Consider the following 71,922-nt stretch of genomic DNA (forward strand, 5'->3'; position numbering starts at 1 on the left):
GCAAAGCAAAGGAAAAGAAGACTTTTTCACTCAAACATTTTCCTTTTAAATATGGGAATTGCATATAATTTCACACTAACAATAAAACAAGGCCTACACTAGTATAGAGCCAGGTTCAAGCCCATGGAGTAGAATTCTAAGTGTGAACCCTTATAGTAGAGCCTTTGACAAATTCAGCAAAACTGGAATTTTATCCTGAGGCTTTACCATCTCTTTCATGGTCATGACCATTTCAACTTTAAAACTCACAGAAGCTTGAGCTTTTTATTCCCCTTTATTTTGAGTGATGGAACATAATTACAGTCCCTGTGCTCCACATTCAATTTTTTCTATTTTGCAGAAGTGCTAAGATTTCAAAGCAGAGAAGACTCATGGGCAGGACTTTTTACCACAGAACTGCTCAAGAAAATGCCAATTTTTGAAAAGCTGGTTTCTGAAAAGGCATTATAATACTTCAATATTTTATTCTGCAGTTTGTAGTTAAAGCTCTAATCCTCCTACAAATTCCCCAAAGCATTTTTCTTGCAGAGTGGAGTGGGATCATTCTGGAATGCTTTTTAAAATACAGATGTGTATGAAGGAGTATTTAAACTTGCATGACCCAAGCAGGAATGGGAGTTAATTTGAAAACAGAGTGTAGCATTTCAAAGCATGGAATGAGGTAAGTTTTCAGCACTGAACTTACTCACCAACCCTGTAAGTTGCCATATAGATGATCTTTCCAGATCAGAAACCTTTCAATGAGCCTAGGATCCAGTTAGAAACTCTTCTTAATGTTGAAGCTGATCCTGCACATCTTTCACAAGTTGGTCATTAGCAATCTAGGCCATTATAAAGAATAAAGCCAGGCCCATGTGTTCGGATGTTAAAGGAGCTCATGGAGCAGGATGAGCTGCATGTGATTTCCGAGTCCGTTCGTTTAGGCGGGAGGGTGGCACCGTGTTTGGCTCTTTGAAGGGACTCACAGTAAGCACTCTGGGCATCTAATGCACAGCCCCATACAGCTGACAGGACTTCACCAGTCCTTGTGCAGGTAGTGGAGAGCAACCTTCCCTGCTCAGGTTTCACAGCTCCGTTTGGCCACCTTATGGGACATATAAATCTAGGAGCTAAGAGTGTTATGGAGCTTCCCACATATGCCAACAAAGGGTGATATACACCACTCATTTTCTTTTGCTGCCTTTTCATTCTTCTTAAGCATACATAAATTGATAGCTTGTTTTCCTTGTACAGTTGTTTATGCTGAGATCCAGCTATTCAAACTATAGTGTAGATTCAGAAGAATTTCTTTCTTGGGGAGTTGTTCAAACTTGGGCCAGTGTACACAGGGTAAGAATCTCCCTGGACGACACTAGTGGATTTAGTCTGGTTTTATATTTGTAGAGCAGATGTTTCCTTGGAAGAACAGGCAGAAGTTCTATTTCAAAAACTTCAACAGCAGTTAAGCTTTGATAATACACTCCCTTCTTTGCTTTGTTATGAATACCTGCGGGAAGAAAGGAAAGGGTTTCTTTCTTCTGAATCCCAAGTACATTAATCTCTGAAGTGACTGGTCAGGACAAAGTTCAAGTGTCAGATCATGATATCTGAAGTAGATTTTAGCATAATTGCTCAATATTACATGTTGTTGAGGAAGATGGGGGAGGGTGTTTTTTTTTTTTTGTACATTGCATCTGAAAAATCCTGCTTCCTAAAACTTTACAGTTGTTATTGCTTGTTAATTTGTTGCAAAAACCCTTTAGGTTACAAGGGACCTCAGGAGGTCTGTAGTTCAGCCTGCTGCCCAAAGCACGATTAGCAATGAGATCAGCCCACATTGCTCAGGGCTTTATGCAGCCAAGTCCTGAAATCCCCCAAGGACTGAGATTACACAACCTTTTGGAAACTGAGCCACTGCCTGACTGCCCCAATGGGTAGTTTCCCCCTTCTATCCCTGTTTCAATTTGTGGTCACCATCTCTTTGCTATGTACCTCCCTTTTTATCTCTTCTCGGAAGTGCAGGAAGTCTACTCTCAGGTACCCAAAGATACCCCTTCTCGAGCCTGAACAAGTCATGGTCCACCAATGTCTCCTCACAGACCTCTGTGACAACTTCTGGCCCTCCTGGACTTGTCCTGTCTGACTCTACGTGTTTTCACCCCTGGGGCCAGAGCTGGATGCCATATTCTAGGTGTAGTCTCATGAATGCCAAGTAAAAGGAAATAATTTGTGATCTGTTGCCCATGATGCTGCTGGCCACCTTGGCTATCAGGCAGGCTGTGGCTGGTGCCCAGGTCACTATTCATCACCACCCTGAGCTCCTTCTCAGCAGCACTGCTCCCCAGCCAGCACTGAAATCAGGGATTTTTACTCAGACTATTCCTCCCTGGAGCAGAAGCAAGCCCTTGAGCTTTCTGAAGACCATCTCTGAATGAGTCAAAACCTCAGGGACCCTTTCTGAGCACAAGAAACCTGCAACCTAATAACTGTGATGAATTCTTTCCAGAGGTCCTTCCTCTCCTTGGGAACAGAAGGTTGGTAATGATGCGTCTGTTACACACAAGCACCCAGGTAATGATCTCTGTGCGAGACAGATATGCACAACAGGGGTTTCTACACCACACTGTGTTTCTTGAATCCTACTAGGGAAAGCAAAGCAAAGCATTGCTTCTATTTCTAAAATCATCATTAGTTGTTAAAGCCACTGTTACTTTTCAAAAGTACCATGGTGCTATTAAAAAGGCAAAAAGTACGGCAAAAATGCCCTTTAATTAGTTATGCAGAGATGAACTCTTAATTCTGTAACTGCTTCTGTGCTTTATTTTGAAGGAGCAGGAAGGCTGCCTGAAAAGGAATAAAGAAGAATGAAAGTCTGAATTCTAAGCTCAGTTATGCCAGCTAGTATGCAGTGCAGCTTGGATCCAAATCTGTTTTAGGAAGGACTTTAGGATTTAGCTTGTTAAATCTGTACAAAATGAATTACTGCAACAAAGGAAGAAAGCAAGCCTTGTGGTGGTAGGACAAAAAAGGTTTTATTCCTGTTTTTTCACAGAATTTCCTTGGTGATCTTGATATTTTTAGGCTGTGCAACTTGGTCAAGCTTGAGCACCTGTGGGTGGGCACCAGACATGCATATGCAGGGATGTTTATAGTAAGCAACCTGATTTTGAGAGAGTTTGATCATCAAACCTTCTAGTTTGATGTGCTCTACTTGGCCTTCCAATTCATCTGATGTGCTGTGGTCTGACTGCATGTCCCCAAGTAAGCAGCTGATGCTTGCACAACCACATCTGTGCTTCACCCTTTCTTGAAGGAAAGGACTGATTTAATGCACGGTTCTGCCTTAAAGCCAGGCAAGAAGGATTTGGCCCTCCAGTCCTGTTTACTGTTTTCCAAATTGTTTTTTTCAATTTCTGAATCAGTGGACACAGCTGATATCTTGGATTATCTGAGTCCTGAGTGGGAGACTCAACTGAGTGTCAGCAATCTGAGAGAAAAATAAAAGATGGCACTTTATATTCTCAATGAGTTCAGCCTCAAATCTACTAATTTTTTTTTTTTATGTCCCTTGGCATCTGAGGAAATTGAGCGTGATTTGAAGAGGAAAACCTTTATCAGGAAAGTCTCATCACATGAAAAGGAGCAAGCTGGGAAGCATTATGTATTTTTAATAGTTTCATACTGACAATGGTGGGAAGCAAGTGGGATGCAATGGCAACTTTGTATGTTTTATGTATTTTTATGTTTATTTCCCTCAGTCATGTGTTGGGGTCCCTTGTCTGGTAGTGGCAGCCATGTGCAGGGGTACCTACTTCGGCTCAGTCTTTCTTGCTGGACAACTTTGTCATTGCTCCAGTAGGCAAAGAGTGGTTGCTTTTTCTGGGAAAATTAAGCCAACTTATTTGAGTACCAAATATGGCTTTGGAAAACTACTATGGGATAGATAACTTCTGGGTTTAGACTGGAAGAAACTGCTTATCAGTTTTGAAGGTTGTAATACATCATTGAGAGGGATGTTAGGAATAATTACTCTAGGGCCAGCCAGTCTTGCCTTCTTGGGTGCTATGGCATCACCAACCCTTGGAACTAAATGGAGAATAAAAAATGCACTGTTGGAGAAAAATGAGCTCTTCTGTTCTTGAGTTGTACTGTGGTAAATTTCTCTGCAGACCTTCTATCCATCTGGTTTGCTTTCTAGAGTAAGATAAATCCTGCTAGCAATTGCTAGAGAAGCTAGAAGATAAATTAGTGTGTGATTTTCAGCACTTAGCACTACTAATACTTCTCTGCTTTAACAGTTATGTGTGCTGTTACATACTGGCACTTCTCAGTAGAAGACAGCAATGCAAACACATATTTTAACAAGTCTCTGCTGCAGCACCACTGATTGTAGCCAGCTATTGTTCTCCTGAATCCTGCCTAAGACAGGGAGTGAGAAGCTTCCTGGGATTTTAGGCCCAGACCTTTTTGACAGGAAGCCAGGGAACAATTAAGAGGCATTGAATCTCTTCCCCCACACACATGCACTTTTTAAAATTGCAACTGTGGAGAAGAGGAAGTCAGAAGAATTTCCCTTGCTTTACTCAGGTGCTGTGCAAGGGGCTGGCTGTATGTAACATAGTTATGTTCTGAACTGCTTTGTAGACAGGGATGTTTCTGGCATGGGGTAGTATCAAGCCATCTAAAGGGAGAAGTTGCTCAACTTCTCACTCAAAAGAAGGTGACATTTGTGAGCTGTGGCAAGGCAGGAACAAAAGCTTGCTGCTGCTCCACCTGCCAGGACAGGCTTGCATCCATCCATCACCTATTGGAAAGCACAGGAGCGGTAGTTCCCCACAAGCAGATGGTTGATACTTATGCTGTTTCTCCTTTGTGCTCTTTGCTTCCTTTCAGGATTGGAGGATACAAGGCCCCAGTATTGATTTTTCTGTGCAGCTAAAAAGACATGAAAGCTGCTGTGCTTTTCAGGGCTTAGTCTGTCAGTTTTCTTATTCCCTGTAGGTCTTCTCAAGGTCTCTCATCTCTTTTTCATCTCTGCAGATGCCTCTGTCTTCACTAGATCCTTCCTGATGACTCTTTTTAGAGAGGAATAGAAACCTCAAATTCTGGTCCCATTGAAACATTTTGCTGTAAAGCTCCAATTCAGTGCCTAATTCTGCATGGGCTTCATTGGCTTCTGTGTTTTATTGTGCTGACACATAGCTGTACATGGGAGTGATCAGAGCTCTCTGGTGCTTTGCACCAGTGAATCTGTGCTGGTGGAGCTACATCAATACAAAATTTTCAGAAAAACTTTCAAATTCATGGGGAATATCTTCGGGGATGAGTGAAAAGGTGTCCTTCACTGTGTTTAGTCCTAACAAAAACCAAGTTACCCCACTATTCCCATCCAGCCCCCCAAGCTGAATTATTAGAAATTTCTTGGAACAACCAACAAATGTTGCTTCACATTTGGGACCTTGTCAACAAACAGCATCCTTACAATACTAATAGTACTTTTATTACAGGTCTCTTTGTTCACAGCACAAGCAGCATTATGAAGTTTTGATCACAAATGTTAAAAGAAAGCAATTTAAAAGCAAAAAAAAAAAAAAAAACAAATCCCAAGAGTTCCTCAGACAGAATCATTACCTGTCCTAGTTGAAATACAGAGATGATACAAAGCAGCACACTCCATTTTTAGAAGGCTTCAAACTTGTTATATTATTTCATGCATGCTTTTTATACATCCTTACAAAACTCATAAGTTTGCACTTTACTCATTGGTCAGGAAAGACAAACAAAGTGCTTATTGGAATAGGCAGTTGCAGGTTTCTCTTATTTATCCTTCTTTCTTTCTTGGTTCCTATGTCAACAGCCTTGGCAGGAAATTCTTTCAGGGGTAAACATGCATCCTCTTATCAAACTTCTCTCTGGCTCACAGAAGTCACTGTAAAACCTCTTCCACAATTACCTGTTTTATTTTTTAATAAACAGAAGATGCACTGGCAATATACATTGGCAAAAGAGTTTCCAAAAGCAAATACAAGTCAAAGAAAATGGCACATAATAGTGGCACTTAGCTAACTGTGCATACCTCTCATTTAATCCTATTTTTAGTAGCTCTAACTGCAGGAGTCACCACAAGATGACATAGGACTGGGATTTAGGTCAGACCTTTTTGACAGGAAGAATAGGATCCTCATTACACAGGAAGTTCACCAAAGATTAGGAGAAAAAAAATAGCACTAGTTTAGCAGCTACAAGTAACCATTCTAGGCAGTTTTTGTCACCTCATCTTGAGTTAGAGTAATAGGAAATAAGAAAACTGAGACATCTAAGTGGTAGGAGTGGAAAAACAAGCCTTAATATTTGTCAGGCAACAACTGAAGAGAAGCAACTTGATCAACAGGCTAGCTCACAGATGCATATTTTACCATATGTTTAAGATAAGATTGTATTATCCTATCTCTTTGCCTTATATAATTAAATCACTGGATGTTAGTGATGGCACTGTTAGGAGTGGCATAAAAGAAGAGTTTGGCACCAAGATAGATAGTGTTCCCACCCAAAGAACCCCTTCTTCATGCAGAGGTTCCCATCTGCAGAGTTTGTGAAAATGTCTTTCATAATTAGACACTGAATTGAGTAAAGTAAGGTTTTGAACCCTCATGAGTAAATTCCCTACTAAACCTCTTCAGAAACCCTTTTGTATTTAGATTAAGATTTCTTCTTTTGTTAACTTTTTGCTCCAGTCAGACAATATGCATTTTCCATCAGAAGTCTGTATTTCATCATTTGTTGCTTTCTCATTGTATTGAATCTTTAATTTATTTAGGTCAAATTGTTTTTAACTACTCCCATTAAAACCTAGTTCTCCTCCAGGAGGGCTCCTTGAACTCCCTTCATGTCCACTTGATTTCTGGGATGATTGATTGTGTGTACAGCTGCCAACTTCTAATACAATTAATTTCTATTTGCAGAAGTTTCACTGAAGTAGCAGAAGAGATGGTCTTGGACTAAGGGCTGTTGGGATCATATAGTGATAACAAGGGGTAAATTTTGGTGGGAGGGCCTAAAGAAAACATGCATTGCATTTACAGCAATCTTGTGGCATGATATTTCAGCAATTCCTGCTGCATAGCCCTCACTTTCAGCAGAAATTGAGAATTTGTACTTTTGATATTGACAGTGAAGACCCTCCCTCTCTCACAAGATGAATTGGGTTGGTGCCTCATGTTGCATTGTTTGTTGGCTCTGACCCATGGGATATGACAGCATTGTGTGCTGAAAACTGGATGCTTCTGTAGATTTTTTAAACTAATTTGGGCTCACTGCACTTGAAAATCAGTTGGTGTCCAGAGGGATTAGCACTGGAATACAATGAGCCTTTACCTGCATGGTATGGAAATAAGAACAGGCACTGGCTTTGCATCCCATTTTCTCCCATATAAGACAAACAACATATCATTAATGCTGAACCTGATAGGTTTTTGCACTGGAAGCATCTATGCAGTCTAGTCCAGAGTCTTTTTAATATGGGAAGAGGTTGTTTTTCCAGCAATTTACACTACAACCACTGTATGTCTTCTGCTTCATTCTTCATGCTTATCTGAGGCTTCACAGTGGGTTCAGTTGAGAGTCCTTAGTTGATGTTACAGAAGAATTAACACTGTCCTATGCAAACACACAGATTTTCTAGGTTTTTTTATTAATTTCATTCTATTAAAAGTGACAAGAGTTGTCCATCAGATCTTGTCTTTATAAGGAGAAGGTGCTCTGCTACCTTTTGTGACCTTTTTCAGTGTGTTTTAAGTGTACATGATCCCAAACCATATGGATGTTTAGATCTCTGGCCTCTATAAGGTGACAAATAATAATAAGGACTTTAGGGAAAATATTTCTCATATGTCTGCTTGGAAGGGGTAAAACCCGTAAGGCCAACACAGTATTTGATCTAGAATGCTATAAAGGGAAATATCTTTTCTCATAGAGATAAAAAGCCTCGATTCACACACGAGCTGCACCAAGTAGAACTGATTAATATAGCACAATAGTCCTAATAGATTCACTACAAGCCCTGTCCTGAATAACAAAAAAAAAGAAACAAAGAGGAAGGGGGCAGGGAAATGGTTACCTTCTTGCTCTTGGGAAGAGTTAAAAAATAGAGTGCTAAGCAATATAAGGAAAAAGGGAAAAATAGTCACATATTATTCATGCTTCACTTGTGTTTGGTACATTTACACAGGCATATTACGCATGAAAAGAACTCTGAAATGTAAATAGAGACATTCATTGTGTGGTTTTACTTTATTTTTTAAGGAGGAAGGCAATAGAACAAATGGACTCCCCACTCTGCTCTTTCTCAGAAGAAATCTCTTCTGCAGCCATTCTGATGAAAGCAAAATTAACCTTATTTTCATTAATGGGTCTTTCCTTTGTAGCTCAGATGACAAAAAATGGGAGAGAGCATGGGCCACCCTTGGCGATCAAGGAAACATCATAAAAATTGAGACTGAGGTTGTTGTGCACAAACTGAACTATCAAAGGTATGATGGGCTTGAATTCAATTCCCGTAATTATACTAATGATGCAGAACATAGCCAGGCCAAAATAACTCAGGTAATTACTTAGCATATTGCTCCAGTTTCTGCAGTGGCAGTTATTGTTTACATCTCTAATTATGCTGTGTAGACACATCAAATCACTCACGCTTGTTTTGACTTCAACTATTTGAAACAGCAAACACTGATGAGCTGTGTCTTACGGATGCTGCCGTGTGAATGAATGCAGTTCAGCAATACTTGTTCCTCAGGCTCAGGGTCCAATCCTGCATGTCTGTCATACTCAGAATTCCTGTTGCTGTGACTCCCTTATGTATTTCTTTCATTGAGAACTTGTCCTTGCCTTAAGCAGATGTTGAAGGGCACCTTATTCACATAGCTGAGCACTTTGTGTGCCCTTAATTTTAAGAGCATGAATAGCTTATTGCAGGTCAGCAGGATGGCTCAAACGTTTGCAGGAGAGTTATCCCTGGTTAAGACACAGAGTTTTCATCTAAAATAAGGGCAATTTCTTCTTCTGGGGTAGTGTAGCAAGAGCAAAGAAAAGACTCATTTCAATTACTATCAACAGCAGCAAAAAAATACCTTGTTTGAAGTTGTTATCCACTGCCTACCATTTTTAAACTGAGTGAATTTTCTTCACAAGGATGAGAAAAAAAAAAAAAGGAAGAACATTAGAACAGTTTGTCCTTAAAAAGAAATAAACCAAAAAAGGATTTGTTAGTATGTGCAAATGGCTCTGTTGGACATATACACCTTTAGTGGTCATATGCAATGTGATTGGTTTCCTTCCCCTGCAAAACAGTATGTTCTCTAAGGGCTGTATACAAACTCACATGCCAAATGCTACAAATACTTCAGACTTTAGGATGACCTCTTTCTGCAGTCCAAGCAAGCTGCTTTCTCTTCTCTGTGTCTCAGTCTTCCCTTCTGCAGACACAGAATAATGATGCTCATCTATTTTAACACTTTAGGGCTTCCTATTTCAAAATGCAATACATATTTGCAGTGTTAAGCCATCTGAAGGATCATTACAAACCGTACTGAAGGCCAGCATTGTGGACCTTTTTATTGCCCCGATGGCTGATTGCACTAGGCTAAGAGTCTGAAAACACAGATAAATTTTGTCTTGCATATTTTGATGCCAATGGTTTTCTTAGCAACCTGCAGGTATATTTACTTTATTTTGCTCTGCTAGAAACATAGTGAAGACATATTTTCTGTGTTGTCTCCAGGAAAAAGGCTCATAAAGGGTAAATTGTCCCACTAGAAATATTCTCCTATTACATGAAGTTAGTTTACCCTTTGGCAGGAATATACCTAGCTTTCAACTGCAGTTACAGCTCCTTGAGCATTTATAATACACTTTTTAATGGAAGGAATTTCAGGCTGTTCTATTAAATCCAATTCAATGTCAACTCTAAGGGAGAAGAAGGGGTCTTTCAAGCACTTTTTTACCCAGAAAGCATGTTACAGATTCTAATAATAGGCTGTGCATACATTAATGCCTTTATTATAAGGTAGCCAAAAGTGGAAAGATGTTGAGGACTTTCTAAACTCCCCTTGGCTCTAGGAGGGCTCAGTACTTTACAGAATCTGCCTGAGGGAGAGGGAAGGAGAACAAAGTGAGAATACACAGTCCCAGCAGTGCCCTGGCTATGCATGCAAATATTTTGCAGTCAGAACTCCCCACAGGAGCGTGAAAGAATGTTTCAGTCTGTAGCTCATTTAATCAAGGGCTCCCCCTCAACAGAGGTGTTCAGAAGGAATGGATCTTGTCCTGTGAACTAGAGGCTAAAACAGGACAGGCTGCTTTGACTTTGGCTTGTACATTCAAAAAAAACCCCTTTTAACAGAATAGTGCATATTGGGGGAGAACAGAAAAAAAAACCCCTATGCCCACCCACCCTATGTTGTTTGCAGGTATTACAGAGGAGAGGGCTGCTCTTTAAAGCCCATCATTTCCTTCCACTGCTTGAGTAAGTGTATAAAATTTCAATCCCTCTTGCTTTACAAATTATTTTGTTGAGCAATTGATGAAGATTTTTGTTACTCCAGCACTGCACTGGCAACAGAGGCAAATGAGCTAACTGAGCTTCTTCGCAAAGACTCCAGTCTCCTGTTTTACCAAATCTGATAGCTGTGGATGGAAATGTTACCCTGTTGCTCACTGCAGGGTTTCGGGCCATCCATGTTCTCTGACAGAAAGATTTTAAAAAGGCACCAGACAATAGCTGACAGATGACTCCAGACCTGGGAGTTGTGGTGGCCTTTTGACTTAAGTGACTTCAGGTATTGAATAGTAAAGAACAATTATTAATGGAGCCAGGCAGCTTGGATATAATTTTTGCTTCCTTGTGCAAAGGAGACCTTGCACAACCAGAGAGCTTCTTAGCCCACGGCAGGCATTGTCACTCTCCTGCCCCTCCTGGACTCTTTCCAGGGTGATGCAACAGAACTTATTTAGACTGATTTTTCAGATCAGCATTTTCCAATCCTTCAGTTTTGGTGGCAGTATCTGCTAAGGGAAATACTCCCTTGTCTGCCCCTGTCTGGTTTTTTCTGCTCTGTACCTCAGTAATGTGGTTTTAAGCATGATCACCTGGCAGGGGTAATCACTGTGGTGTAGAAAACGTAACTCTGACAGTGTTGCCTAAGCCAGGCTGCCTGCAGTTCACAGCCTGCCTCCATCCTTGAGTTCCAACTCAGCTTTTCCATGAGAGGCGTCACCTTGAGGTGTCCCTGTTCCAGAGACACCCACCTTTCAGATGGAAATGTGTGTTGGCTGGTTAGTGGCTGCCACTGTTACAATAATCTGTTTCCTTTAAAGAGGTTAATGATCCAAACAGAAGTCGTGAAACCTGCCAGTTTCACTGGTCAGGTCATGCTCACAGAAAATATGGCTCATTTATTCCTTATGGTGAAAATTTTCTTTATCCCTTGTTTGCAGTTCTCGACACTCCTTATTAATTAATATAAAGCCTGCCAAATGCCAAAAATGAGGACTTTAATTATGAAAATAGTAGAAAAGCCTCTTCCTCCCCTGAGAAGTATATAGTTCATGGATGTGGACAGAAAGAGGGTGAATCATCATGCCTCTGTGCTGAGGGTGTTGAAGCCACAATGGTAAAAAGGAGTTCTAAAATGACTTTGAAACAATGACAGGGAGAGATCTTAGATATTTAGATGAAGTTCCACCTAAAAAGGTCTCCCCTAGTCTGGGAGACAGTAATTGTTGGGGACTATAGTGAGGGCAGAAGAAAGTGCTACAGTGGACTGTAGGCTGTAGGACATGTGAAGAAAAATGTAGATAGTACAGAAATAGCCTTTAGAAGTCTTCATAGCCTACTTTTATATGACAAAAGGCTAATATCCCTATAATTTCCACTACACTGATGAAGAAACCTGAAAAAGTAGGGCTGACATGCCCAGCACAAAGTTACAGCTACAAGCTCATTTGACTTCATTTGTGTTTCTAGCCCCAGTTCATAACCCAAATATAAGAGCCAAAGCTTACCTGCCCTTGAGCTTCTTAAGCACCATGATTTGGCCCTAGCCTGGTTTCAAATCCAGGTAATTTTGGTGCATCATTTTGATTGTGTTTGCATTGGTTTGGTCAGAGCAACCTTTACAGGGCCTGAGTCCTTTCAGCAAAGTTATTAAGAGTATGTGGAAGGTACCCTGCATGGATTTTAAAAGAATGAAATCCTTTACAAGTTTGTGAAAGTAAAAGGCAAGATCATAAAATTGATAGGTTAAAATCAATCTAACAAATGGCCAAGCAAATGCATGCATTCCCATAACATTTTATGACTCCAGTGAGACAGTAAGATCACAAAAATGCAAGTGGATAAAACATAGGCTGTTGGCTCTTTATTCTCTAAAGTGCAATTGCCAGTAATGGCTTTTGTCTCAAAACTTAAAAATGAAAAATAGTAAAACTGCATGTCACACAAGAAGGAATAAAATGTATTTTAATAAAGCACATCTTTCTACTTTAATTAAAGTCACATACATTTTTCTATTTTCTGCTGAGGAGCAACCATGGCACAGTGCCTCTGTCCATGCTGCATACGTGTAAAAAACTTGTCAAATGTAAAGGCCCAGCCTCTCAGTACTTTTAAAAGTTCACAGGAGATAGAAGTTGTAGTCTGACAGTAAAAAGAGCTAATAATAAAAGATACTTTCATCTGGAAGATGTCTATGTCCTTTGGGACTATCTGGTCTTTCTAAACATCCATTTTACATTCCATGAAGTAGATAACCTTGTGAATTCCACCATCCTCCTCAGCACACTGCTAGTCTAAAGCAAACTTTTCTTTTCTGTATGTAAGCATGGAAAGAAAAAAAGGAAAACCTTTCTGGAGCCACACAGTAATAGATGTTTATTACTAGCCCAACTTTCATGAATATCCCTTGTGCTCATGTTTAATGTGTGGTCAACATTACACTGCTGTAATAGGGGCTCTCCTGACCCAAAGGGAGTCAGGACATATATATGTAAATGCCCTGCCACCTGAGCTGAGAATGAGATTAGATTGTAGTGGGTTACCACCTTGGCCCCAGGCAACAAGTGCCAGAAGTGCTCAGTGGCAGGATTAAAGCTGTGCACAGTTCTATTTTTCACTCCAAAAGGGGATGTTGTTCTTCTGGAGTTACTGGATTAAGGTTTTTCTGAAACAGGATCGTACTCTTGGGGGAATAACAAACTGACCCCGCATGTTCAGCATTAGGCATAAGAGTACTTCTACCTTTCGTACTTGTAAAATTCAGTAGGATCTGGCATCAGGATGACAGTTTCAAGCCCTTTAGGTATAGAATTTTCAGCTTAGACTCATTTTCCATGAGCATGCAGTGACAGGTACACAGGGGTTTGCGTGACTTGAATATTTTTGCTAAGTTGGAAGCATGGCACCAGTCAGATTAAAAGAGAAAAACAGAACAAACTACTTAATGCTTAAACCTACAAGATAGCACATGCCAACTTTAGCCCAAATTGAGAACCCCCAGCCACGACCTTGTGGAGTCCAGCTGAAGCCAGAGCTTCTACTTGGTGCTGAGAGCCTCAGAGGTTTATTGAGTGACACACAGGTCGTGGGAAGGCCAACAACAGCAAAAATCATTCTATTGCAAATGCAGAAAATACCAGTCAGAATGAGCAGAAGTCAAGTTCTTTCATTGCTTAAACAGAAGCACTGCAAGGCTGACATCTTTACAAAAGGGGGGGTTACTCTCATGGTTCTCTTCCTAGAAGTTTCACTTCCTTTGGGTTTGTGGTTATTTCAGGTTAGCACAACAAATGCCAGAAGAGAAGGCATTTTATTTGCTTGGATTTTTTTTTATATTGAAGAACAGGCAAGACCACCACGTCCTGGAACAAGAGGAGGGATTACAAAAGCCTACCCTGAACAAAAGGAGCTGTGTGGAGTCCTTTCTACCATACAAAGGTTCACAGTAATTCCTTTCCTGTAAAGCCACACTGAACTCTCTGAACAGTTAATACGTAGTACTTGGGACATATCTAGCCTGACAGTGATGTGAAAACTTTTTCTGGTGATCCAAGGTGATTCTCTGCCATGTGTTTTGCTCTGTGAAAGGCTACACACCTCTTTAGGGGGAAGCAAGTGCCTTCAGGTTGTTTGCTTTTTTGGTTTTGTACCACAGCTCTGGGCCTGGCACTGCTCTCTGTGAAGTCAGTTTACCAGGAATAGGATCTGCTCTGTCATCTTAAGTATCGCCCACCTGTTCTCAAAACCACAGATTTCTCTAAAGAAATGTCTGCAGGTGCAATAGAGCAAGGCTGCAGCAAACAGTCACGTGCCTTTCTGTTTGGAGAGATGAGGCTCAGTTGCTTGTTTGCATTCTTTATATATGAGTGTGCTTCAGAGAGAGCTAAACCCAGTTTTATTATGTAGAAGGAAAACAGAAAATATACAATTGGGACATCATTGCAATTGTTGGAGCTGCTTTAACGTAGAGGCATGTGGAAACTGAATGATGTAGGCAGCTACCTGCAATGCTATCTATTGAAAAGAGTGTGGTTTAGTTATTTAATTATGCATTTTACAAAAAACTATTATATTTCACCGTTGTGCCATCCCATCATGCTTATTTGTGCTACCCCAAGCTGACCCAGCCATGATGCTCTCCAAGCACTGCTTTTTGTGGTCTTTCCTGTGGGCTCTGCTGGCTTTTCTGAGAGGTTAAACAGCACCTGAATTTTTACCATGTGAATTCTTGGTCTCCTGAGCCACAAATGTCACTCTGGCAGAAACTGGCTTAAATTTTATAGTAGTGTGAGTGTATCGACTTCTGACTTCCCCAAATTATACAAACAGGAAGGGTCTCTCCTGCCCTGGGCCATGGCATGACCCAGGGAAGTTCCTCCCGCCTCCCTTGGCCCTGCCGAGCCCCTCTGCCTCAGAAGGCCTGATGCCGGAGGCCACTGCCTTCCAGCAGAATCCCGTTTTGGATGATACATCCTACATCGCTGCGCTGTCATTCACTTCACCTTCAGTATGCATATCTTAACCCCGCAGCTCCAAGGCATTTGCAGGCATCCAGGCATCTCCCACACACTTCCTTGCTCTGCAGTGCTGCTCCGGTTTTGCCAGATGCCTGCTGCCGACTGCTGCGGCCCCCACCAGCTCTCCCTGTCCCCGCTTTCTGGGCGTTGGGGCACCGCATGGCATGTGGTCCCGGTGGGAAGGAGGGACTGCATTTGCAGCACAGACTTCCCCATCTCCCTGCCGTACGCGATGCTCCTGGAGGCTCCTTCAGGGATGCCGTCCCGCCAGACTGTTATTAAAAGGCCGAAGGAGTCCCAGGCACCAGCTGCGTGCTCCCTTCCTCCTGTTTTTCCTCTCTGTGCTGGCGCCCCTTCCCGCTGGAGGGGCAGGCTCGGCTGCCGGGGGCTCCACCGAGGTTTCCCAGGGCACGGCGGGGGCACTGATCCGCCCTGCCGGCTGACAGCCTGGGAGTCTCCCTCTTCCTCCCTCAGCTGGCCGGGACGGAGGCTTAAGGAAAAAAAATAAAAACCGAAAAAAACCTTCTGGGGTCACTGCGAGGAGAAAAAAAAATATTCCTCGTTATGTCTGCGGTGTCTACGAAAACGTCCCGAGAAGGGAGAGGAGGATCCCGCCCCGCGGGGACCGCGGGGTTCGGCGAAGGGGGTGGGCGCTGCCTGTGGGGCCGGGGCGTCCCCCCGCCTTTGGACGGGAGGGGCTCTGCCTTCCTGCGGAGCCGAGAAGAAGGGGCCGAGCCACCCTGCTCCCCGCCCCGGAGGGGGTGAGGGCCGTCCCGCTCGGCGCCGTGGGCTCGGCGGGGCAGGGTGCCCGGGCCGCCGTCTATGAGGCACTAGCGATCCTCCCTCCAGCGCCGGGAGGCGACACAGCCCCGGCGGGCAGGGCCACGCCGGGGGGGCCGTGCGGCGGGTGGCACCCCCCTTCTCTCTTCCTCCTCCTCCTCTTCTTCCTCCTCCTCCTCCTCCTCCTCCTCCTCCTCTTAACTTGGCCACGGCGGCGCGGGGCGGTGCGCTTCGCCCTGCGCCGGCGGCGGGGGATGTGCGGGCGGCGGCGCGATGGCTTCGGCCGTGTTTGAGGGCACCTCGCTGGTGAACATGTACGTGCGGGGCTGCTGGGTGAACGGCATCCGGCGGCTCATCATCAGCCGGCGGGGCGACGAGGAGGAGTTCTACGAGATCCGCACCGAGTGGTCGGACCGCAACATCCTCTACCTGCACCGCAGCTACTCCGACCTCGGCCGCCTCTTCAAGCGGCTCCTCGACTCCTTCCCCGAGGACCGGCCAGAGCTGTCCCGCTCCCCCTTGCTCCAAGGTTTGAGCGGCTTCCGCGGCCCTGGCGCTCTGTGCTCGGCGGGCGGGCGGGTTTCGGCAGCTGCTTCCCCGGGGTGGCGGTGGCCGGGGAGGACGGGCGGGCGAGCTGTCCCTCTCGGCGGAAGGAAGGGGCTGAGGAGCTGAAGCCGCTGAGAACCGGACGGGGCGGGGGGGGCCAGAAAGACTGCGGGGGCGTTTTGCGGTCGGAAACTCCTCCCGGGATGTTGATTTGTGTTTCTCCTTTTTTTTTTTTTTTTTTTTTTTGACTGTACTTTTGGAGCCGAGGGCTCCACGCAGGACGGTGACCCCAGTATCGCTACTGCTGTCTCCAGCTGCGCGGCTCCGGGCTAGGCTGGGCTGGGGGGACAGAGGGATCCCCGTTGGCGCTGCCCCTCTCCGGTGCCTCCGGGCTCCCCGAGGAAGGGCTGGGGGTGGTTGGCAAGAAAAAGGGTGTAGCTAGAAAATCTCCGCATGTTGCTATGTTGTTTGCCACAAGGAGAGGGCAAAAAAAAAGGGCTGCGGCGCTTGCCAGGGGACGGAGCAACTCTGGGAGCTGGCATAATTCCTCGCATAACTTCTGTGAAACGGGAATTGCAACAGCGCTTAGTAGAGACGTCTGTTCTCTTCCAGTTTCTGAAGTGGATTAACCAAACTCGAGGGATGTTGTCCATGCTCAGGCATTGCTGTGCAGAAGCAGGATGCACCCTAGATGTCTTGCGGGTTGGGTTCAGTGTGTTTAATTGTTGGGATATTTTTTAGATAGAATTACGTGTTCTACTCTGACGTATTTCAAGTGTGTAGAGTGGTGAGGAGCATCCAGTCATCTGAAAATGGGTGTACGCCTAGCCCTTCCAGTCTCCCCACTTGTTTGAGTTACGACGTAAATGATTTGATTGACAGGAACGGGCAAAAGCCGATATTCTGTGCCTGATTTTCTCTGTGAGAGGGTGGGAAAGTTTTCCCAAGCTCCCACCTTGCTAGTGGGACCCCCTTGCAGAGGGTCTGCGTTTTGCTGTTCTCTGAACTGGGTGTCCACCGCTCGTAGAGGTGTTAACCCTTTGGACTTCATTCCTGGCCCGTCCCTGTGTGACAGCGAGCTCTGTTCCCTGCCAGTGGCGATCTCTCCCGGGCTGCCCCCCCAAGGATGTTTTCTGACAGGTGTTTATAGTGACACAGGTCTTTTTCCATGCTCCTGCCAGATCCCTAACCTCTAGTGGTGGGCTTGGTTTGGGTTTTTTTATGTGCCTCGCATTAAAACGCTCGTACCTTTCCCTGTCCATCTTCCTGGTGTGGCGGGAGCCGCAGCCTTCTCCCCGCCGGTGTCCCCTGGCTCTGTGCTTTCCCGGCCCCGCTGCCGGGAGGTGGCGGCCCGGCCCCGCCGGCCCCGGGCGCTCCGCAGCACTGGCGGGCCCCGAGTGCCCTCTGCAGACGGCGGGGATGGGCGCAAGGCAGCCGGGGCGGCTCCGGGCTGCGAGGGGCAGGTGCTCGCAGGGCTGGGTGCCGGAGGGGGGCTGTCTCCTCCCACTTGGGTGCAGGCTGGGAATGGGGCTGTTCCTGCGGAAGCCAGACCCCACCTCTTAGCCCGGGTGCGATTTTTGCTAGTGCTGAGAGGCAGTAAATTCTCAGTAACATGGCCTTCAAGTGTATGTGGCACCTGGGCCACGGCTTTTCAGGATGCTGGGTAGGTTTGGAGCGAGCCTGCCTGTGGCCTGCAGGGCACAGCACCTACTGGAGTCACTGTGACTAAAAATTGACGTCCCGGGGTGCCGGTAGTCCTTCTTGTTGGGTTTATGGGGCTCTGAAGAGTAGCTTGGCAGCTGGACTGGGGTGTGTGCTGTGTCTGGCTGTAAATGGACTCGGTCCTTGGCCTGCTGCCCCTCCCAGTGCTCCTTTCCCATTGGTTACTCACAGGAGCTGCTGCTTATCCTAAAGCCCTTCTCATTCCTCAGCGCCTCTCTCAAGCGAGCATGGTTCCTCTCCTGTCTCAAGGCCTGCCTGAGCTTTTGCAAAGTATTCAACTCATTTCACTTCTCTCCAAAGCATTATTTGTGCGGTTTGAGCCAGATGGGATTATGGTCCCTTGCACTGGCTTTACTTGACAGTCCCAGGTAGATACACCATTCATGCATGAACAGCTGGGAAAGATTAACCATCCTCAGCCTGCGTTGCTCAAGCTCTGCCTAAAACCTGGAGCCTTGGCTTACCTTTATCTCAGGAACAGGCACGCTGCCTTCAGTAGAATGGGGAATGAGCAAACATCAGTTCAGGATTTGAAAAATCGAAACCTAATATAAGTAGATTATGGTCTGTTTAGCTTGTTGAAAGGGTGGGGGTTAACTTTGCAACAGAGGCAGAATAAAAATCAGGAGTAGTTTCTAAGCAATTACAGTGTGCGTCACAATTTCAGCAATTCTCTGTTTAAAATTATGCCGCTCCTGCTCTAAAGAAAATTACTTTGCAGAGTATGCTTCTCTGCCTAAAGAACACTTCATCAAACCAACATTTTAAATTGGCTGGTCACAGCCTCTGATAACTTGACAAAGTTGAAACATAAAAATCTCATTTAACTAAGTGACAGTGATGCAAAGCTTTGCATGTAAAAAGAGATTGCATGAGGCATGTCCAGTCTTTACAAAATTCATGGGGTAAGCATGGTTTCTTAAGCCATGTTTAAAAGCAGATGTCTTGCTGTCTAAGTGAAGCTCAATGTACCTAACCCAACAAAAACGCCTGACAAAAGCCCATTCTTGTGTGTGTTAGCATTTAGTCATATACATTTGTGTGTATTTTTATATATATACATACAAATGTATTTGCATATGTATGTGAGTTTATATGTGTATGTGAGTGTTTATCTTGGGCTTCCTGAAAGAAGGTGAATATCAGCTGTGCCTTTTATCTGGAGGAAGTGATAAAGTGTTGCAAGCCAAGTTTGCATTGCATTGAAGGACTCCAAAGTCCCTACAGATTTGCCTAAGGAGCATTAAAAGGACTAGCATTATCCTACAGCTCAGTCAAGCTGCAGTGTGTTACGTTTAAGGGATATGACTGAGAGGGGAAGCTTGAGCTATTTGATGTTATTAACTTTTTAAACGAAGGTTGTGGTTATTTTAAAAACGTCAGCAATTTTAGAAAGAGTTGGTTGTTACCTTTATTGCTGGCTTTAGCAGACAGTTCATGCTGTGCAGGAGTGTGCTCCTTTTCTTGCTCAGCATGAGGAAACCATTCTCTCCATTCCTTTCTTGACCCCTCATCCTCCCGGACAAGCTTCCACAATACTCTCCCCTTCCTTATTTGCTGGAGCTGCTGAGTGCTTTGAGATTGCAGAGGAGAGGATGGGAGGTGCAGCTGTCTGCAGTGACTGTTCATCTTACCTTTTCTTAGATATGAGAGATGGGGAAGTCCCAGGGGAGAGTAGGGCATTCCCACAGTTTTGTCTTTGGTAACTAGTAGGAATGCATGGCAGAGTGTGCTCTCTGGAATGTACACTGATGCTAAAGGCCAAGGAGGTTCAGCAGCACAAGGCATCTCACTGTGAAGCTGGTAAACAAGGTTAGATATGTGCATACCTGCAGGGTGACTAAGTATGATTCACTGTGATGTTGCCAGTAACTTGCTAGTATTTTATTTGTCTTTGAAATCTGCCTGTCCCTTGCTCTAGGTAAATGTACAAAAGAGGATCACAGGAGAACATGGGTTCATTCACTCCTGCAATGAACACAGCCTAATGTTACTAAACTGTCCGTTTCTCCATGCAAAGTCTACTTTTGATTTTAATCAGTTTTCTTGAGAAAGGCAGAGCTAGGGACTTAGAAGCTGACTTAAAATTGATGGAAATAGAAATAGTTGCTGCAGACCAAACAGACACCAAAACTGAGGTATACATGTGGAAAAGGACTCTTCCTTTCCCCACCCCCCTCCTTTCCTATTTTCTCTAAATACCATTTGTGAGGAGGTCTCATCTAAGGTTTATCCTTGAACTTGAGCCAGTTGCAATACAGTCAGCAGTCACACACCTCCCTCACCTCTGACTTCAGCGCAGGCTTAAGGAACACAAAAGAGCACATTAGCAGCCTTTCAAAACTGGGATTTGTTTTGCCTTTGGAGTGCCAGGGTGGTTTCTGGCAATCCTCCTCTGCACTTGTTTGTTGCCTTTGTTACCAGGACAGAGGCTCAGATGCTCCTCCAATGTAACTGTTCATATTGTACATATCTGAAGTGCCTGGTCCTGCTTTGATACTCTGAGCTGCCAAATCAGAAGCCCTCTGACAGATTTATTTTATTACTAGATGGGCCTCTCTTCCCAAAGTTCTCATTTTCCTCCTTTCCATGCCTCCTCTGACTCATTCTGCTTTGTCGTGGTTTTTTTCCCCTTGCTCTTCTTTCTGTTATTTCCATGCCTCCTCTGACTCATTCTGCTTTGTCGTGGTTTTTTTCCCCTTGCTCTTCTTTCTGTTATTTCCTCTCTGTTCCTTTTCTTTTCCTCCAGGTTTCCCTCACCGGTGTGCCGCCCTCCATGGTTATTTATGGCTCTGCAGAACTTCTCTGTTCCCTTCCACCTTGCAGGTGCTCAACCTCTGTCCATCCATAGAAGTTTTCTAGTAGTGGTGGAGATTTCCTGTAGAAACCTTGCACCTTTATTTTGCTTCCTAGCATAGAAGCAGTCACTTTACCTGCAGCAGACCTGAGCAGTCCCTCAGAGAGACTAGGCTGAGCTCTAGCTCCAAGCCCTGTGCCTGCCTCTGGGGTGACATCCTCCTGCAGGAAGCAGGTGATCAGCTGTTTTCCGTGTCCCAGTGCCTGTGCAGGGAAGCTCCTGCAGGGCTGCCATTGGAGGGATGTGCACAGCACAGAGGGCAGTTCCCAATGAGCCAGCCCAGGAACATTGTTTGTCTGCAAATGCTGTGCTCATAACTTAGTTTTCTATATGCTGCATTTTTGTTGTTGTTGTTGTTGTTGTTGTTTACAAGACCATCTGGGAATGTGATTTATGAGAAGAGGGAGCTCTACAGAAGCAGCATAGTGGTTTCCACAGACAGCAGCTGTTTCTCGGTGCTGTGACAATACAGATAAATACACTGCATCTATTGTGCTCTTTTCATTGTTGACATTGTCAACAGTTCATTAGTGGAGCTTGCTCAGAGCTTCTGTCTGGCAGACAAAAGATGCAGCTCTTGGTTATCAGGCTCTAGCAGAACTGTATAACCAAAATTAAGTTTATGGCTTCTGGGTTTGTTCTTTTATCAGCTGAATTTCATGGTTCATTTGTAATAATGGAGATAAATGGAGCTGACTGTGTTGTTATAAAGCTAGACACAAGTTGCCTTTTTGTGGTGAACCAAGGCAATGTGTCAGGGAAGGTTTTGGTGGAAAGGAATGGAAATGAGGTGAGTTTTTCATGACAACTCTCACCTGATAAGAAATGAGCACTAAAAATGGTTGTACAAGCTTGCATTTTTCATCAGATTTTGACTGCTTTGTTCACTCCTATCTCATGTTTCTTTGACATCTTTTTATTTCTTGTGGCTCATCAGGCATCAAGACAGGGAATTCTGTGGGGAAAGCCTGTCTGCTGTGTTCTGCCACCAAAACGTGCTTTCTCCATTCCAGAGATCCTGAGATCCCATAACTAATAATACCATGTGTGGAGAACCCATCATCTTGAGGGTCTGGGTTTCTCAGCTTTTGACCTGCCTCCTTTCTTTGCATGGGTGTTCCAGAGTGCCAGTGTCATCAGGTCATGGTCACTTTTGCTTTGGGGGATTGCAGTCAGACAGTTGTTTGGACAGGACTTCTCCCCATCCTGCATCTCCTTCATATGAACTGCAAAAGAAGAAAGGTGTGGGCAGGCTTTTGAAAGCTCTCTCTCTTTCTGCATCAAACAGATTTATCTTAATATCTTCAATATGTTTGCTACTACCTTGTGGAACTTCTGAAAATATGGGGTGACTCACATGAATTTTGTGTACTGATACCTCTTTAAAAATTTTGGTCCTTGTCATCAAGCTTAAGAAGGGCAGCACAATGTGATAAATGTCAAAAGTCCACCTCCCTACACCCACCCTTCTTTTCAGCTCTGCTGTGTCCTTTTAGTTGCTCCCTCAGTAATGCCACCAAGAGAGATCTTGTCAGCAATATTGCATTGATAACAAATCCTTTTTAAAGGCTGTAGTGACTCCTGTCACATGAGATGGATGAACTCCCCCACAAGGGGAAGGGGTAAATGTGTCTGCCCCAAAAGAGATGGGTTGAAGAATTAGGAGAGAGGCATCAAAGAGGAGTTGCTAGAGCCGCCAGACTTAAATCAGACCAGTGCTGTAGCTAGCTCTAGGATCCTGTCCCTGGTGATGAGAACCAGATGCTCCAGAAGACAGTATAAATAAAAGGCAGAGAACAAAAAAATGACAGTCCTGGTCTCTAGTAATTGAAGATCTTACATCCCTGATTGCCTGTAATTATCTGCCCTTCTCTGGATCTTATCAAGTCTTTGGACTTAAGGGATCCCTGTGGTGTTATTTCTGCAGTTATTGAAGAAAAGTTGTGTGAAACAAGCTTTCCCATCTGCTGGGTTTTTTTTTTTTTCATTTCCTGCCTTTACATACCCCTGAGTATTCCTTTGCCCTTCTAGCAATCTTTTATCCTTCTTTCCTTCACCAGAGAGGAGGCAGCCGTTAATGGGAGCCGGTTTGGCCTTTTCAGAATCCAGCCTGAGGTGGCTAATGCCATAGTTCCCAGGTGGCAAGGTTGAGGGAACAGTGTTTGGGGTGAGGAGGGATCCTACCTGGCAGCTGCTAGGAGGAGCGAGGTATGGTGGCCATGAAGCAGGGGAAAATGACAGCTGAAATGGTATTGAGAAGACCCAGTTAAGCAGATGGAGGAGTTAGGAAGCAGTGCAAAGGAGCAAAAGAGCAGAAAAAATGGGCCTGAGTTGTCTATCATCTTTCAGCCCTGATCCAGGTGCCAGCTGAGTAGCTTCAGTTTCTGCATGTTTCTGTGGAATATCTGTGTGTGGGTCTGTTCAGAAGTTGTCTAGATGTGGTCCCTAACAGCCTGATCTGAGTTTGGACCTGGCCCTTCTTTGGATGAATCAAATTAGACTCTTTAATTTAACATTATTCTCTAATGACTAGGACCTTCCTTCTATTGCTCCATCTACATCCTGGATTGTGTGTGTGCACAAGGCTTAGAACATATCTGAGGGAAAGGAGGAGTGAGGGGAAAAGGATAAAAAAGTTTTAGCACTGCAGTGGTAATGAATGCTGTAACTGGGGAAAAGGGGCACATCTCCCTTTGAAGTCTGGTCAGGAGAGACAGCAAAGTAGCAGTCTCCCATGCAAGGCAGCTTATATGTTTTCCCTAAAGATTTGAAATCCCTAACTGCTGCTTGGAGTCTTGTGCAAAGAGAGAAGAATGGACTCATGATTTAAATCTATAAGCCTCAAATCTTTCTTGCAGTGTAGATTAGCAGAACACAGTAGGGTTTCTCTCTGGATTTATTTGTTACTCATTTTTTCCCTTTGATACCCACTCTGCAGTCTCCCTATAGGGAATGGAAAGACAATTAAATGAGAGGGTTTCAATGCAACTTTAATCTTCATGAAACACACAGCATTTAGGACTATTGGCATTCTATCTTGCATGTATCTTCAGAAAGTACACCTTGGCTTCTTGTTCAGCTTCCTGTATGTATAGAACTGATTTTGAGAAAATAGGGTATCTTTTGGACATTCTTTACTCCTGTCCTGACCAAAAACATGATGTGCAGTCCTTCAGACTGGAGAGATGGGGTTTGCCCGCAGTTTGGTATTACGTATACATAGTGACTTGTACATCTCCAGAGAAACAGACTTCTGTGTGTTGTTGTCATTGACATGACATTACAGATACACACTTGACTTGGGCATGAACTTACTCTTCCTTGGAGGGCACTAGAGGATTTTTGAGACAATGCTCATTGTGTATGCTGACTGTCAGGACTGCTCTGTGATTTCATTATGAGCCATGAAGCACATGCTGCAATTCCTGTCCTGCTTCCTGTGGTAGAAACATGGGGTGCATTATCTGTGGTTTTCAGAATGTCATTAGTTGCAGATTTGGTGGCTCACAGCAGTAATAGGACAGCCCTACCAAGGCTTGTGTGTTTACATCAGGAGTTGGCTCCCTGTTCATTCTCCCCTGCTGCTGAGCTCGTTTCCTGCCTGTGTGCAGCTCTGGGCCCCTCTCCCACACTGTGAGCCAGCGTGCCAGGTACACAGCTGCTGGTCTGCTCTCCCAGCCTCCTGCAGCTGCCCCAGCACCAGGGAGCCAGGGCAGGAAGAAAGCTGCAGGCTTCTGGTGCTGCTTGTGCCATACTTTTCCAGACACATGTTGCTCTGTGCAGAGTTGTTACTTACTCTTAGTCTGAAACAGAAAGCAAATCCTTTCCAGTTTTAAGGACTCTGCCCGGGGCTCTTTGTCTGGAAAGGGGTTGAGAAAATGTCAAAAGGATTGAATGAGGTCACTGATTACATAATAAAAATAATGCAGTCTCCCAGGCACAGGTGAGTGCCACACTGGTTTAGGCAGTATCATCCCTCTTGTAACCCAGCCTGTTGGCTCCCCTCTGTGCAGGGTGAAGGAATCTTACAAGTTTGTGGTATTTGGCAGCAGGGTTTGTGGCAAAAAATGGAGCCAGGAGGACCCCAGTTTATGTCAAACCCTATAAACATAGGTGTTTATAGCATTTAAATCACTTGAAATAGCAGCTAATTGTCCAAGTACAGGATAGGTAACAAGACAGAGAGCAAAGTTTTCCTGGGAGGAGTTCGTGCATGTTTTCCATTAGCAGTCCAGACAAGGGACAGAGCTGAGAAAAAGGCATGAGAACAGCCTTTCACCATGACCTCACTAACAAATTTCCCAGCTCTGAGTTCAGCTCTGTTGCATGACTGAGCAAGTGAAGAAAGCACAACTGGTTCCAAGATACTGGCTGCTTTACTAGTATCTTATTTTTATTTTATATCAAACCAAGTAAGGTTTCTTGGGTAGTAAAAGCCCCAGATGGAAATACAGGCTAGACATGTGTTTATGGCCCATGGGCAGAGACAACAGCCTCAGGACATGTTGTGGCTGCTGTATGGATGCTATATATGTGGCCAGGGGGTCCCTCACACTTCAGATGCATCCACATTTTGGTGCATTTGTGTCAGGGTTAATGAATGGTGGGGGTGCTGGGCTCTGTCTGCAGTGTCAGCTGGCATGTCTGTGTGTCTGTTTGTTCAGGCGTTTCCAGTGTCTGGAGATCCTACATCAGTCTCTGGCATTTTTTTTTTCCTCTTTCTTTCTGCCTTGACAAATCTTCCAAACAGGAGAAAGAACACAGGCAAAGGAGAAACACCCACAAAGTGAAGGATAGGCCTGGAAACTTGGGTGAGGTTCTGTGACCCTTCTTTACACAAATTCTGGCTCCTGCTCAAACTTAATATAGTGCCTGGGTGAGAAAGGAGCTTGGATGGGGCATCCTTGCCTGCAGTCTCTTGCTTCTTCTGTGGAGTCTGGGGTTTCCTGAGGTGAAGCCTTTGACAGGAGTGGTTTGAAGTATTCCCTGCTGCTCACCTAATTGTGCTAGCAAAGCAGAAGCAGCTCTGTGTTGTGGTGTGGGAGAGGAAATGAGGTGCAGGGGAGGGTGGGAGCACCTTAAGCCAGTGTTGACACCAGAGACTTTATCTTGTGAAACCCCAGTGTTCCTCGTGCACTTTGGTACTGTGGATGATGACAGCAGCCAGTTAGAGAGTGCTGAAAGAGATGGAAAGGAAGGACCAGGACCTCCACTCCTCCTGGTTGCTTGGGCAGGCAGGGCCTCTCTCTGGTCAGCGTGGCTGTGTGGTTGGGAGCACTCTGAGGTTGTGGGATCATGGTCTATGACTAACTGAAAACCACAAGAGCATCTGTTAACTTTTAAAAACAGAGACTTGTAGAATTAAGATAAATGGGGGCCTTACAAACTTCATGACAATTGCAGAAGAAATTAGAGGCTTAAATATATGTATATAAGGCCAGTCAAGTGGTTTCTGTTTGTTTGGGTTGCAGATGTATGAAAATAAAGGCTTTAGCCTGGCCAAAGTGAACTCCCTGTATGGGGAATTCATTTAAGGTCAGCAGCCTTACGTCCCAAAGCTGCACATCTGCAATCACTGAGCACATATATAGGAAGCTGTCCAGGCAGATGTATCAATGTATCACCCTCCTTCCTACGCTGTCTGCTTTTTGGTTTTGATATTACTGAAAGCCTCAGTAAGAAACACTTTTATGGTGTCAGATGTTACAAGTTTTCTGTGCCAGTTTCCAGGTTGGAGTGTGGATTTGCATGGCTGATGTCTTTCCAAGAGGTGGAAGGAGATAATATACCAGGGCTGGAAATTCCTTGTGAATGCAAGAAGCTGTAAAACCTCCCACGGGGCGATCTGTGACAGTGCAACAGGCTGACAGCCTTGTCTGACTTCTTGGTGAAGCATAAAAAGACCATGTGGAGCTGCAGATGCTTTCCCTGATTACTAATGAGAGAAGTCCTGACCACTTGGCTGCTTTTCCTCATGGGATGAATGTTCAGGGTTGTTGCCGAGGTGGTTTGGGTTTTTTTTTTCTTTTTCTCCCCCTCCCATTCTGAATATCTTCATTTGTTTGAATTTATCCCTCTTCCTGGTAAAATACTAGTTCCAACAGTGCATGCTTATCTGGGAAATGGTCCGAGATCCAGAGCAGATTGGAGAGGGAGCAGCTGAAAGCTGAATCCCTGGTGGATTGGCAGTGAGGTGGGAGCCACAGCTGGGCAGTCTCTGCTCTGACTATATCAGTGTTTATGCAGAATGGATCAAGACCAGCAGGAGAAGTGGAGCAGCACCCCATGGCAGCTGGGACCAGGGTGGCTGGCTCTGTTTTCTCTGTGTTTTTGATGTGGACTGCAGCATGGCCAGCAGTGTGTTGCTGTGGGATGGGTGTCTGAGCTGTGGGGCCATTGGCAGCTTCTTCTTTCTTTTAGGGAAAATGACAGCCCTTTCATTGAAAAATCTGAACTCAATCCAAATGTGGGATGGGAACTATTTGTGGAGGGGCCAAGCAAATCCACCCAGCCTGCACCCCATAGTTAGGATGACGAAGGGTGCTGGAATGCAATTCAGGTCTGTAATGTCAAGCACAGCCTAGCTACTATGCAGTCTGTGGACCCATGCAGATGAGTTTATTCACATTTACAGCCTTTCAGAGAATTTCTAAGCAAAGCTACCTGACTGTAGTGTACACCAGCCAAAGCAAGACACACAGCACCTCCCTTATACGCCTGCTGGTGTGCATTGCTCTGCTGTCAGGAGAGGGGGCGAGTTGTACCTGGGTGAGGGGATAGCCGTGCTGAAAAAACAGGCAAAATGAAGGACTTTTGAGCAACAGAAAGGCTTATACAAACAGGGGACTTTTGTGGGACAACTGTCAAGTAAACCTGGTTGCTTTGGAGACAATCTCTATTTTATTTAGAGCTGTAACTGGAGGAGAGCTGACAGCTTCCAAGTCACACTTTTGTTTGGAAAGTTTTGTGGGATTGTATCTTGTTGGGAGCAAACAACGAGGACTGGTGCAGACTGAAACTGTTTGTAGATGCTGTTCCCATACTCTGCATGTTTGATGGCTCTATGTTTGTCTTTTGAATAGGAAGATGCAGATAAACTTACTTTAACACAATGTAGTATATTGAAGTGCTTTCTCACAGACTGCTTTGCAGATTTTAAATTTTGATGGTTCTAATTGATTGTGTCTTTTCCTGTTCCAGCTTTTTGTTTGGTTTTTTTGTTTGTTTGTTTATTGTGGCTTCTTATATTTAATAATTTCTCTTAGGTATTTCATTTTCATGGGTGTATCCTGCTCCTTGGAAAAGATGCACAAATGTAGAAGTTAAATGATGATTTGATTAGAAAAAGTAGGTTGCAAATATCAGCAATAAAAGGCTCACTATAGGGATGTGAGATTTTGGGATTTACTTCTCATATGCCCCATACATGCAACCAGCCTGTGCTGTATTTCCTTCAGTCTGCTGGAGGAGGGGAAAGTTAGAGATGTCCTGCAGGTTATACATACAAAATATGGTATCAGTGTTTGAGATCACCATACCAAGCAATTCCGTATTGCATTGAAATGGATAATTCAGGACATTGGCAGTGAAATTTTGGTCTTAATCCCTTCTGCAGCACTGTGATAATTCAGTGACTGAATAGATGAAAAAAAAATCCTAACAGTTATCTTGCACTTGAAAAACATGATACTGACAAATTTTCCTTGGACCACTCACTGGGGCTTACAGTCAGAGAAATACAAAACTGCTCTCAAAGCCTTTTGTTTAGCTTGTATTTATTTTTTTCCCTCTTATCTGTAGGAAGTGTCTTTTGGTTTTCTTGGGTTTTCTTCTGCTTTTTATTTTCAGAAAAAAAAAAGGGATGAATAATGGTTCTTGGAAGCAGAAAGTGGGCTGTTTAACTATCACTGCTGGGAATGCTGTGTGGTGAAACTGTGGGTGAGGGAGTAGGTGGTTCTACTTCTGCTTGTCTTGCAATTCCTACATATGGTCATAAACAGCTGAGTTTGTGTCAGGCTTGCAACTCTGCTTGTAAACTACACCCACCTCAGTTTGGGGTGCATGCTTTATCATCAGTTGGTTTAAAAGACATTTCTGGAAGGCATATTTGAGGTTGTTCCACATCTTCCTTAGGGGCTGCTTCTGGCTGCTAAAGTGTGCCTAAGTTAGCTTTTGTTTATGCTTATTATCTGTTTACTTTGTTTCTAGGGCTCATCACAATAAAAGAAGCCCATGATATAGAAGCCAGACTTAATGAAGTGGAAAAGCTTCTGAAGACTATTATAAACATGCCCTGGAAGGTGTGTAAGCCAAGTTCCAATTTAGCCCAGCTTGACTCCTCCTTCATGGTGACATGCAGTCTCATGCAGATTAGAATGTGATGGGCTTTGCCAGACTCTGAAAGAAGAAGCAGTTTATTGAGTAACTTGGAGAAATGCTGAGTGCCAGAACTGTGTAATGATGCCTCCAAGCTGTCACTTATTATAAGTCTTCTTGTCATACTATGAAGGGGTGGAAATGGAGAAGAGGGACAAAGCAAACTACTGGTTAAAAATGGATGTCTGTTTTTATTTCTCTCTTTTTAAGTATTCAAGGTCTGAAGTTGTCCTCACGTTCTTTGAGAGATCTCCTTTGGACCAAGTTCTAAAAAATGACAATGTCCATAAAATTCAGCCAAGCTTTCAAAGTCCAGTTAAAATATCAGGTAAGAATTGTTATCTACCTGCAGTTGACACAAAAATTGAAGAATGAAAATTACTTTATTTGCTGTTCCCATTATTATTTCTCTATCAACAATTCAAAATGTAGTTCTCAATAGTGCTTTGTGATACAGAGCATATAATTTTCCTTGTAATACTGTGCAAGGTGCATTCAGGCAATAAAGTGTCAGGTGAAATGGGAGGCTGACAAATGCAAAGCAGTGAATGTGAGGAAAATGCAGTCCTTACTGCACATCATCACATATGGATGAAAATTTTGAGGCTATTGATACAGTTCTGTGAAAGGGTAAGCTTGGTGCCAAGCAATGGGCAATATCAGCAGTGAGAATATTAGGTACTATTAGGAAAGGAGAAGGAAACAGAGGAGAGGAGCATAGCGCCCTCTTGAATACAATATGCACAATTTTGGTTTCTTCATCTCAGGATATAATAGAATTTAAAATTATACAAATAAACGGCGAGGACTCAAGTTGTTGAACAGCTTGTCTAAGTAAGGGGTTATTTAAAGAAGGACACCTTCACCTGTGAGATGAGATGACAGACTGGTATGTCTGATGGAAGTCCACAAAACTGTGAATAGAAGGAGGTCAATTACCCTGTACTTCTTCTGAAACAAGAGCTATAGGTTATCCAATATCATTGACAGACAACAGGCTTTAAACAAACAAAAGAAAGGTTATAATATTGTTTTGTTTCCATACAAAGCATAGTTAAGGAGTGGAACTCACTGTCATAGGATAGGGTGGAACTGAAAGCAGAAGTGACTTCAAAAGGGAATTAGACAGGAAAGTGGAGGACAAGTGCATTGAAACCTGTCACAGGTGGAGACATAGGAAGTTCTAAACCACAGATTGCTAGTGGGTAAAGCGGAGAGCCTATCCTTGCCTATTCTTTTAGCCTTTCCCCTCTTCATCTGCTACTTTTGCTGTTGCCAAAAGGTCTGTGAGCTTCTGGTGTGCCTGGTTTTGTATTTCTATACTGAAACACTTTGTTTAAACCTAGTGCCAACTCCTGGTTTTGTGTCACCAGAAGAGCTTATTTACAGTTAATTGAAGTGAAATACTACATAGTCCTCCAAGGTTTATGATATTGCAAAGAGCTGGTATCAATTTTCTTTGGTACTAACAAAACTAACTATCTCAGCTGAGTAATAGCATGTTTTAATTCTAAATTATTGTTGGTAGTGACAAGTCATACCTCATTAACTGGAGGAAGATTCTCCTACCTATGCAGCTATCCAGAAGCATCTTGTGGTAATTAATTTCATCATTCAAGTGATTGCTGCAATTAATGCTAAGAACATAGGTGGAAATTTGATGTTAATTGATATTTGCCTCATCTGGATGTTGCATGATGGAAATGGATCAGTGTCTGGCAGCGCTGTCAGTAGATGGCAGTAAATGATAATGAGTAAAGCAGTTAATGCAGCAGTGAAATGCTGTAACTCTTAGGTCAAATCAAGGACACTAGGAAAATACTGACATTCCTTTTACTCATAGTGCAGCTCTCTACCTGGCTCTCAGTCTTGGAAAAGCAGGCAAAAATGTTTTGTATTCTCTGAAAAAACAAACTGTTCCCTGAAAGGTGCTGCTCAGAGTGGTAGGTGATGGAGAAGAGAGAAAGGGCTGCCCTCTAAGATGAAAACTGAATTTGAATTTTTGGTGTAAATCTTATTTAACAATCATACAATGATGGCTCAAGATGAGTCATGTGAAATGTGATTCTGCTGGGGTTCAATGTTTTCACAACCCCCAAATGTATTCTACTAAAATGAGCTGCAGTGAAACACGGAATGAAAGTCAAAGATGAGTCTCAAAGTGAGTATTGGCTTTACCTTAATGCAGGCACATGTAATGTTAAAAAAAAGTTACCTCCTCTCTCATGCCTCATCTCCTGTTCATTGCTTGAACTGTATATATAGATGAAATTTGTTGGTTGTTTTCTGCCAGCCATATTTTGTGCCACAGACTAATTTTTTGTTGTTGTTGTGCTGAAAATGCAAGGCTGTAACAGAGGGTCTTGAGGCAGATCAAGAGTTATCCTACTTAAGTCAGTGCTGATTTTTTTTGAAAACTGCATTTATTCAAAAGAAATCCTTGTGACTTGCCTAGTTTGATTTTCCATAGAGCACAGATGTGGATAAACTTCTCATTCACATCAGATACTGTTCTTTAGTTATCAATTCTCCCCATGGTAGTAAGTCAGTGGAATTAGGTGTAAATTTTAGATATTCTGTATTGGAGGCTTCTAACACAGTTAGAAACAAATAAGCAGTATCAAGGGCAGTGTAAAACATGATATTTCTTTATACATCTTAGAGGTTGAATTAACTTGTAAGGTCACTTTTCATTTCCCTTGTTATGTCTTTTTTATTTTTGCTTAAGCCTGGCATTGTCTGAGAAAAATACAATTATGATTTGGTAGTGGTAGTTGCTTCAGATGCTCTGTGTCATTAATTGGTTAGGTGAATAAAATTACTTGAGCACTGTCAGTTTGCAGATTTAAGAAGCTGTGAAACCAACTCTTCATTCCTGCTTTCCTGTGCAGATTTTCAATGTCCTATGCACATATCAGTTCATAGCCATGTCAATTACATATGATATACAGTTGTTTTCCAGCTTTTTTTTTTAATCTTGTTTTCTTTCTTCTCCCAACAGAAATCATGAGATCAAATGGATTCTGTTTAGCCAACACTGAAACAATAGTCATTGACCACAGTATACCTAATGGAAAAGAGAAGCACCTGGATGTAGATTCAGCAGAACATTTGTAAGTGGGGTTTGAGCAGGAGCAATGCTGTCACCTTCACTGTAGCTTTCCCACCCCCCTAGAAAAATGTTACTGTCTGCCTAAGAGCAAGACTGGTACAGCTGTCATCCTGACTGGTTAAAGGTTACTGGGCCTGATTGCTAACACTTCACAGCAATTTCCTGTTAAAGTGGGAAAAAAGGAGAATGATTGACCCCAGAGTGATCAATCCTCTGTGTATGAAAAAAGAACAGAGGTTGCCATAGGGGTGCTGCAAAGGGAGAGCAGAATTATATCTTTCTCTCATGACTGTGATGAGACCAGGTTTGAGCCCAAGCTTGGAAACTCAAACAGCCTAACAAATGTCATATTCTGCTACAAAGGATAGTAGGATGTTTGGGAAGCAAAACACTGTCCTCAGAGGGGAACACATCCCTGAAAGGTCAAAAACTGAACAAAGGTGAGCAGCTGCACAACTGGGACTTGGTAGCATGTGTATATCCTTAGGGAAAAGGCAAGTTAGATTGGTTTCATTGGGCAGTTCTGCTTCCTAATGCACATAGGTATTCTGGGGTCAGAAACCTGTAACCAGGAGGGCTTCTATGGCCATAAAATAAAGCACAAGGAGTTCCATCTCAACATGAGGAAGAACTTTACGTTGAGGATGGCAAAGCACTGAAAGAGACTATCCAGGGAGGTCATGGAGTCTCCCTCTCTGGGGGCATTCTAGATGCAAACCCACCTAGACATCTTCCTGTGTCATCTGCTCTGGGTGACCCTGCCTTGTCAGAGGGTTGGAGTGAGTGATCTCCAGAGGTCCATTCTAACCCCAACCATTCTGTGATACATGTAGGTCTTAAGCCAGTGACTGTATCCACAGATGGGTATTGATGGAAATGTGCTCTTACAGATTTCTGTTATATCAGGTGATTGATATTTCAATGAGCTTCAGGTAATGAACCATTTCAATATTTTTGATGAGAAATGTTGACCTACTTTTTCATTAGAGCAGTCGAATGAAGGAAAGAGAATAATGAAAGACTAATGGAGCCTTTATCTTTGAATGCAATGATCTGTCTTGTCATATTTGAAATGCCAGTCTGTAATAAGGTTTAGAGCTTGGCAACATTTTGTCAGAGGCTGGAGAGTATGTCTGACTCGAGTGTAATTTCTTGAAGTCTTTTTATTAACTTATCACTTAGTGTTTGGAATCTTGACCTTGCTAACAGCATTTAAGCTTATAAGATTGTAATAATGAGGCTGAAATGGCACACTAGAGGTAATTCTGTAAGGCCAATACCTGGAAATTAAAATTTTTATAGTTCACAGTGGATCACTCTTTGTACTGAGAATGACAAATTATAGAGGAAAATTACCAAAGAAAGCCTTTTCCTGCCTTACTTTGATTCTTTTAAAAAAATTATTTAAAAAATATTTATAGCTAGTTTTGATTTTAAAAATGTGCTCCAGCCCAAGCAAAACTTACCAGCCTGGGATCAGAAACTACAATCATCTAACTATCATCCCATTGAAGTCAGAGACTGTTAAGGTCAGAAAATACTAATGTGACAAAAACTGAATGGTAGGCATAGTTTCCCATAAACTGTGGTAGAAGAAATTAATCCAGGGTAACAGCCTGATCTTGTGCAGCCTGACTTAGTTTAACTTTCCAAAGGATGTGAAGTCAAGAGTCAAGAAGTTAATAAATTTCCAATGTGTGTTTGATACAGTGCCCTAAATTTTCCCATCCTGCAGCTGTATTTTATAGCCAAGACATAATAGCTAGAAGATGGTGGAACCAGTGTAGCACAGCTGTTTTGTAAAAATTGAACCTTTTACAAAAGCAGAGATTTTCTATGCTGTTGGTTTAAATGTATGTTATTAGCCCAGAAAGGAAACTTTAAAATCTTTCAAATCCTCTGCTGTTCCCTTTCGGTTTCAGTAAAATTGGATTTATGGTGTGTTCTACCCTGAAATCAGACTTAATTCCTTGTGGACTTGATATCCTCAGATGGGAATTTTTTCCTTTCAGCTGCATTAAACTCTTTATGACTTCTGGGTTTTGGCTGCTGATGGACTTGAATGAGACATTTTGCAGAGCAAACCTGTATTTTTTGGGAAAAACTGCTTGAAGCTTCAGCAGGAAGTGCTCATTCCTTATACTGGTTAGCTCTTTAGCCTGCAGAACTACCTGCCCAGTGATCCATCGACTGAAAAGTCTCCTACTTGTTGCAAAAGAAATCACAGCACTTTTCCAAATTTCAGTTGCTTACTCTGTTGTTCTGAAGTAGGTCTTTTCTGCTTCCTTCGTTTTCTTTTTTATTTTAGTTGGCAGTACAATATAGTGAAGCCAGTGTGCTCAGCATCCATGTGGCATAACTAGTCCTTTTGTGTGTGGTTTTGGAGTGTAGTCTGAAGTCCTTTTGAAAGAAAAAGGAGGTAAATAAATGCATTTGAACTCATGGTTTGGTTTTGTTACAGAGGTACCTTTCTCTGCAAAGACTGTTTCCACTTCTGTCTTCTAGGCCAGCAGCAGAGTCTGTGGCATTGGATAAACTGCCTTTTTGGCAAATTCACTCCAGTACCTGAAGGGGGCCTGCAAGAGAGATGTAGAGGGAATTTTCATGGGGGCATGTGATAGGATAAGGGGGGTGGCCTTAAGCTGAAGGAGAGTAGGTTTAGATTAGCTGTTAGGAAGAAAATCTTTAGATGAGAGTTGTGAGATACTGAAACAAGTTCCCAAGGTTGTGGATTCCCCATCCCTGGAGGCATTCAGAATCAGGCTGGATGGGGTCTTAGTAAACTGACCTAGTGGAAGGTGTCCCTCTGCCAATGGCAGGGGCATTGAAACTAAATGATCTTCAAGGTCCCTTCCAAAACAAACCATTCTGTGATTCTATGATACGTGCATCTTTTAAATACTTCCAGTGGTGGTGACTCAACCACTTCCCTGGGCAGCTTGTTCCAATGCTTGATAACCCTTTCAGTCAAGAAATTCTTCCTGATATCTAATCTAAATTTTCCCCAGTAGAACTTGAGGCCCTTACTTCTTGCCCTGTCACTTGTTGCCTGGAGAAGAGTCCAACCCCACACCTTGCTACCCTCCTTTCAGGCAGCTGTAGAGAGTGACAAGGTCTCCCCTGAGCCTTCTCTTCTCCAGGCTAAACACCCCCAGCTCCCTCAGGTACTTCTCATCAGTACTTGTGCTGCAGACCCCTCAGCAGCTCCGTTGTCCTCTGGGTGTGCTCCAGCCCCACAATGTTCTTCTTGCTTGAGGGGCCCAGAACTGGACACCGGATTCAAGGTGCAGCCTCACCAGTGCTGGGTACAGGGGGACAATCCCTGCCCTGCTCCTGCTGGTCACTATTTCTGATACAGGCCAGGGTGCCCTTGGCCTTTTTGGCCACCTGGGCACACACTGGCTCCTGTTCAGCCACTGCTGGCCAGCACTCCCAGGTAGTTTTTTGCCAGGCAGTTTTACAGCCACTCTGTCCCAAATCCATAGCTCTACATGGGGTCACTTGTTGTGACACAAGTGCAGGACCCATCATTTAGTCTTGTTGGAGCTCATACAAGTGCCTTCAGCTGATCAGTCCAGCCTGTCCAGATCCCTCTGGGAAAGCCTTCCTAGCCTCCAGCACATTGGCACTCCTGCTCAGCTTGGTGTCATCTGCACACTGACAGAGGATGCACCTGACTCCCAGATTCAGACCATTAATAAAGATATTCAACAGGACTGGCCCCAAAACTGAGCCCAGGAAAACACTACTTGTGAAAGGCTACCAAATAGATTAAAATGATAAAGAATTTTGTCTTACACCACAATAATTAGGCTCTTGCAAAAGACAGTGTGTCTGTCAAGGTACTTAGAGGAAAAAAAAATAAGGGCAGCAGTTCAGGCATTTAGGAATCTGAAGGTCCAAAGTAGAGTTGCAGAATTTATTTTAAGAGAAAGGGCTGTTGGTAACAGCACAAAAGCATTTTGACTGTTGGTGTCATACACAGCTTCTGACTGTGGTAAACAGTCCTGGTTTATTGAGTTTGGTTTTGTGTGAGCACTCCAATGCAGTGCTTTGCAGACTGCTGTGCACACACTTCATTTTTGGTGGCAATAAAAGCTTTCTGCTTAACCACAGCATCTGATGTCCACTGCTTTGCTCCTCACATTCTGCTTGTAGTAACCTATCAGTGAGGCTGGAGAGCCACAAAATCTGTGGGACTTTTCAGATGTAATAATGTAGCTTTATGCTGATGAGAGAAACAGAGCCGAATCTGAATAGCCTTCTTGACTCCTCTTCTGCTTTCTTCACTCTATCTGCCCCACTGGTATTTCATAATCTGTTGTTTCTGGATCACTTGCAGTCCATAAGACAGCACAACGTGATCTGTGGAGTATTTTCAAGATACCAAGTCAACTCCCTTGTGCACTCGTTCCCACACACGCAGGCAAGTAAACAGCCTGGAGGGACTAGAGGAATGAGGGTAATAAACATTGAAAGTTCAGTCTCATTGCTGTTTCATTTAAAGTGAAGAGCAAAGCCACAGCACTGCAGGAGAAAATCTGTGAGTTTCTGCTCAAAAAAATGTTCTCTATTTTGGCTCTCATAGTTGAAAAAAAAAGAGATGAGAAGGACCAGGAAGGAGTATGGAAAAGACAGAACTTGTGGCCATATGTTGAAGAATGTATAGACCAGGCTATTCTATAACCCATGATAGTTCTAAATAAAATTTTGGGAAGAGATGGGAGTGGGAGACTTATCTGTTTGTTTGCCCTGCCACCCTTCTTCAGGTCCTCTGAAATACTCAGCTCTTAAGTCACCCTCTAGGGTGAGGTTAGAGGGATGTCCACAGTTGTTTCACTTATCTAAAGAGTCTAATTAGTTCATGTATAGATGAGATGCAGTTTTAAGTATTAATTATTTTTAGGCTCATCTGTTTATCTGTCATTCAGAGAGCTTCAGTAGGCCAGCTGAGCTGATAAAGGTGTTAGAGACACATGCTAAAAGTGAGAGCTAGGTTAGAATTTCTTTTTCCATCTTGTACAATTTTTCAGTTTCTACTTCCATTTATTTCTCACTCTGTCATAATGAATGAAATTTCTTTCAAAATATTAAAGAGAGAGTTTGAGAAAAAGAAACGTTACAGTTCTTCAAACCCCTTTTAGAACTGAGGTGAAATTTAGTCCTTGGCCTGCAGTGACTGCCTTTAACTGTTAGGCTATCTAGGAAGAAGATAATGTTTCTTACTGCAGAAATTCAAGCCTTCTTGAAATGGGAATGTGTAACTGTGAGAAGTGTAGTTTTTAACAGCTCGATGCCTTCTGGTTGGGAGTTGGTATGAGACAGTAAGTAATTCTTGCAAAAGTGCAGGTTATGAAACAGTTGTTGGGAAGTGGGGAGGAAAATACCAAAACAAGTGAAACTAAATTTGGGAACCTCTTTATATTTGTAGATTCTTTGATTGTCAAAATCTAAACCTTGTACCATAGGAAGTACAGCTAGACTCTGGAAGAAGGACACCCTAGTCATTTTTTCCTACCTATGTTAGACACTTGGCCTATTAAAAAGCTAAACCCAGAGAAGGTGCCTGTGAAGTGAAAGACTGAGTCCAAATTCAGATGTGAAATAAAAGCAGTTTCTTTTTCACTTTTATGTGACAATTGAGGCATCATGTGTTGTTGACACATGCTGTGGGAACAAAATAGAAAGATGTGGACTTCAACCGCGTGATTCACTCTTACAAGACTCACTTGCTGCTTTCTTCCTTCCTTCCTCACTAGTAGCTTTGAAAGTCAGGGGTGACAAGATTAATTGCTTGCATTCACCATGGTTCTCACTGGACCATGGTTTAGTCATAAACACATGAGTACCAGACATGAAGGAGGTGTGGATGAAATCAGCTCCAAGTGCTTCTTCCACTCCCTTAGGACTTTTTTCCCCAATTCCTTTGATTTTCTAAATGACTTAATGCCTTTTGGTGGTTTTTTTTTCATCTCTCCTTAGGTTTGAAAGTGTTAGTGACTTTACCTCAGAGCTGGAAGACAGTGATGATCCAACAGCTTATGTCACCAATTTGACATACTACCACCTGGTCCCATTTGAGACTGACATTCTGGACTGAGGCTGCTCAGGGGTGCAGCTAGCCAGCATCCAGCCAACCTCTTCATCCATAGGTTCTGCTATCTCTGGCATTGCATCTCTGTGAATGAGGCTGTGCAGACAACACCAACAGCAGGGAAGCTGCAGCAAGAGCGCCACAAAGCTGGTTTTGTAGGTGTGGTCCTCTGTTGTGCGTTACGGAGACATCTTGTGAGGAGGTATCTGCTTTGCTGCTGACAACAAACTCACTTTCTGAGAAAGCAAGGCAGCAGAAGCTTCCTGGGGATCAAGGAAATCTCTGCTATGTCTGTGGGAATTGCCACTCTCACACAGCTGTCATAAACTTGTGCTGAAGCAGGCACAAGTCACCCGTGCTCCTTGTGGTGCAAGTTGAGTTCCCCTTTTAGGATACCACCAGAAACTTCCTTGGATGGCGTGACCACACTTTTTATGCTTTGTAAGCAAGAAGACAAGCAAACCAGCTGAACTTTGTCAGTTCCCTCTGCAGTTGCTTAATGGAGGTCTCGTGGGTCGCTTTTTGCTCAGCTACCAGATGATTGGTGCCTTACACGAGATGTCAGAAATACCATTGAGTGCCTCCAGGACACAGAACACATGAGCTGACAGCTTTACTTCTTTTAATCGTGGGCTTTTGTATAATCACTGGAAGGGCAACTGCTCTTTCCTGGAATAGTAAAGCAGACAGCAACTAGCAATGCAATGAGCTGTGCATGATGTTTGGGTACCCAGATGATTTCAGAAGTCTGGAAAGCCAATGGGAAAGCTGAGCTGCTCTACTAAGAAGGGTCAAGGCTATGGCAGGCACTTTGATAATATTTTTTCTTTTCATTTGGACCAGCATATGTGAATGGTGCTTACAGATGTTTACATCAGAGAGATAATTCCCTATGCATATTTCTTCCCAGAGGATGGGAAGGAAGACACTGAGATTTATGTTGTGTTTGGACTGAAAAAGAATGATAAGCTGCAGTGTTCCTACAGTGGTAGGAAAAACAGTCTCTCCACTTCCACCCTGTCTCAAGGAGGTTGTCCAGCTTTCTGAGATCGGCCTGGAGGAGCAACATGCAGGCCTCCTTGTTGTGTAATGCCGTGGATTTCAGCAGAGATAGGACAGTGGCAGCAGGAGTGGGATTGGACCCTGCAGCCTCTTGACTGTTGAGCAGTGCAATGTTAATGTCTCCTTGGAGTCTGTCCCTTGCAGAGCACCCTGAATTCCCGGCTCTCACTGTGAGTGCTCAACACTCACCAGCATGACCTTTCATTGAGCTTTTTGCCATCTGTTGCAAATATTATTTTGAAGGGACTGAAATGGAAAGAAATGCATTTTTGGACATGTTTCTTGGACAAGAGGCTTGCTTGGTCCTGAAGAAGCTGATACAATTCCCTTCCGCAGACTTTTCATTTCTATCTATAGAATATCAGTCAAGCAGAATTTGTTAATGTAAATACTAAATTATTGAGAATCCTAATTCTTTTACACAGTATGTTTTTAAAATATATTTTAATGAAATAAAATAAAATATAACTCACCTTCAGTACACTTCTGCAGCTTCAAACAGTGCCTTCTTTATTTTTTTTTTTGTCTTGTTTTGAGTACACTTTCCCAGGTATGTTGCATCCTCTTTCTTTTCCACATAGTTTCTGAAACATGCTGAGTAATAGCAATTTCTGTGCTCCACATGTTATTTATACTGTAGACATGGTGTGTATCCACATGGAACCTCTGCCTAGCTGTTGAACTTAGGTCTAGGTCTATGTGGTTTAATGCCACCCAGCTTAGTGGAAGATTTCAGTATTTTCACTATCATCAGTGAAATCAAATTTGGACATGATTGTTTTTGAAGATGAAGCAGATTCTTATAAGGTAAATTTCTATAGTGGAAAGGAATATGTCATTACTCACTCAAAAACTTTCTGAGCAGCCTCTTCAATTAGAATTGGGAAGATTTTTTTTATTTTGTTTGTTTTACTCTCATTTGTGGAGGGATAGAATGTAAGAAAATAAAGATAGTGCAGAAGGTAGTCTCACACCTGAGGAGTTGCAGCTGTACTAATCACTAAAGATTAGGAACAGGCCTGCCCTTAATAGGTCACAGCTGTGTCCAATAAGAAGATGAGTGCTACAAAAGAGTGGGTTAGGTAGGTGAGGAGGGAGTTTGGGTTTGTTGGCTGTGCTGTGAAGCAGAAGGAGTTAGTGCTGCAGGGAGCTGCCCATGAGCAATCACCAAGAAGGTATGAGAGCTTTGCAATAAGATGACAACACTCATTAGTTTTAGTTATTCTGCTAGTGTTTTTAGTTAACTGTGATGAAGTAGAAATAGCATCTGGTAGACATGTGTATTGGACTGGATACTGGAATATTTTATTTCAATTCCTGACCTTGCTGTCAGCCTACCACATTGCTTTGGGTAATTCTAGTTCATCTGCCTTTCACTGAGTTTTCCTTGACTGGTATTTTGGAAAGCAGTGTCAATGGCTTTTGATACAATGTTGTCCCCTAATTCATAATTCATTTGAATTTTCCAATGAATTATTGACCACATGGTAACTATGTATCTTGTAAAGCACTTTAAATTGCATGAATTAAAAAATAAATAGATAAGTATTGTTAGTTTTTAAATGTAAAAAATTAGCATCATTATTCATTAATTAACCTATTGATGATTCCAAAGGAAGTGATTGGCACAAGGATTTTGTCCCCAAACCCCCCTCCATTCCATGCCAAGACACTTCCTATGTAAGGCTTGTCCTTGAAAAGCTGGTCTATGTTTTCTCTGCAACTTTGGCTTCTGCCCTTGGCACACATCATGGGGATCATGTGTACCAGTGCTTGCTATGAGCTTCCTGAGCAGAGCTGGAGTGTGCCGGCATCTAGGGAAGAGCAGGAGGTATGTGTCTCTTGGCAGGAGCAGTAATGACAAAATCATTTGGTTTTCATTTCTTGAGTCATGAAATATGCTCACATTATAGTGTTGCCAAATCATAGGAGAGTTAGGGAAGACAAAGTGTATCACACTATGCTATGTTTTGTCCACCAGTCTCTTTTTATTGGTTGCATCAACTACTATTTAAAAACTCAGTCTTGGATTCCATGTCCATTCTTCATATTTCATAGCAGCAATAATCTGTAGCTTAGTATCAAACTCTAAAATAAAAATGGGGGAAAAAAGAACTTTTTCTAATTGCTTCCTGTAATAGCATTCCTGCTCCAGTCAGCTATCTCTGAACTCCCTTCCCCGCACATACACAAATTATTCAGGCTATTTTACTGATCAGCTTTCATTGATGTAATTGCTTTCTTGTGGAAATATTCACACCCTGAAGTGCAGTTCTCAAGTTTTATAGCACACAAACCATTCCCATTTTCAGTGCTGTCAGATAATTTCTTCTTGCTCTAAACTCATTCTCCTTCTAATTAACTCTGTTAGCTAAATCCCTCAATGTATGTATTACTAAGGGCAAAATACCAAGGTAATAAACATAATATATCTAGAGTTAAGAAATGGAGAATTCCTATTTACCTAAAAGCAGCAGTGAAGATTGGTGGGATGGATTTACAATTGAGCTGTATGAAATCAGACTTTCCTGGGATTTCTCAAACCCTGTTATCATGCTTCTGTTTCTTACAGTTAATATATATAACCCCACTGTACTCTGTTGCGAGAAAGAACAGCTTGAACTTTGGTATCACAGAAGGGAAGCTGGAACACCAAGAGTTAGTTGAGACATAATTTTGCAGTGCTTAGTTTTTGTCTAAGCAGGACATCCAGCATGCAGATGCCTTGCACTGCAGGATAGGAGTTGCTGCAGAGATTTGGGTTGTCATTCTTCACAGACTGCTGTTAAGGGAACCTGCTCAGGTTCCAGGATTTAGAGAAAAGCTCCTTATTTTCTAAAGATGCCTTGTCTCACTTTTCAGAGTAGTAAAGTTAATTTTCTGTTGTCCTGTGAGCCTACCTACATGTCTGAACTGAAGAACTGGCTGGTAGGAAATAATCTCTCAGCTGCACAAGTGCCCCCTTCTGCCAGAAAGTATTGGATTAGAGCCCAGCCCTGGCCTGGGCTGTGGAGCCTTCTTTTAGTCCTCAAATTCTGCTAAAAAGTTTTCAGAAACTCTTAGATAGAAATGACAGCTGATATACTGGCAAGAAGAAACCCCAAATGTGAACAGGGGCTCTTGATTAAAAGCATCCCAGCACCAATTCTGTGTATGTATTTTCCAGTGAACTTCAAAAATTAGAAGATGCTTCACTAAATGTTTTACAGCATCTGTTGGCACTCTGTGTAAGGCCTTGCATGTCCCTCTGGTACAGCTCTTTCTGACACAACCTGGTAAGAATCAATGCTTGGCCACAGTTGCAGCATGTGTGTTTGTAAAATCTCTGAGATAGTAAGCTTCCCTTGCATCCCCTGGCAACTCACAGGAGGCTCTTAATTCCTTGGAGGCACCTGTCAACTCTATAGATCTCTGTGCAGTCACATTAAAATTCCTCCTGCATTCTTGGGGTTCCAAGCAGCTTTGATAATTTCCATTGGTAAGTTAGCTCTATTTAGCATTGCAGTTCAGTTTGGAAACCATCTGCAAGTAATCTTGTTTAGCTGTATCACCTTGTACTGGGCAGGCTGGAAATAGAAATAATTACATGTACCAGAAGCCAACTTTGTTATGTAAAATGGAAAAAAAAAAACCACCATCAGCACTACCCCCAGCAAAACAACCATTTCCTATTATTTTCTCTTGTAGCCATTAAAATTAAGTTGAACAGATTCCATGACTTTTGAATAAACATGGGCTCATTTCAGAAGAGAAATGTTCCAAATTTTGCCAAGTTTCCCTTTGTCTTATGGGAGCTGGCTTCAGTGGTTGAGCACAGGGATAGCACATGGTACATCTAGCCATCTCACAGTGGCCTTCAGAGAGGAAAACAAGCAGTGGCTGTATGTCAAAGGGAGGGCAGGAGGCACAGGCATGGCTTGGAAGGAGAAGGAATGAGAAATAAACAAAGGATTGTAATGCAAACAGAGGAGGTCTCCAGGGATAGTTTCAGTCTTGAAGCTGAAATACATCTTTGTCAGAGAGCTCTGCTCTGGCACTGTCTGGGTGCTGAATCACTGTTCCTCACCCAGTATCCTGCAAGGAGTGTTACCAGCCCTGGCTGGTTTAGTTGAGAGGAGATGTCTGTGTCTGATCAGGTGCCTTTGTATAAAGTGAATATGCTGAACCTTGTGGAAACAGATATTTTGCAGCAACAAAGTTGATTGTGATTGCCACTTCAAAGCTCATGTAAATGATTTAGGAATTCAGCTTCTGTTTCAATTATTCCCACATGCACCTTACTCTGCATGCCTCATGCCCATATGTGTAGGATTAAAAATGGAGATGGCTGCAGGTGAAGGCCATGAGGGCCCTCACAGGCTTGGATTGCCCTGACCAGCATCAGCTGGGACCTCATTCGCACCCTCCAACCAGAGGCTCTTATTCAGCTCCACCCAGAACCTTTAGCATTTTTTAAGTGGACTACAAGAGTGGTTGCTTCTAGTCCTGCTCCTGAGTTGTTGGAGGGATTCCTCGGGCTGCCTTTTGACATGAGATGTGTCATGCCTGATGCTCGCTTGGGTGACTGATGACCACCCTACTTCATTCACAGTGAGTTCCCCTGTTTTGTCATCTTTACAACTATTTCCTGATATTAGCATGATTTTTCCTGTTTTAGAGAAATACTTTCCAGAAATCTCTATAGAGACTATATGCCTGGGGATACATTCTTTGTGTAACATGTGAGTTAAGAGTATAGCCAGCTTGTTCTGCAAAGTATAGCTGCTTGATGACTCAGCTGCTAGAAAGCAGTGATGTGACATTGGTGTTTGTGATAAATTAATGTTGCCCTGGGTTTTAGAATAAAACAACATCTATTCACATGTAGTTTCCAAAAATAATCAAGTTACAGGCTTTGATGGCTGGGGGATTTTCTTGTGTTTCTTCTCTGATTCCAAACATTTTCAGAAGTCAGTGGGCAGTTCACTTGAAGTGATTTATTCATGCTTTCCCTCTGTAAAGCTAGTAAATATCTAATCCAATAAACAAGCTGACATCATTATAACCTGTCCTGGTTTAGGACAAATTTGGGAGAGAATCTCCAAAGGGGGGGCCCCTCCAGAAAGCAAACCCACATGGCCCCTCCCCCCAACCGGTTTGGGAAGAATTCCTCTGAGACAAGTGGAAAGAACCTGTTTATTTAACAGGCAAGCACCCTCCAGCACACAAAATGAACAATACCAGATGACACCATTCTTTCACTGCTCTGAAAAAGATGACAAATTCAGAAAGTCTCTCTTGGCAGTGCTTGCTCTGTTATCAGTCCCTCTGGTGCTGGGGCAGCTGCTGTAGACACAGGGTGCAAACTCTCGGTGTTCCCAGGCCACAGTCTGGAGCAGGTTAGAGTAGTTCCATAAAAGGGAAAGGAGGAACAGTCCAGGAAGAAATTTGGACTGTTTAGCTAAACTAACTAACGAGCAGAAGCAAGACTGAGAGCAAAGCAAAAAGCAAAAGCAGCACCATGTACTGCCCTGTCTCTGTGTCTTGCCAGCTGTGGGGGAGCAGGCTGATAAGAAACCAAAACAAAGCTTTCACCCTTCAGAGCCAGTCTTGAAGGCACAGAACATAATATCCAGCATAAACAGAACACATGAATGGGGATACAAGCATCATAATGTCACCCTAGGACATAACCACAAATTTGAACCGATATTGGTCATATAACCTGTGTTTTCAGGTGGTAAATATGCTAATTGCCAGAGGAAGAGTGGAGGTGTTCCTGGCAGAAGACCCACAGAGGTCAGGGGTTTGATAGATGTGGCATCACCATGGTGCATGCAAAATCACTGGTGCTGGACATGTTGAATGTGCAAGCAATGAGTTTCTCAAAAAGAAAAAATTTATCTCCTTTCTACTTAATATCATAATACCCTTGGGTTTAGTTGTGGACAGGTTAAGAGGGCTGGCAGTCCCATTCCTCAAGTTGAGGAGACAACAGGGACATTTACCCAGTCTGCACTGAAATGTGTGGAACTGCAGCTTCTGAGCTGTGAGAAGACTTGTAATTCAATTTGTCTCCTTTGTGCTTAACAACCTGAGCAATGACGAAGGTGGCAGGCCAGTTGTGGAGCATGGATGCATGACTGAGGGGAGAAAAGGCTGGCTGCTAATGGGTGTAAACAGATACCAGCAGAACAGGAGCAAGCATCCCCATCAAGGGCTACAGTAACTGCAGCAATATATTGTGAACCTATGGGGCTTTGGCTTAAGACCTTGCGGGCATTTAAGTGGAAAACAGGCATTATTTTCCATAGGGCTACAGTGCCAGACAAGATTTTTATGAAGCATGCAACAGGACGGAGAATTGTATATCTCAATGAGTCAGAGGAGAGGTGCAGAGCAGTTAAATGGACACGATAAATAGAAAAGATGGAATTACCACTTTAGGTGGCTCTGAGATTGTGGATACAGACTTTGTGTTTTAGCCTGATCAGGGAGTATCAGGCACTGTAGTGCCTAGTAGAAGAATAGGGGTTTTTCACCAATAGAGTGGTTCAGGTTAATGAAGGAAGCAGGAGGCTATTAAAATTTAATGTGCAAGTTTATTAGGCATCTAAATGGTGATTCAATAATAGCTGCAAAGGAAGATTAATATCTTTCATTCTATATGCAGTTAGATGCTCCCACTTGGAAGCCTCCCCTAATACACTTAATTAGCCTGAAGAGGGAAATTATGCTCCCTGTGTACAGTTCTGTTGTCATTCCAGTCACTGAAGCAGCCTCCAACCTAACCCATCCTATGGGACTGCTGTGCTAAAAATAGCTGCCCACTGCTTACTACTGCAGCAGAGGGCATGGCTGCAGATTAGACACGCAGACTCCTACAGCACTCCTGGATGTCGAATTCTTGGTTAAGGCAGATGTGAGTGGCACACAGCTGGAAGAAGTGTGACTCTGAGCAATTAAAGCCTGTAGAGAGCTGTCTAGAGCACAGGACTGATTTCTCCAGGTGGGAAAAGCAGCTTCCCACCTGGCTGTTGCCACACTTCAAGTGGTGAAATTGAATTTCTGCTTAGATCAGGACTCGAGATGGCTCTGCTCTGCACAGTCCTGCATGGTCTTTATATACCAGGCTATTCCCAAGTAACTCACCTCTAAATTAGTGTCAGCACAAGTCCTGTAGCAGGATCTGCTACTCATCCAATTTAAATGCATTACCTTTCATGCACCAGCCTGCAGATACAAGGTAAGGATTTTGTATCTCTCTCTCTCTTTAGGTCCAGCACGACAATTTAAACCTTTTGAATGGCAAGGACCTGGGAGAAAGGATATGATGTGCAATGAAAAATACTGACTCCTTAGGCCCTCTTCCTTTGACTATGGCCTGTGTCCTAGGTTTATGTAGTCTGAGGCATTTATGTGGAAAAAGCCCTTTCTGAGAGCCTTTTAGACCAGGATTCCACGTCCTTATTCCATTTAATATTCAGAGCTGAGGAGTGTCTTGTGATCCATTGTAACTATTATCATCAATAACCTTTCCTATCCTCTGGGGGGACACTGTACGAAATTCCCTGTTCAGAAGCCAAGTCAGGACATTCAAATGCAGGATTAATGTTAAAAGCTGAAAGTGAGACAATTATCATGTTTGTTTTCATTCTGCCCTGTTAATACCAGTGCTGCTTAATCTTAGACATGGCACTGGAATCTGATTTAGGATAAATATTTTAGGCAGCTGAGCTAAACATTAGTAGGCATGACAACTTTGAGAGCCAAAAGTTATACAGAGTTTAGTTATATTAATAGGAAATTATATGGATGGGAGGGAGAGAAGGTGAAATTTTAGGTACAGTCTTCCTTCAATAAAAATAACTATGTTCCTAAAATTATTACCAACATAATTGTTTTAAAACAAAACAAGCCAACAAATATTGTGTCAGCCTCCTGGTCTGGTTTTCTATATATTTCTATACATGCCATTATGGCAAGGCTTTTCTTAGGGCAATTTTTACCCTGAATAGTTTCATTATAAGAAGATGTATTCTTATTTTTCTTTCCCCTGATGTTTGTATTGCTGTTTTTCTCCCTGCTGTACTCCTGCCACTACCACCAAGAAGGCTGCAGCAAAACAGAGGAAGGAGAGAAGGGGGAAAAGAAAATTTAAAATGCAGAGCACCATAAAACTGCATTAATTTTCTTAAATAGAATCAGGAGAAACTATAAGATATTTTAGTATCGGGGTGGGTTTTGCACCAATAAAACCTGCTGTTTTGAAAACCTGTCTTTCTAAGGTGCTCTTCCTGTTTCTGCTCTCCTTGCTGTTCACTTATAGCTGGTTGAGACTATAGAGCTTAGATTGACTTTTGGTTTTAACTTTTTGTACCTCTGTATGTATTTCAACACGGAGTTATCAATACTGCATTAGCATTCTTTTTGAAGGCTATTTAATAATTAGTACTGTAGAGGAGAATTTTCTAAAGCATAGTCAGTGGAAGACTATATGCCATCTCCTTTGTAGATTGACATAGTAAAATTGTTGCCAAAACACAGATTTTTATAAAGGAAGATGTGCTAGCTGAGGCTATGAGCTGGCTACATTGACACAATATGATGTATTATATTCATGAGTAAATTTTAGGTGCTTTAGCATGAAAAGCTATTTTCTTCAAGTTTGAGTGCATCTTGACAAGACTTAGGGATATCTGATGCCCAACCATGTGCTAGTTTATTTATACATGCTGAACACAGAAGAGGACCATTATCTTTTTGGTAGATTTTCTACAGAAAAGCTCATCTTGTCCCTGCTCTGTAAATGAAGCCTCTTTCTTGACTTGCTAAAGTTAATGGCAATCTTCCAAGTTTTCCTAGCTGTAGTCAGGGCTGTTGCTGTTGATATTTGTTACAGGGAGGAAGGAAGGAAGGAGCATTCTTTTGTTCTCAGGAGAAGAGTTTAATCCCTTTTAAGAGCAAGAGGAACTGACAGGGAGCAGTTGAACAACCAGACTGAGGTCATGCACAGGGATTGTGTGTGGTGTATGCAGTGCCTGAGCCTCCTCTGGTAACGCCAGAATAAACTGGAGGTCCCTTTTTCCCTTCTCTCCACATATCTTTTCAAACACATTCCTCAGGTTTGTTCATCATGGGTTTGAAATTTATGATGTTAATATAATACAAACATGAGAATCAGATGGGAAAAGGACCTGGTTGTCCTTCCATCCTGTCTGCCAAGCAGAAATGGAGCTGAGGCTGCTGCACAGGGGACAGGGAGCCAGGAGTGAAGGTGAAGCAAAATAGGTGGGACAGTGCCCTCATGGTGGGTCCCAGGCAGAGTGGGCTTGGGTGGTGGTGACCAGGGGCAGCCAGGAGTCCAGCTGGATACACCAGTCTGTTGTGACAGGGAGGTGCAGGGTTGGGAAGTTAAATTATTGGGTTAGATTTGGGTGCTCAGGGCCAGCTACAGCATAGCTTGGGCAGGGACCAAGAGCAAGGGCTGGAGCTTAATACACTGGAAGGTGCAGAGAGCCCCAGCAAGGTGTCTTCCAGCTCTGCTCCCAGCAGTCAGGTCACACAGTTGCACCATCTCAGAGCCAGCCTTGAGCACTGGCCCTGGGAGGGGGAGGAGAGGCTGCAGGGCCTAACACCAAGGACAAAACTTTCACCAGAAGGTTGGTAGGGCCATCTGTTAGCCATGTGGATAAGACTGCTGCAGTGATAATAATTATTTGTGTCTGCTTACTGTAGGAGAAGCCGGGGAGATTCCCTATGCCATTCTTTTTTGCAGTGATTCAGCAAATGCTCAGCCTGAAATTTGAAGTAATTCTGGAATAGGTTGAGGTACAAATAAACAACATGAAAATTAGCAGATTGCCAGGGCTGGGACTAATCACCCAAGTGTTCTGGAGGGGCTCAAGGGTAGACTGAAGAATGATCTCCTGAATTTGAGAGATGGATAGTAAAATAGGAAATGAAATTTGGTGCATGTAAATGTAACTCCTGGGTAAAATGAATCCTAACTTCACATATAATATTCGGAGCTTAAGCTAACACTTTATTATTCTTATGTAAGAGTGGAACTGTGGGTTTGTAATAGTTCCATGAAACCATCAGCTGTTACTCAGTAGCAATTGAATAAAAGATTAGATACTATTACTTTGTGGAAGAGAACAGGAATAAAAAAGTCTGACTCCAAGGGTCGCTCCCCACCAATGCAGTTTTGATCCTCTCCTCTCAAATATATCACAGCAGAGAAGTCTGAAGAAAGGTAATTCATTTGAGCAAAGGTATGAGATTGTATCTTTCAAGGAACAGTTAAGCAGGAAATTTACATTGTCCCCTTCCAAGGATGGGTGGATGGTATGATAGAGATCTACGAAATTATGAGTGACACAGAAGAGGGGAATGGAGATTGACTAGATTGACTTTTTATTTCTTCTTGCATGAGAACCGTGGCCCATCAAGTGACACTAGTGGGAGGCAGGCTCAATGCAAACAGGAGGTGGTTGTTCCTGTGAAGTGAAAGAGGCTTGTTGTACTGGCTGCCAAAGGATGGTTTGGAAAGGAGCCTGGAAAAGTGTTTGGAATAGAGCTTCTTTGAGTCTTAGTATCTAGATAAACCACAATAGGCTAAAGGAGTCCCTTAAGGCTGGGGTGAATGTTAGTGTGAAAGTATCTGCCAAGTGGCACTTGTTTTTTACTTCGTTTACAGACACTGTTGGAGACAGAAAACTGAACTAGATGGACCAAAGTCTGCTCAGATACAGTGCTACCTTTTCTGTGATTTAGCTCATATCTTTATTTTTTATTTTTGAAGTAAAGAGTCTAAGTTACTCTTTTAAATTCAGAGCACATCTGTCCTAGGCATGATGCAAGGTTGTCATATACGGCCATGAAAATTCACTGTTGTGTCCTTTGATCTCCAAGATGTTCAGAAAAGTTTTGACACTGTGCAAATCTTCACAGAGTACAGCAGCAATGTTAAAGATGAAACAGAGGACTTTGTCTAATGCCAGATGTCCAGTGAGGAAGGTCACCAATCCAATGGCAAGCCCTCCAGCATGAGGATACTGTGGTTTTATCCTGTCTTGCATCTATGAAGACAGAATGCTATCTTCCTCTTCATGTGTAACCTTCTTAAAATATTTGTTCCTTTCCATCCTTCTGCTTTTGCGTTTTGAGGGAATTTGCCATGAGTGGTTTCCATGGTTACAGGGATACGGCTGCTCTTGGAGTGGGAAATCTGCAGAGAGCAAATAGAAAAACCAATGGCATCTGGGATAGGGTAAATGTGCTTTGTATCCTTAATGGTCATTCCGGCCCAGTTGGAAGCAGATATGAAATTGGAAAAAGAGATGTTATTCTTAACCCCCTTGTCTTACTGGGAAATGTAGCACTCTCCTTTACTGTTAACTCTTCTTAGATTGCTGAAAGCACTCTGATTTCTGTGGTCCTTTGAGTATTAAAGGGCAGGAAACAGGCTATGTTGCAAAATAGCTCCTAAACCAAGTTGTGAAATTTTCTTGTGTAAGAAGGAAAATGGTTTTTTTCTTTCTTATTAGTTGTATGCTTCCATTTTGTTTTTTCCTCCAAATGAAATGGAGGAAAATACAGGAGCAATGGTCATCTCCTTGTCTTTGCAGTCTTTGGTAGCATTGTCAAATACTTGTGCCTCTGACCAGCTCTACAGTGCACTTGGTTGAACCCAGGAATAATGCTGGGCACATCTACAGAGTTGCAGGGTGTGCACAAAAATCTTCTTATGAAGTAGCTGCATTTAAACAAAGTTTGTGGTAAACCTGAAGCCAGCCTTGTCCCACGACTGGCACTGAAGAATAGTCTGCTAAAAAACTTGAGGAAAGCTTCCCCACAAATGCAGAAGGTGAATTAGCATGTCTTTCTGAAAAGATCAGTACAGAGCTCCTGCATACACTTGTAGTCTGGTGGGAGGAGCTAGGAGATAACTGAGCCACCCTTTAGTACAACTTTTATTCTGAAGTGGTAATTGCCACTCTGGTAACTTTGGTTAAGGCCCTCCTGCAAGACCTGACTGTAGGGAAGAGAAAGGGGAGAAGAAAAAGCAGTAAACAAAGCAAAATCCTACATTAGAAATTAAACTTGATGGCTTCTCTTGCTCTCTTCCTCCACAGATTTTAACTGTAGTTCATTGCCACTTTAATGCAGAATCTCTTATCTGAGCAAGCATCAACACAATTTTCAAGGTGAGTGCAGCTGCATCTCGTAGATGCTGATAGAAATACTCAGGGGACTAACTGATGTTCCAGGCAAGACTATCAAAGGATTTATTCTAATTTATTTTCATTAATTGTTAGAAATCCTTCAGTTAGTTAACATTAGTAAAAAATTAGTTAGTTACATTAGTAAAAAATGAGCCTTTTGGCTAAATACACACAAAAATCTACCCCATTTTTAAAATGTATTTTTCTTATAAAGCCTAAGTTGCAGATGTCTTTTTGTTTGCAACTTCTACAGCAGATTTCTGCCATACTTGAGAAAAATAAAATGAGTTTTTGATAAAAGAAGCAGCTAACCATTTAGGGAAGCTTACCAAGCAATAGAACATTGCAAAAGGCAATAAATATTCAAATCCCAAAGCAAGGTATTTCCAGGCTTCCATATTCCAATAAAATGATTAAAATGAATGCCTTGCTATTTATAGAGGGTGCCAGCTTAACACCATAAGATGTTAATATTTAATAGCATGCTCTTGTACTGCTGCCAGTGCTGAAGGGTTGAGGGACTGCTTGCCATGATGGATGGCTTTCAGCCAGGCAGAGTCTGCTGCTGATGCTCAGCCACCACAACAGCCGCCTGCCAGCCACGAGGTTCTTCTGACAGGGCAGCAGCCCCTTGATGGGGAGAATTTGTGGCTGATATTTATTGGTGTTCTTAATCACCTGACAGATATGTCTATGATATAACTTTGTAATGCTGCTGGCAGTCATAGGGCACAGTTGTAGCCACACCAAATTTGGAGAGTTTTGAGATGTGCAGTAGTAATTGTGTGTGTACCTCTGTCAACTAGCATTTGCCATTTGCCTGGCTCTGTGGTGTTCTATCCCTTTTACTTCAGAAAAATAACCTCTTGCAGCTTTGCCTTCTTCTTTGATAGTCATGCAGCAGTCCCAGAAAAATGTGGGGCTCTTCTAGTTCCACAAAAATTAAGCTGGATCTTCAGGGATTGATGGTGGAGGGTACAAAAAAAACCCCAAACCAGCAAGCCAGAAATACTTCTGCAAAGCAGTTTATTGTAGCTGGTTCTTTTTCACCATAGTACTTGGTGAGAAGTTCTGCCAGCTGTGTGTTAAATGAGATGAGTAACATCTGCCTCATGCTCATTAAACATCACATACGTGATACATTCTGCAGAATCTGGTGCTAATTAGGATTTGTAATGAGAGTTATTCTCCTTTTAATTAATATGAGCAGGGTAGATTTTCAGTAATATCTAAGTGAGTGAGGAGCTTACATCTGCTTTCCCAAAAGTAGCTTAGAGAAGCATTTCACTAGACTGAAATGTCACGCAAGCAACAGTAGCAGTGGCTGTTCTTCAAACTGGGCCACAGGCCTCCCTGCACTGGAACTGTTGATTAGCCTAAGTCTGTTAATTCTGCTGTAGGGAGTTTAGTTACCAGTGGGGTGATGTGATGGAATTCCTTTCACTTTGTTTCTTTCTTGTGGTTTGCTTTCTCCCCTGAAACACAGGTGGCTATTCTGGAGAAGTGTTGCACTTGAAAACTGAGTCTTGGACAAAAGCCAAGGTGTTGATCCAGCTCTTAGTGCAGCAAGTGGAAAGATGCCCATTTATGTGAAAAAAGCTTCAGATGGCCCATGACAAAAGATTTAATGGGTCCTTTTTTAGTCGTTAGGTTTGCTCTGATTTCTTGGTCTGTGTAATAACTTTGTCTTCTAATGTGTGCGGTTCACAGTCTAACACAGATACCCTTTTACAGGGGACAGGAAAAAGGTGTTTTTAAAATAAATCCATGTAGGAGGATAGAATATAAGAAAATAAAGATAGTGTAGAAAGTAATCTTACCCCTAAGGAGTTGGCCCAGTTGCAGCTGGGCCAATTATCAAACATTGGGAAGAGGCCTGACTTTAACAGGCCACAGCTGTAACCAATGAGAAGAAGAGTGGCTTGGCTGGTTGAGAAGGGAACTGGAGTCAGTTGGCCACTTTGTGAAGAAGAAAGGGTCAGTGCTCTGAGGAGTTGCCCATGAGAAACACCAAGAAGGTTTGAAACCCTTGTGATAAGGAGACAATGGTATGGAAGCCCTGCAATGAGATGACAACAAATCCAGATATGTGGAGATCAAGACTTCTGCACAACCCATAAAAATCAGTCTTTAGGAGAAGTAGTGGAGACAGGCCTTCTAAAGGCAGGTCAAACACAGGCTCAAGGAGCAGTTATTAAATAATGAGAAAAAATTGCTCCATCCACGAAGGATCTGTACCATTTATGGGACAACATTGTCAAGGATGCAGCTCAACAGTGGGAGATACAAAGGTCTGGCTTTGCCAGACACAAACTTGTCCCCACTCCCCTGCCAAAACCCATCCCATAACTCCATTTCTAATGCACAGCCTCCTTGTCATGGGACCTGGGGAAAATTCATGCATTCTTGAAGTTGCAGTTCCCCACAAGGCACAATTTAGACCATTTAACCAGGAGCCAATGAAGTCAAGACAAGCTCTAAGTCATAGCTGAGAGGCAAGATGGCATTTCTTGGGAGAAGTTGGCTTCAGCAGGAAGTAAGATCCCAGCTCCTGCAGAACCCCTGCAAGAAGACATTGTGTTGCCTTTCCCTGCTGCAGCCTTCTCCCAGGATCCTGCTTCTGCTGTAGATCAGGCTGCCTCCTCTGCACCTCACTGCTCCAGGCAGCAGCACCTTGTCCCTGTGCAGGGTGGTTGGGATCTGCTCCTGCAGCTCCCATGGGTGCTCAGCAGCTCTCCTGCAGTGAGGGGCAGCACAGCCCATGGGGCTCACCTCAAAGTGCTCTGCTGGGGCTGCCTGATGGGAAGAACTCCTGGTCATCCCAGGGTTCACACAGATGGATACACTTTGAGTAGGCTATGGGCTGCTGCTGGGCAATGAAGGGAAGTAATCTTTTGCAATAGGTTAAAGAGTCAAAACACTTTGAGCTGAAACCAGGTGCTGAAGCAGAGCTGAGCGTGTCTGGTGCTGAGCTGATTGGGAAAATCGCAAAGGCATTCCCTCCCTCTGGCTTCAGTTTTATCATTTAAGTTACTACATTTGGTGATGCTTCAGAAGCAGCAAGCAAATCCACAGAGGTAGAGCAGTGGTTCAAATGTGTCAAAAATCAGCTCTGCAGAGCTATCCCATCTGATTTTTAATGAATACTGTGGGATGTGTGGCTATTGTGTAAGAGATAGCAGTTGAATTACTAGTAGAGGTAGTCCAGCCTGTTTTGAGGAAAATAATGAGCTTTTGATGCTGTAATAAGGATAACTAATTTTCAGTTTAAGGTAGGCTTAAAATAGCCTGGCTAAACAGATCTAGTGTTTCCATTTAGAAATAAATACCAGAAAAAGCCCTGGTGTGTTATGTTTCAAATGAAAAGAATGTAACTCTGTTCAAAGGAATCATAGCTACAGTTTTGATTCGATCTACCAGCATTAGCTGAGTGTATGTTCTCTAGAAAATAGGTCATAGCAAGAAAGGCAGTTAAATTTAAAGAAAAGAAATATGAGTGGTAGTGACTAGGGAGATTAAGGTGTTCAGTGGATGAATGGCACTACGTGACAAACAGCCCTCTTTCAGCTGGGCATAAATATTAATGCCTTCCACATTGATGCTAGACAGAGCCTTTTATTAAAACCTACTACATAAGAAAATTGCCATCTGCATTTCTTGGGTTGGAGGCTTTGAACCTACTGTGGCTGCCTAGTAGGAAAAATGTAAAGCTGTTTTTGTAAATAGTCATCCTTTCATCAGTTGTGAGAGTGGGGAATTCCAAATCTGATTTGACGCATGGCTTTTCAGGACAGTAGTTTATTTAATATAAATATAAAATAAACACTGGCATCACTTCCTTGCTGCAAGTATCCATTTGTTCAGTAGCTGTATTCCCCATTCTAGCTTGCCCTCCAGCTTTGTTTCTGTGCCCATGATGTGAGAATAGCCAGGGCTCTTGCTTGAATGTTCCCCTTTCCTAGCTAATACATTATCTCAGCTGTTTAAGAAATATAGTTTTGAACATTTTAGGTGATGTACTCAATATTGTGATTACACATTGCTCTTGTTTGCAATTATACCATCAAGATTACAATGTGGCAGTCTGGAAAGAATCCACCATGCCATTCTTAGTGGTGTAGTGCTGTAACTAGGGAAAATTTGTTTAGGATTGTCCTTTTCTAGTGTGATTAAAAGAATTAAATGCTTCATCAAGTCAGATAGAAATTTGAGATAAATACCTGTACACATACATGTATATTTGTGTGCACGTATGTATATATATGTACACATATGTATATTCAAATATACATATGTATATTTGAATATTCACCATTATTTCCATATGCTGAACAAGCCTTACACTTTAAATGAAGATTTTAATAATTTGGCTATAATTTCTGGGTCAGGACTGAAATCAGTTAATATCATTAATTCTGTTCCTGTTTGTTTCTTGGCTGCTTCTCACTTTTTGTTCTTCCCTGTGGAAGGGAGGTTAAGACTCAACCAAGACACTTAACATGTTTCCTCAAACATGAGACATATCGAGGCAGGGGCCTGATGGAATTTCTCAAAGGTATTGCTTTTGCTGAGGTTGTTTGTGCTCTAACGTGAAGCAATAGCAGTGTGCATGAGGGCACTTAGCTAACAGGAACTAGCCTGGAATTTAACAGACAAATTTAGAGCAAAATTGTAACCTTTCATCAAGAAATGAGCCTGTTTCTGTAGTTTTCTGCTGGCTGATGGCTCTTTATTAGATTAGATTGGTAATGTTGCTATTATGGAAGGAATTGGTCTTTGTGACAGCTTTAGGGCGCTGTGAATGTAATGAGAGTTGTAGGAGGAAAAGCAATCATCTCATTGATTCAAGTAATCAATGAAATCATCCTATTCATTCCAGCTGCTTCAGTGATAAATATGACACTATTCTCTCCACAATCTACCAGAAACAGGTATTTTTGTGAGCATTATTCAGTCAGAGGTTTTGCAGTGTGTCATGCTTCTTATGTTGATTCCTGATGCACTCCAAATTCTGGTGTGCCTGTGCAATAGCTGATTTGGGATAGCTGGTTGTAATCATGAGGAAATGCTTGCAGAAAATGCCTGTTTACTCTGAGCAGGACTAGAGCTTTGGTGTTTAAAGTAATTTGAAGAACACTGAAGATCATATTTTGAGTAAAAATGAAGGCCAGTGTCAAACTGAGGGATGAAAAGGGATTTACAACCTCCAAAAAGCAAGACGGCCTCAGGATGATGCAGAAGTGAGCAAAAAAGGAGACATGTTCTGGGAAGTCTGCTTCCAGCTCTCCAGGCAGAGAAGTCAGTGCCAATCTCTGTATATTGGAATTTGTGACCAGTTGCTTGTCCCCAAAGCAGCTGTACTGAAGGTGGGGAAAGCAGGCATAGGAATGGTGATCATGTATTCGGGTTTGCATCAGCAGACAAGCACTTTATAGGGAAGGCATAGGAGTGCTACAAGAAAATGCCATCTTCTTTCCCCTGAAATGCAATGAAATCCCACTAGATTCCAGAGATAAGCCACTGTCATGGACGTATTTTATGAAAAATCCTTTTGACAGGATTTTTTTCTGCTGAGAAGCCTCAGAGGAAAAGAAAAATAATAATTATCTGCTGCTGTGGAATGCAGAAGGTGCATCTTTGGTCCATGTGAATTGTTTCTACTTGATGACCAAGCACAGGTCCAGCTGTGTCGGGACTCTGGTCAGTGTCAAGATTTTATTATCATTTCATTCCCTTCCTTGCTAGCCTTCTGATGTCTCCTTTTTTATAGTGTAGTTTTAATATATCATTTTCTTTTAATATAATATATATCATAAAATAATAAATCAGCCTTCTGAAACATGGAGTCAAGATTCTCATCTCTTCCCTCATCCTGGGACCCCTGTGAACACCACCACAAGCCACCTTCCTATAGAGGTCCTATATTGGACCAAGCCAGAACAGTTCTTTAGAAACAGTTTTCTCTCTTAATCTTGCCAGCAATTTTAATTCATGCAGGCAAAAGAGTTGGCATTTGCTACTAACGTTGACAAGATATTTCTCATTTATTACATTGATTCTCAAAAGCAAAACCAAATAAGTCCCTTTCCCTGTGGTTTGGGTTTTTTGTTGTTGTGGGGCTTATTTTTGTTTTCTTGGTACCCTATCTGTTCAATAATTTAATGACTCATTAAGCATCTTGGAGGCAGAAACCATCCTATTGTACTAAAGCTAATACAAGTCAGTCCTTCCTCTTGGCTAGGACATCATAAAAACAGCAAAATACTGATGTATGATTTGGAATACGAGTTTCCAAAGAACAACTATGACATTTTCTGTATCCTCAGAATGACTCTTTTGTGCTAAGCAAAATGTTACAAACACACACTGAAACTCTCATTTCCTGATACCCACTTCTGAATGTTCTAAATACTTTCTCAGCTTTCCCTTCCACTTAGCTGTTTTCATTTGCTGTTCCCTACTGCATGACAGGTTAACGATAGAAGAAAGGACAGATGAATTGTCATAGGCTGTTGTCTAGAGAGTGTTTTTGAACAAAGCTGAGCTGAGAATTAAAATCCTCATACATCATGTCCACATCTTCAGAGACTGTGTCCAGGAGGGTTGCTGCTGCGGTCTGAGACCACCTGGATCTTTTGGACATAGGTAAAGTTGAAAATCACCTTTCAATCAATAGATGAAGCTGGATTCTTGATGGATATGTTCAACTGCCAATTTTGGGTATCTTATGAGACAATGGAGAGAACCAAAGTTAGATACTTCAAAATTCTAGTGGTTTTGAAGGGGTGATCTTCATGGAGAAAGTTGAATGCTTGTGGTATCTTCCTCTTTTTCAAATCTAAGATTATATTTACTCTGTGTGGGTTGTGTTTCACTGCTTTGTTGCCTTAAAGATTTCATCAGTATATTTAACAATGTTATCTATAGCTCTCATTCAAGGATCAGTGCACAGAGACAGAGCTGAGCCGTACACTAATGTACTGAGGCACTCTTTTGCTATTTCAAACATGTTTATAGATTGTGAAGAAGAAAAGTCTTGAAAATAGAAGACTCTAAGTTTTTAAAGCTATAAACAAATGATCATATACCTAGGGTCTGAGTATGATGAAAAGGTTACTAATGTTTTAGGAGGAAGAAAATGGGTATTTGTAAAGAAAAAGCTCCTAAAATGAGTTTGACATTCGCCTATAGTTCCATTATAATGTGGTTGACATAGAACAAAAATAAGGATGTTGTGCTTTACAGGTCAGTTTTCTAGTTGACAGCAGTCTGGGGAGAATTGTTATTGCTTGAGACTTGAAGTAGTTTTATTTTAACTACCTTCTAGCAGTCATGGAAAATCAGTTTGGAAACCCCACTCTCCTCCTGATCGCTAACCCTGTATTTTGGGGGTTGGAATGGCTGTGTTTGGAGTAGTACCATCAGCAAGCACCAGGGTAAGGAGCTCATCAGGATCCAGATGTGAATGGGAAAATAGACTGAAGGGTGGGGGGGTTCCCTGAGACCCCTGTAGCTTGTTCTTCTTGCTGTGTGGAACAGATTGGACCTGCAGGTCTGAAAGGAACGCCCTCAAAGTGATCTTTGCCAACAGAGCCCAGTGCCCTGTCCGCAGGATACAGGAGTAGTTTTCTTGAGGTGTCCTGATCCCTCAGTTCTGCTTTGGGAATAAACATTTGTAGCAACAGCCAGAGCAGCTGCTGCAGCAACTCTTTCCAATACACCAAGCTGAACAGGGGGTATTCCCTCATATTGAAGAGGCTTGATCCTGTGGATTTCTTGGGCCAGATGGAGCACATACATGCAGTCTGCTGCCTGCATGTCCAACTGTCTAGTGGACAGGTAAGATGGCATCTTACCTGTCAAGGCTTGTTTAGAGAGAGGACAAGCCCATCAGCCCAGCTGTGAGTCTCTTATGGCTCCAGCTTGAAGGCTGGTGGCAATTTAGCAGTTTGTGTGCCTGGACGTGTTGTCCAGCATCACACGATTGGCCGGCAGAGTATATTCTCTGGATTTAATTTACAGGGAAACCAGAGCAACAGATGAAATAACAAAGATAGTTGGGTAAATAGGGTTTCTATTTACACAGATTTCTTCCCCCCACCCCCCAAGCTGTTTCCCCCCACACTGAACCTTGGCACTCTTATGGAGTTGCTCTGCTTGGACTTGTCTTTGCCTAGATCTGGCTGCATGAGGCTTCCTGCGTTTCAGACCACAGCTCTTTCCCTTCATCTTCCTCATCAATATCATTTGGCCTCTGATTGGTGAAATCAGTCAGCCACTGAGTAGCACCAGTTGTGGTTTTGATGTAGAGGTGCATGAGGTTAAGTAGTTAGTACCAAGGGAGGCTTGTTGCTGCTGCACATTCCAATCAGGGATTTACTTTTTTATGGAAACTGTTTTAAAATTCTCTCACGCAGCACTAGAAAGTGTCTTTTCTTGCAGAGGTATGATGAAAAGTTAAGTAGGTCATTATTTATCTTGAAGATATAAAGCTTGAAAATGAAATCTCCTGAAATAGCATCCACTTGGTAAATCTAGCAAGGGGTATTTTTGTCATTGCTTGATGATGCCATCAAATAGATATAATGCTACTGCAGTTTGGGATTGCTCTCTGGCACTGGGTCACTGTTGGCTCTTGCTTTGAAGCAGGCTTTCAGTGAAGTGAGCCTTCAGCAACAAAGTGAAAATATTGTGAAACTACAGTTGGTCTTCAGTGACTTTGGAGATGAGCTGAACATGTGTGTTCACCTCCTGCTCAGTGTTTGCTTCACCGTTCCTTGTAAAAGGAGTAAAGGCAGAGCAAATTGCAAAACGGGTTGAAAAGTAAGACTTTCATTTGACTAGGAATAGCCTGAGTTGCTGGCTGCTGAGCAGTCTCCCCTGAATCCCTTAAATCCCAATGGTCAATTTTTTGTGTTATGTGCTACCTGGATCTGAATGCCTGGGGATGTGCTGTTCAAATCCAGCTATTTAAGGAGCAAGATAAAAGCTTATAGAAAAGTTCTTTTTTTCTTACTCATGACTATATTCTGCTGAGTGCTCTTCTGGAGCATAGCAGAAGGCACAAAGTGTTCCTCTTCTGAAAAACAACTTGTTTAAGTGTTTATCCTGACACTGTAATTTAGGTCAGAGAAGGCTAGGCTTCGCTTGTGCTTTCAGAATTTCTGTTGCTTGTAAATATGACACTGTTTGTAATCTTTCAACCAACATACATACATATGTACACATATGCTAAAGTTTACACATGCATACTCTTTGTCTTTAGAGATAAATGCCTCCTCTTTCTGCCACTACCTATTTTTAGGGTACATTTTCTATACATACCAGGCTATGGCATTTACCAGCTCTTGTCCCTGCTATGACAGAGCTGCAGCTCAGAGTTTTGCCTGCCTAGGATGGTGAAGAAACATTCCAGCTATTCCTAATTTTCTTTCAGTGAAATGACTCATAGAGGCTTAAAGCTGATGTTAATTGTGGGTGGACAGATGAGGGGTTGTTGGACACCAGGGTTCCCATGAGACCTGATAGGTATGTTGTGTTTCCTTTGCATATTAAGTGGTCGTAGCCTAAAGCAAGGACAATTCCTGTCTGCATTTTTGTTAGGGCTGTGCCTGCCTCTGTGTAGCACTTCCTCTTCATTTGTAGTACCTCTGGCTTTCTGGCTGACCAGGAGCTGCACCTGCAGCTGTACAGGCAGCTCTTTCACCTCTACATGCTACCATATGCTGAGGTTTGTGTTGCAGTAACCAGAGCATGCTCTCCTAGAGTGAAAGATAACTCATGACAGCTTGCAAAATCCCTGCAGACGTCCCTTAAACCAGACTGCCTGCTCATTTCAGTTTAAGCGAATGCAGAACACCACAAAGAGAAGTGACCTGGCTGTTCAAGTTATAAGTGGCAGGTTCAATCCCACGTCCAGCCTCCACTGGGTTTTCATCTGTTCCCCCTGCTTGGCACTGTTGCCCCTGCTTCAAATCATGAAACCACAGGATCTTCTTTGATCAGCACCCAGCCATGTTTAAGGCATCATCATGAAAGGCATGGTCTATTACAAATATAGTTCCTGGCCTGTAGTATGACCAGGAAGATCCCTTGGCTCTTGTGCCTCAGTTTCTCTTGTAAGAAATAGAAATTATGATGTTTCTCTGAAGAGCTACATGAATCTATGGGCAGGGAATACTGCAGACAAATCAAATCTTATGGCTGGTCACTAAAATTTTGTAGACAAGTGTGAGAGGCAGCAGTAGGAACCATTGGTACAATGCAGAGATTTCTAATTCCACTGGGTGGCAGCTGAGACTGAGCTTAGGTGAGGAATAATGCTTTCTCCTTTGGGTTGAATGTAGTGACTTTTTGCAAGAAGAAAACGGATCCAGAACCAAGCCTACTGCAAGGTCCCAATGCTGTAACCACCTACAATGGCAATTTTCTTCTTGTTTACATTATTTGAATCCCCTATTTTAATGCAGACAATAAAACAAGATCTTTTCAACCCAAAACCCCATCAAACCTGCTGGGTTTGGATTGCCAGTCATTTACAATACTTTTAAAGGCTTATAAACCCAAGTCATATCAGCAGCCGTCCATCCATTTTTCATTTGATGTATTTCCTACTGCAATCTGTTTGAAAACCAGGCCATGAGAAATCACGTCTCAAAACTGTGTTTGTTGAGGAGGCAGATAAGCAAACAAACCTCTTTTGTTGTGCAGAGCAGATCATGTTGCCTACAGCCACCTTCCCCCAGCTGTGTCAGGCCCTGGCAGAAAGCAGCCATTCTATGAAGAGCCACTGGGCCTGAAATGGCATTCTGGCAATCCTGCAGTGTTGCTAACAGAATGTTGTAGTGGGCGCTGGCCTGAAGGCACAACTCAAAGCCCTGTGCTGTAAGGTAAGGCACTACACTTCATCCTGTGCCATCTGGCGTTATCTACATCCTCCACCACTGCTGCTCCCAGCATGAAACAACCTTTCAGTGGTATCTCCCATTGTCTATCTCAATGCTGGTCCCCTAGGAAGGATCTCTCTGGTGTCTGTTTCTTTCTTGGTGCTCTTTGGACCTAACAAATGGATACCAAGCAATGCAGGATACTGAGCCATTTAGCAGCTGGGTCTTGCCTTTCTGTTCAGGAGGTAAAGAAAAGCCTCCTGTGAAGCCTCCTGATGGCAGCCTTATGAATTAGGTTACAAAGCTGTGGCAAGAACCGTTCAGAGCTGGTTAAGTGCTGTATTGGTGCTTCAGGAAGAACTGCTGTCTATGTCTCAAAGGGAAAATAAGTCTTATTATCCTTGCTTGCTGGCTTTCTTCCTGTTTCTTGAACACCTTGTCCTTTCAAGGAATTCTTCCACAAGCCCAAGATTTCTTTGCATTTGGGCTTTTGGAGGAAAAATGACCTCCTTTTCTCTCTTTCTCTCTCTTTGTGCTGCCTCAAAGTGAATCACCACCATGGATTTTGACACAGAGCTCCTCATTTTCTACTGCACCCTCACTTAAAGTGCAAGTGCCTCATTTAAAGATTTTTTTTTTTTATTCTCTCTTCCGTTCTTACCTCTCCAGTTCATTCAGGGAATGCTGTTCATGTGAGTGCAGTGGCCAGAAAGGGGCTGCAGAAGTGCTCTAGGAAGAATCTCTGTTTCAGAAGAGCTAGCACAGCAGCACAAGGCTGGCAAAGGCAGCTTTCACAGGAATTGCCTTCAGGGTGACCAGAGGGCATGACAGGAACAGCAAGGCTGTGGTTCACCTGCCCCTGGAATACTACTTATTTATTCTCCTGCCATCAAAGAGCCATTCTCAACCTAGTCTCAACATCAGAGAGATCTGACACCTGGGTTCTTCTTTGTCCGGCAGATTTGGGCTGCAGAGGAGAAGCAGGGGTGTGGGAAGTCTCTGCAAAGCTGTAAAAGTCTGAGCTGGGTGTCAGTGTATTTGCTTATCAGCATGGGAGGGCTTGGGTGTGAGAGGAAATGCCATGTGGAATTAGAGAGTGAGAGAGCATGGAGGCTCATTCTTAGGGACTGAGTGTTAATGAGGTTTGACAAGAGTCCTAGATGAAAGATTAAATGGTTGCAAAGCTAAAACAAGGCTGGCTTTAACCCTGAGACACATCTTGCATGTTCCTGCTGAAGACATGCCCCTGAGCATGCAAAATGAAGGACCCCCCCCCAGCCCCTTCTTTGTGTCTGAATTGATTTTTGAAAGGCATTTGAAGGCTGGGATGGATGGACATGGGACTCTCTGAATCTCTGCTGGTCAGAGCGACTCTGAGATATGTAGAACTATTTTTTCTTAGCCTGGCAACTGAAGAAGGGGTCAGGATTCTTCTGTTCTCAAGGTTATTATTTCTTATCTGTCTGGCAGGTCAGGTTGAGGCACACTGACCACCCTCGAAGGCGATGTTGTCTTTTATACTAAAAACTATGTGCCCATTATTTACAATAACTTCCCAATACCTATCACCTATGTTAGACAGTGAGGTTCTACCTTAAACCAATCTAAAAGTGCCACCATCACCCAGAAGATGGAGGCTAGGAAGAAGAAAGGACAGGGTATGCCCAAATTCCTCCATCTTGGGACCCCAAGACCCCATTCTAAAAACCCCAAAAATCTTTTTTTCACCCTGTGACAAACTATCTATTATTCTACTTAAACTTTCTTGACTTGTAATTCTTCAAATAAAGCTGGTAATTTGCTCCATAGGTCAAAATCCAAGTCACAGGTGTGACTTGGACTCTGTGCCAAGGTCTTTGAGCCCCCTGGCAGGGGCTTGAGCCATCCAGGACAGCCAGAGGGATGTTCTGACTTCTGCCATGGGACCATCCATCAGCTGTCCTTCAGCAGCACAGCTCCAAGAGTGTGGAGAGCAGTGCAGGAGCAGGTGCCCTGAGAAAGGAGTGGGTTTAGCTTTAGCACCTCTTTCTTTAGTGCTCTGTGACACTGCCTCTCATCAGGTGAGTAAGAAGCAATGCAGTGTTAGCAGTGCAGGCTAACATTGTGTAGGAGACAATGAGGATGGTGTTACACTTAAAGTTTATAGACCACTTATTGCTACTAAGTGGCACACTAAAACTAAAGAACAATAAAAGCAAGGTTGTTGGATTTGCATCTGTTGCAGTCATGAAATTGTCATGTCAAGCAGTAATAATACACTGGAAAGCAAACAGTAGCAAAGAAACTGAATTCTCTGCCTGGACAGTGTTGACTGTCCAAAGGGAGCCCCAGAAAAGGAAATTAATCCAGGAAAAACTGAGGTAAACTTCACCTCTGTAAAGAGACCTAGCTGAAGCAAAGTAATTCAACATAGCTTGGCATATAGCTGTGACAAAAATAGTAGAGGACTTTAAAAACTTTTGTCCATTAAATGGAAGAAATCCTCCACTGGGGATGAAATTGAGAAAGAACATATCACATATTCACTGAGCTATACAACAGAAGTGAAATATACACACTCCCTCCAAGAAGCTGTCAAACTCAGCCTCGTGCCCTATGAGGTACAAAAAAAAAGCCTAAAAACTTTTATAGGGACAAGCAGAGCAGGTTGCAGTGGACAGCAGGTGCAGATATCACCCCACACAGCAGTGCTGGCCTGGGGCAGGTGCGATTTAAGTTTGCTAGAACAACTGTGAGCAGAGCCATTCACCTCTTGAGAAGCCATTCTGTTTTCTTGTGAACATCAGCCCCTCCTGAGGCTGCGCCCACCCTGCTGGGTGCAGCACCATGCTGTCACTCAGCCTACTTCAACCCCCTGCTCCTTGGTTTCTCCCTCTGCTAGCAAAGAACAGAGCTGCAAGGGAAAGCAGCTCTAAAAGTTCTTTGGCTCCCTGCCGTGCCCCTGGCAGCAGCTGTCCAGTGTCAGGAGCCTGAGGTGTGCTAGCGCAAGCTCTGCTCTGCCACCCTGGCAGTGCAAGATTGTCTGTCCCACGCACCCCAGCCCGACCTGAGCGAACCCTCCTCCCCAAACTGGTTTGCCAGTGAGTTCCAGGCTGCTTCTTGCTGAGTCTGCAGCAGGTGATGGTCTGATTGAACAATAGATAGATAAGCAAAAGGGCTTGATACCACTTGTTTTTGCCCTGGCAGAACCATCAGGTAAGAGCATAGGGACTATCTTCCCTGGTGCTCCTTTCCCATCCTAGAGGAAATATTTTTCCTTTGATGTTATTTAATTTTATTAAAATTAATTCTATTGGCTTATTCAACTAGATTTTATAGTTAATTAATCTAAAGTTGGTGGTTAGAAGTAAAACTAGTTTTACTAGTGGGATGATCACCCTACCAGGAGCACTAGCATTTAGCTGGACTGCTTCTTTTGTTTCAACTTGTTTTCAGCAATGCCAGCTCCAAGCTTCTGGAAACATGAACCAATTCCCTTGTGTATCATAAGAGTAGCCACACCACACAGACAAGGCCATAATTAGTGTCTGGGACAACCACAGGAGAGAAATATGTACATGAAACCCAACACTGGACTTAAAGCTGGGGGTCTTTGAGGAGCTGTGGGATGATGGGCTGCAAGGCATATCTGTGTGTCAAATTCTTCACTGCTGTCATTTCACTCTGATTCCTCAACACATTTTCTGCATGTTGAGCTGTTTTAAAAACAGGGTCAAGTGCTGCCTGCCTTACCCTTTTGTTTACCACTGGAACAGATGGATCATTCACTTGTGCATTGCTCAACATTTGAAACCAAAAGCCATGTAATTGGAGCAGGGGATTTTGGGCTGATCTGTACAAATAGTTGAACTGACTCAACTGTAATCAGTTATGGAAAACACCACTTGGAAACACAGTGTTTTGGCTGATAGCAATTAGGTGTTAATTTGGTAGTTTATGAACCTGAAACAAAGTTTTAAATTGATGTGACACCTTACCAACTGAAAGGTAAATTGCTCTCAGTCATAACTGATATAAATTATTACACCTGTGTCCCCAAAGGAGTTTCTGAGGAATTAAGTGAATCAGTTTAATAACTGATTGCAGTTAAACTGGCAGGAACTATTTTGTGTAAACCAGTCCTTGGGACTGGGAGGTTTCACAGTGACTCAGGTGAAGAGTTACACAGCAGCACCTGAGGAGAAACATCAACAACTGTTTGGAGCTTCTCACATAGGTCTGCTCTGCAAGGAGGTTAACGTGTGCCAGCAGAGCACCATTTCTTTTGGTGTTGTTAGAAAGACACAAAGATCTTCCATAAACCAAATCAAGAATGCTTACAACCAAGTGACACAAACTGCAAATGCAGTATGGCTAAGTTCTGTTGCTTTCAGTTTCCTAAAAACATATCAATGTAGCATCTAATTTTCAGCAGGCTCCGGTAGAGCAATTATTGCTTATCTTTGCCATCTGGGAAAATGCTTCTGGATCTAGTTATCACGTGAAGTGTATAAATTCTGCATTGTGTGCACCAGCTCCTTCTGACAGAAATGTGTTTCTGTGAGCATGTCTGATCTCTATCAGACTTGCTCTGGGCATGGATCAGTATTAAAGGTTTTTAGATGCTTAAGAAATAGCAGCCAGGGTATGCATTATACTACTCCACTGTCCCCTGGCTGAGGTTGTGTAGGTTGTGCCACACACATACTGTGCTGTGGTATAGTTTCCTTGGAAAGATAAGAGGATTTCAAAGAAACCTTTAAGTCAGTGATGTGGAAGAGAAAAATGTCCTCAGTTCTCCTGCTGTGTATGGGCAGAAAATGTCAGCAAATATTTTAAGGCAGTGGCGGTGAGAGCACAGATCACACAATTTGTAGCATCTTTCGAGAGTATTGGTCAGATAGCATTCCCTTAGGCATCCAGGTGGATAGGGTTCAAAACTTCCTCTTGAATATTGATGGTAATGGGAACAACTGTTCACTATCATGGTCAGGTGTGAATAAGGTGTGGTTTAATGGGCACAAAATCATCTGTTTGCAAAGAGCAACCCAACCTTCCCCACCCAGACGCAAGCTCCTAGGGCAGGCTCCAGCTGAGCCTGGCCCATGTACCAGACCCAGACTGGCTCTGACCCTGCACCCTGCCCTGTGCTTGGGAGGACCCAAAATTTGGCTCTGTGGGCCTGACTTCCACACCTCAGGCTTGGGCTCTACAGCCCTGTCTGTGCACCTTGAAGCTGAGTTTGCTATCACCTCAGCTAGCACAAAATGCCATATAATCTCTTTTATATCGTGAAACACAGATCATACACTGATCACTGCTATCTGTCACCTTTGACAGTCCTCTTGGCAGTGAGCTCTGTGATGGATTCGACATAAAGATTAATTTCTGTTGAGTCAGGAAAGGAGTAAGTGAGAATCTGGACAGCTCACACTCATTCTGTCTATGGTGCAAGGATTTAGGGGCTTCTGACCTTTTCTGGCTTCATTGTTTTGGTGGTTGGTTGGATTTTTTTTTTACAGTTAAATAATTTAAATGAGCAAGATTAACTTCACTGCAATAAGTAAAAGACACCATGCCCTTATTAATAGTCTGTCAGCCTGGACCTTCTCCCTAAATTAAAGTATGACAAGATGGGTGTCAGTTTCTGAGGAGTCAGTGGTGGAGGGTGGGAAGCAGTGTGATGTGCTCCCAGCTCACACTCAGTAAATTCACTGAGCTGTGCACACACTGCACAGAGAATGCTCAAGGAAGGCATCAGGCTCCACTAACTCTCACCACAGAACCAAGCTCATCAGGAGCTTGCAAGCCTCCAAAGATAGTCCTTATCTTCTTACTTTAACTGTGAAACACACAAGAAATACAAAACAATCCCTGGCTACAGAACACTGTCAGCATCTGGTGTTTTTAGGGGAAATGCCCTGGGTTTTTCTCCTGTACGACTGGTGGTACTGCAAATAATCTGAATCTGAAAAAATTGCTAATAATCAGAAGTAGTATGCTCATCATTGCACGTAACAAAGAATTTTAATTACATCCTATTTATATCATAAAAGGCTCTGTGCATGTGTCACCCTTGTGTTTTGATGTAGCTGTCTCTCAAATATCTTCTGATAGACAGCTCTGCCAGTCATTGTGAGGCAGTAGGAGTAAAATATGCTAGGACATTTAACACAATACTGAGTATTTTTATTTGCCTTGTATTCCTGGCTGTGTAGTACTCCAAACTACGCATCAACAGTCAGGTTTGGAAGGGTTTTTCCTTGCCAAGGAAAGGCTATGCTACTGTGAGATTCTTATAGATGTCTGTTATCACATGATGAGCTACAGCAGAGAGACCCCCACTCATACATAGAATAGCAGCATTTCTGGTCTGCTTGGAACAGACATGGCAAAGAAATACTAAAAATATGTAGGACAACTGGGGCAGAAGGACAAGGGTAAGAGCAGTAAGGGAAAGGGATGCATGGCTGTGAACCCCTGCAGGTATAAATGCTGCATGAGTCATCCCATGCAGTCCTTTGGCTAATCTCAGTGCTCCCACCATGACTCAGGGTTTAGGAATGAGGATGCAAATGCAGGCAGCAAGTATAGGCCCCTTGTGGCTAGTGAGCAATTGTGTTTTCAAATCATCAAAACAGACAGGAAAGACCTAGCCCTGCCATTAGTCTTTTGTTCCAGCTTCTAACCCAAAGAACGTGAATGAGGACAGGAGATGATTGTTCTCAGCAGATCCCACCAAACTGGGAAAGCAGCAGATGAGACAGCTGCACAGATGCCCAGGATCCAAAAGATAGTTCCTATCCCAGCTATTTTTAGGAAGGCCACACTTTCTTCTTCCATATCTTGAGATTCTTTCAGTGACATCTCTGAGTATGAAATTAATTCTGGTGGATACAGACAATGGTTTTGTTTGCAGGCATTTTAAATAATTTTGTTTAAGAATAATGATATGTTTATGCTGAAACTTCCAGGAGGAAAGTGACTTTGCTGTGATAACAGAGATTCTACTTCCAATAATCATCACAGAGATGGGGAAATGACAGCTAACCCAATATCACACAAAATCTTTCCATCACAGCTGGGAAGAAAATAGCAATCTGTTGGTCCTTGGTTTCCAAGATGAGATCCTCCCCAAAAAGAAATATTTGCAGAACTATTACATAGGACTATTATATGGCTGACAGCCTTTGTACATCTTTGTGCATTAGTAGCTGTTTTCTACACAGTTTGTAATAGATGAGTTTGCCTTGATTGATGGAGAACTGACACTCTGTTTCAGATGCACTGTACTCTGACATAGTTTTCACTACTTTCGTTACTGCCTTGTCCCAGCCTTCATTTTCATCACATTTTGGGGTTATTTTAGGTTTTATAAGAATAAATGTGATCTACTCTGGGAAGAAAAGACACAAATTAAACCAAATCTTCACTGTGCAAATAATCTGAAATATCCTATCCAGTATCCAAGAATGATGGTCACCTTAAAGAAAGGTATCTGTCTTTTCCCAACCCACTTTTTTAGTTTTCAATGCTTTTTATTTTACATCTCTGTGTAGACATTTAAAGCTTTACAAAGTGAGTATATTTTTTTTAAATCTTCCTATTTCACCCTAACAAAAGTGACCATACACAGTGTGGGGTGATACAGAATTTTTTTCTCTGAGCTGACTGGATCTATCAGTGTGGAAGATTGAACACACTGGCATTCAGTTCTGTCAAAAGAGAAACTCCATAATGTGCTCTGTTTCAGCAAATACTGATGTCCTTTGTTGCAAGGCTTTCTGTATGCATCATTAGTCACTTGACATTCTGTGTACCCTAGAAACCCAGAAACAGTAGCATCAATGCTTGTTTGTTTATATATTTTAAGAAATTTCATTTATGGTTTGACTTCAGTCACATCACTTCACAAATTATCTTTCAAGAGCCTGTCTCATCAGAGAATAGCTGGAGACTAGCCAACATGCCCATGGCCTTACCATTTTTATTCCTTACTCCAATGACTCAACTCACCCACACCCCTAGGACCTCCATAGTACTCATGACCTCCCCGAGGAGTGCTAAAACTATTCATAGCTACAATTCACAGGCTGACTGACACAGAGGACCACATTCACGAGACAGGGGTAGAGCTAAGCTGCTTTAGCTGGAGGCTTCATCCAGCAGATGGAGCAGCTGCCTGACACTGTGGAGATGCCTGTATCTTTGTCCAGGGCAGCGTGATCTGGTGCACCTGGTAATTATTAACTAAAATGTGGTCATTATTATTTGCTAGCATTCACAGGCATGAGAGAGAGCTCTGCCCCACTGGATATTTTGGAAAAATTTTACTACTTCCTGTGCTTGTGCGCTCCCATTAGAATAGTTCCCAACTTCAGAGTTTGTCTTTAGGCTCTTAGAGCTGGCAAGACAAATGGTAATCTCTGCTGTAAATCTAGAATGTCATCTGACACTGGCTTGACTGATGGACACTGATCTTAGGTGGAGCCCACTGTAGGGCTTAAGAGAAACCTGCTCATGCTCTATAATTATCAGTGGCTGTAGTCAAAGGGAGCTGATGCACCTTGTGGAGTTAAGGACCCCCAAGTTGTAATGGCAAGACCTGTGGGTGCCCTTTACCTTGCATATAAGCTGTTCCACATCATTCCATGGGAATGGGAACACAAGGCAAACGTAGCATTCCCAAGGTTTTATGTGCTGCTGTTACATTTCCCCTACTCCTGGAATACTTTTCAGCCTTACCTACTCTTTCTGCCAACCTCCTTAGATGGTGTCACATTCTGCCTGCTGGGTAAAGTGCTGATGCATTTATTTCAATCTTGACATTGGGACATGTGCTTTAGAGATAATGACAATTTCAGACAGACCATGGCATGACAGGCCCTCATTCCCATGCTATTTAAACATGTACTTCTGTAGGAAACCAAGGAGGAGTAGATAATGATGCCATCTGTACCTAACTACAAATCTGGGCCTAAGAACACAAAAACTGTAGCTGCCCTGAATGTGGGAGCTCCTTTTTGTCATCAAAGCTCCAGGCAGGGGGACTGCCTCCTCACACAGAGCATAAGGGCCATATCTTTGCATCTTCTCAAGCCCAAGCAGAGTTGGTGGGGCAGTTCAGCTGTCACAAAAGCAATGTCCTGCCTTTCTCCACAGAGGCAAACTTGGGCTACTCACCAATGTCTTGGCCACTTGTGCTGTTTAAAGCTGTTCCACAGACATGGTTGTTGCCAGGGCAGTAACAC

General features: G+C 42.9%; 1 protein-coding gene across 1 annotated transcript; it reads left to right on the forward strand.

Moving 5' to 3' along the window:
• Positions 1 to 15,880: 15,880 nt before the first annotated feature.
• PXDC1 (PX domain containing 1) lies at positions 15,881 to 40,080 on the forward strand. The gene is made up of 5 exons (XM_066545465.1): positions 15,881 to 16,357; positions 29,162 to 29,253; positions 29,540 to 29,657; positions 32,331 to 32,442; positions 38,424 to 40,080. Exons 1-5 carry the CDS (start codon positions 16,102 to 16,104, stop codon positions 38,539 to 38,541), a joined length of 696 nt encoding a protein of 231 aa, XP_066401562.1. The 5' UTR covers positions 15,881 to 16,101; the 3' UTR covers positions 38,542 to 40,080.
• Positions 40,081 to 71,922: the final 31,842 nt, after the last annotated feature.

Source organism: Molothrus aeneus, chromosome 1, assembly GCF_037042795.1.
Source record: "Molothrus aeneus isolate 106 chromosome 1, BPBGC_Maene_1.0, whole genome shotgun sequence".
In the NCBI taxonomy this organism is placed as follows: Eukaryota; Metazoa; Chordata; class Aves; order Passeriformes; family Icteridae; genus Molothrus; species Molothrus aeneus.

Coding starts and splice junctions, on each gene's coding strand:
- PXDC1 (XM_066545465.1), top strand. CDS start 16,102: ATGGCTTCGGCCGTGTTTGAGGGCACCTCGCTGGTGAACATGTACGTG. Junction 29,658..32,330: donor AAGTCCAGTTAAAATATCAG/GTAAGAATTGTT, acceptor TTCTCCCAACAG/AAATCATGAGATCAAATGGA. Junction 32,443..38,423: donor GTAGATTCAGCAGAACATTT/GTAAGTGGGGTT, acceptor ATCTCTCCTTAG/GTTTGAAAGTGTTAGTGACT.